Raw genomic sequence first — 72089 nt, forward strand, 5'->3', positions numbered from 1 at the left:
ACCAAACAAGGACTCTTTGAATGGCTTGTGATGCCGTTTGGTTTTTACAATGCACCTGCAACTTTCATGCGGGTAATGGATGATGTCTTGCGTCCTTTTCTTGATGATTTCATTATTGTGTACTTAGATGACATCTTAATTTTCAGCAAGTCTAGAGAAGATCATGTCATGCATGTTAGGAAAGTACTTGATGTTTTGAAGAAGAATCAGTTATTTCTTAAAATGTCAAAGTGTGAATTTGGAAAGACTTCTTTGGTCTATTTGGGACATATAGTAGGAGGAGGCACTCTGAGGATTGATCCTGCTAAAATAGAGGCTATTGTGAATTGGCCTACTCCCAAATCCATAACAGAGGTAAGAAGTTTTTTGGGTGCAGCTTAATATTGGAGGAAGTTCATCTCTAACTTCTCTTCTATAGCAGCTCCTATGCATGCAGTGACAAGTGTGAAGCATGCTTTCCAATGGGGAGGCAAGCAACAAAAAGCTTTCAAATCTTTGAAAGAGAAGATTAGTTCAGCTCCGATCCTTGCATTACCGGATTTGAGACAGCCATTTGAGATACAAACCGATGCTAGTGATTATGCCATGGGTGCAGTTCTTCTACAACATGGTAAGCCTATTGCTTTTCATTCTGAAACTTTTAATGGTGTTGTTGTAAATTATCCTACATATGATAAGGAGTTGTATGCATTGGTACAAAGCGTCAAAAAGTGGAAACACTATTTGATGGGCAAAGAAACTGTTATACATACCGACCATCAGCCCTTACAGTACTTGCAATCACAAAGCAAGTTACAACAGTCACGACACTTCAGATGGATGGGTTTCTTGCAATAGTTCCATTTGGTAATAAGGTACAAGAAAGGTACTCTGAATAAAGTTGCTGATATGATTTCAAGGCCTATTATTGGTGCTGTTACTTTACTTAAGAATGATTCCATTGTACATGATAGTTACATAGAACAATATGCATCTGATGATGACTTTAAAGATGTGTATGCTAACTTGAGTAAAGGGAATCATGTAGAGGAAAATGACTATCACATGCATAACAATTTGCTGTTTCATTTGGGAAAGTTGTGTATACCACAGGGGGAGAGAATAAAAGTCATAAGAGAAGCTCATTCTTCTCTTATTGCTGGCCATTTTGGTGTAAGCAAAACAGTTGCACATCTACAGAGGTATTGCCATTGGCCTTGTATGGTAGATTCTGTTTCAAGGTTCATAAGAGGTTGTTCATTATGTGCTATAAGCAAGCCTAGTAATAGGAAGCTTGACTTGTATACTCCTTTGCCGGTACCTTCTAGACCATGGGAGAGCATCTCTATGGATTTTGTAGGAGGTTTGCCAAAATCTAGAAAGCAACATGATTATTTATATGTAGTAGTTGATCGTTTCAGCAAAATGTGTATACTTATGCCTTGTAAGAAAACTATAATTGCTGAACAAACTGCTAAATTATTTTTTCATCATGTATGGATCCACTTTGGTTTGCCTACTTCCATTATTAGTGACAGGGATTCCAGATTTGTGGGGAATTTTTGGTCCAACCTATGGGAGATGATGGACACAAAGTTGAAGAAAAGTACTACTTTCCATCCGCAAACAGATGGACAAACCGAAGTTGTGAACAGAAACATTGTGCACCTCTTGAGAGGATATTGCAGCAAGCATCCCAAGCTTTGAGATGAACATTTGCACTACATACAGCATGCTTACAACCGTGCCAAGCACTCTTCCACAAACACCTCACTTGTTTGAAGCTTGTTTTGGTTACTTGCCAAAATCACCTCTTGATTTCATTCTTGAGAAAGATGTCGCCATTGAGGGACATAGTGATATTGACAAAGCTCGTTCATTCATTGAAAGAATTCAGCAAATACATCAGCAAATTCAAGAACAACTTGAGAAGAGTCAAGGCAAGTACAAGGAAAGACACGACAAGCATAGAGTCGATCACAAGTTTCAAGAAGGGGATGAGGTATGGCTGTACATTAGTAAGGAAAGGATGCAAGGAGAAGGTAAAAAGATGAAGCCTATTCGTTATGGTCCATTCAAAATCCTCAAGAAGGTTGGAAATAATGCTTTTCAATTAGATTTGCCTTCCTACATGCAAATGTATTCTGTTGTCAATGTGGAGAACTTACATTTGTATGGACCTCCTTTGATTATTGATCATGAAAGTGCTGTTCAGATGCCATCTATAGAAGATTTCTCGATAGAATTCTTAGATGAGCTAAAAGAAGATACAAATTCTTGACAGAAGGACACGTACTTCAAGGAGGGCAATGTAGATTATGTTCGGGTTGGTTTCAAAGGCAGCAAACCAAACAATGCAAAGTGGATGGAGGTGGACAGAGTGAGGGAGTTGTATCCTCACCTCTTTAACAGGTAGTTGAAGGCTTTTGGGGTCCAAAAGCTTCCCAATGGGGAGGCGTGATCAGGGGCTCATGTCCCAAGTGTCATAAAATGCTCAAAAATGAAAGTTCTCAGAATTGATTCAAACTTGAATGAATGGAAATAGATCATCCTCCTGATTCTAGCGCCGCAAACGGTTCGAAAAACGGTCTCCGTATGCAGAAGTTATGCCAAAAACAAAATCGCCCAATGACTCATAATTTTTGATTTTTTTTTTTAAATTTAAAATAGAATATTCCGCAGAATATACTTGGAAATATTCCTTTTGGGCAGGCCAATTAGAAGCCACCACGTGGTAGGCTCAGAGGCCGCCACGTGGCAAGGTGACGTTAGCATATATGTGTGGTGCATTTCAAAATTTTGTGGGTAGATGGAGGATTGAACACACGACCTCCCATCTACTAGCACAACATCTTACCAATGAGCCATACGATTGGGACTTGTCGGATAATGGCGGAAATATTTTATGAAGTCTAAACTTCATTTGGGCGGGGCCCGAAGGGGGCCAGCCCCTAAGGGCTAGCCCCCATACATGTGACCTCCGCCATAGAACCGCAGGCCTAACTCCAAACCGCCAGTGCCAAATATCAACGGTCACCGCGTTTTATGGCTAATGTGATCACATTACATAGTTCGGTGGGGTTGACATTAAACCAAACGAATAGTTAACCAAAGTCCTGGCATGAAACCCGAGGTAAAACCGTCGACAATCACTCTCGTTCACATGTGCGGGTAACACAACAGTTAAGGCGCGGTTATGACTGGCAGAGAAAATGGCGGAGAGCGCCAAATTTGGGCGGGCCCTCCATATTTGGCGGACCTATCTGGACCTCCACTAAAGTTAGCTGGAGTCTTTTTAGGACCAGCTGGCAGTTGGGAGTAAATGGCCATAACTTTGGCTAGGAAAGGCGGTTTTGGACGAATTTTTTTTTCGATTTTGGGTCTCTTCGACCTTCTGAAGCCATTGGCATAGGTTTTACAGTCATCTGAGGTCATTTGCAGAGGTTTTGGCGCTGTGGAAGTTCTAGGAGCCACTAGGGCCCAGTATTGTGAGAGTTGTATAGGGTTGCAGGTACCCATTGGAGGTGAACCAGTAGTCAATCCTGAAGGATTCGAGTGTTTTGAATCCGTTTTTATAGTCTATTCAACCTGTAAAGGCTTTTATTCAGCTGTATATTCATTTTGAGCATTTAATTAAAACGAGGATAGGCCCATTTGGGAGCCTTGGACCCAACAGATGTAGCCCAGGAGGGGTGAACTACTTTATCAACTTCTTTTTCATTTGTGGTTGATTTATTTTGCAGAACAAATTCGTTTTAGTGTGTTAAATAGTAAAAGGAAATAAATCTGCTATACTTAAATGGGTCATGAACTGCTGAAAATTTCATTTGTTTTTTTTCTGCAAGACATGGACATCTTTTAAACATGTATATTACTGAATTGAATACCTTGCAAACCATTTACAAGTAGTTTCAAATTCAGATCAATTTTTTTCCCAGGAAACACTCCAGCTAAATTTTTCAATTTTGCCCAATTCTTAGCAGACAGAATCCATGATCAATTGATCAGATTTCCAAATGAAAGAGTATTCAAATACACTTCAGTATTGTTCCATATATTTCTATATTTCCAATTAGAAAGGTTTACAGTTAACATCCAAAAACTGGACACTAAGGGCAATCTTAGATCTGTTATCTTTTGGACACCCTTAATCCGAAAATATTAACTGATTTTAGCTACAAGGATTTCAATGATTCATTTGTTCATCCAATTGTTAACATGCTAAGAAGTAGAAATCAACCCAGGGTCAGTGATGAAATAAAGTAAGTTTTATAGTTGTCAAAACACAGTAGAACAGGAGACTGGTATTTATACCAGAACTATAATGAAATTAGGGTGTATGGATGTCAACTCATTCCATATAAGCTGGCCAACTATCTCCCCATGAGGATATTTTCACTAGAATATATCAAGAAGATCATAAATTGAGATGATGTTAATTTTCTATCAGCTAAGAAGAAAACACAGTTTGAAATCAAGAACCAGCTTGGACCTTTTATCTGTAATAATAGGGAGGCTGGAGAGGAAGTAGAAAGATGTTTACAAGAAATGTAGTTCAATGATAGTTTCAAATGGCAGTATGATCCTTTGGGTGTCATAAACGAACTGAGACTCAATTTTAAATTGAGCCCTTTTATGCATGATTCCAAGCCATAGATTGAAAGATATGGTAACCAGTCAGAGTGGTTGGAAAACACCTTACTTGATATGGAGAAGCAAATGGATACTAGTTCCATTCTACATACTCCATTCTTATAGGACAAAAATGGAAAAAGGACAGGAGAAGAAGGTTCTTTCTCAAGCATAGATACAACAAATAACAAATTTGAAATGATGTATAGAAAAAGAATAAAGCTGAATACAGTAAATGAGAAAGAAGAAGTAATTGATACAATTGAGATCATTGATACATACACTGTAATTAAAGAAAATGCACTTCCATCAATTTCAAAGGAAACTCATTAGCCTTCAACCTCTAGTGCTCAAATCATCAAGAAGCAGCATAGTGTTGATGTCTCTTCTTCAAGTAAACTAATGGACAGAGAAATAGACATCAAAGAAATATACAAAGATATTAAGGCCAAAAATGAAGAAATAAAAGCTGAAATATATTCACAGTAGTTGAAGCAGACTCCTGGAAGCTGTTAGTGCCTAGATTTACCTCAGGCTGAAAAGGTAGGATCCATGGCCAACATCAAACCACACTCAGCCTGGTAGCTAGCCCTACCAAGTCAGGAGAGGGCTCTCTCCGGGTCAATCTCAGCAAATAATGATCGATGAGGGCTTGAGATGACTGATAGAAATACTGATCTTAGGCTAGGTGTAAGTGAAAAAGAGTTTGATTTGATAAAATGGTGTTTTGTTGGCTCAGATGGAAAGATAGATTTTGGGTGCGGGTATTGAGGCTCAGCCCTGTAGAGATCTCAATGGGGCAAGGTAGGCAATAATTTTTGGCACTTAAAAGTGAATGACATGGAAGGAGTAGATAGGTGAGGTGTTGAAGAGGGCAAGAGCAACCATGGATCCTCTCCAAACAGCTGAAAACATCAAAAAACTAAAGCAAACCTCAAGTAGAGCACTGTAATTTCAATGGATTCTACTTACACTCTTGTTTGTTTAGTTAAGAAGAAACAAGATAGAGAATGGCATACATAACGCATAGGCAAATTCAAAATTACAAAAGAAAGCACTGTACCAAGACAAATTGCCACATGGATCCCAAAGAGTGCTGCAAACCCTGGTCTCAATTCCTTAGCCAAAATGCTGATATGAGTGTACAATGAAGCTCAAGGCTTTCTCAAAAGTCCAACCATGCTAATGACTGAAAAACAACATAATATAGAAAAACATAGCTAATCCTTGCCTCTAGGGGTTGAGCTCACATGTTTAGGAGCTGTTTCAACTAATTCTAAACTGAGAACTAGAAATTAGGCAACATAATAGCATGCCTCTAGAAACAAGGGAACTGATTCATTCAGTTTCAAACAACTTCTAAACTGATGAATCTACCTCTACAAGTGAAAATTTGAAATATTTACGTCATGATCCAAAAATTTACATTAAATTACACCACAAATTTTCCATTAGGAAAGTGAAAAAGTCAGACTAGCCAAATCTGGGCAAAAAACAGAGCAGTACTTGGTCAAACTGGCAATTTTTTCTCTATGCGCCACGCCTGATTCTCTATGCATAGTGCTTGTTTGGACCCAGTTTTGGAGGCCTTCCTAGTGTCCAAATGAGCTATAGGTGTGCTTGTTGGAAAGGTCTACCTGTCTACTTTCTAACCAAGTGGAATTGTTCAATTTGACCTCAATTTACCCCCCCTGAAGTCAGTTCTCCCAACACTGCTTCCTGTGTGTCAAAATAGGGCAGTGAGGTAATTTTTTGAGTGTTTTTGACCTTTTTGAGGGCTCAAAACCTGTCCAAATTTCTTGGCCATTGGTAGGAAAGCATATTTTTTCATGCCAAAACCACAAAATCTGAGTTTTTGTGCTTTGGAGGCTCCTAGCAAAATCGAGCGCCATGTGGTGTGGCGCATAGAGCAGAAAACTCCATTTTTTGTGCCAAAAATTCCAAAAATGCAAAAAGTGCCCCAAATTTTTTGAAATCTGGGCTGAGTCTTCTCCATCAAGTATTGTGTTGGGCCAAGGAATCCTCAGCCAATATCTAAAGTCTATCATGCTCCTTTCTCCTCCTTGATGCTTTCTTCAACTTTGCTTTCAAGCTCTTGATTCTTGCCTTGCTGACCTTTTTTCTCACAAAGTAATGATGGGCCATGTGCCTCAATATAGTTTTCATGTTGTTGGCCTTCTCTAGCATCCTTTCCCAAGTGGATATTGGCTCTTTCAAGCCATGACTCCCTATCGGCATTGACCTCCTGCTCAAGTGAAGTGAACTCCACCCTCTTCCTTTGGGCAGCTTGGCGATTCTCCCGAATATTTTACAACTCCATAATCACTTGCTGGTCCTCCAGCTGCTTATTCCTTTGCTCCAAGTACTGTATTGTCCATTGGGATCTATCCAAGTTGATAGACAAGGCATCAATGTCAGCTTGCTGCTCCTGAATGATTTCTTTAAGATTTGTGCTTTGCGGGCCCATATCAGTATCATCACCCTCAATGAGAATGGAATTAGTCTCCTACTCACCTGATGGTCCTTCCTCTTGTAGTGGCCTCTTGCTTTTTTACTGAACCTATTGTGCTGATGACAAAAGCGAGGCCCCTTCCACCCTAGGTGGACATAACACTCGCTTTGCTGCTGCAAACAACTGTCTAGTGCCCTTCTGATAGGTGATAAATACTGGCATGCCAGCGGTCTGTGTCTCATGACCCTCATGCTGATAAGAAGGTCCACCTGTCTCATGCAAAGCCTTTGAAGTTCCCTGTGGAGCTCTGAAAAACTCACGAGAGATGAAGTCCTCCCAAGTGATGCCCTGTAAGCCAAGCTGATGAATGACCACAATTTTAATGAGAGCAAAATGGTAAATACTATTGAACTGCTGCTGAGGAGTCTTGTGCTGCATTAGGGTGGTCATCTTCTCTATGTTTCGGCACATGAATTAAGGGATGTTCATCATCCTTACCCTGGTAAAATGCATCAGCAGCCTAATATGATAAGCATACAAACGTGAAAACTGACCCTCACAGCTGAAATACGTCACGATCAATTTCATCAACGGAGCATAAGCATCTTTGAGGTACCAGAAATGAAATACTCTGCTGAGTTGTCTCAAATAGCCCGATTTGATGTATGGTTCATAATGTTGCCGGTCAATTTGCTGCCTCTTGTTCTATTTCTCTCCAATGTTGGGAATATCGGTTTCTAGTGAAATTAATTCTAGTGTTAATGTGAAAGTGACACCAGCTAGAGTGGCTTGACCATCATGTAAATGCAAGACAAACAAGCGAGCCAACTCATGATGAAACTGAATGCTAGCAACTTTCTCACCAAATTCATAGCAAGAGGGCAGGCCTGTAATTCAGCAAGAGTGGTTGGTTCTTCTCTAATATGTTTGCCACCTCTATGAGGCCTCCTAGGTGCATGTACCTCTGTAGGTGAGTCACTGTGGGTCTCCTCTTCATAATCATATGAAGGATCAGATGCCATGTCTGCTAGTGATTGAACTGTTTTGGAGCTGCCTTGATGAGGAATAGGTGAGCTGTGATGTGGTTTGACTTTTGCCACCAAGGAGAATAGTGATATAGGGGACTGTGGAGGGAGAAAACAGTGAGGGACTTGAGGGACTGGTGGGATAGGGTTTAGTTAGGGAAATGGGGAATTGGGGTATGATTTAGGAATTTTTGGTATGGGGTTAGGGTTTGGGAGTTTGTATTTGGGTTTTTGGGAAAGGGAGCTTGGGATATGGGATTAGTGAATTTAGGGGGTATGTGAATTTAGGGAATAGGGAAATGAGGACAACATAGAATAAGGAAATGGTGAGGTGAGGGAATCACTTGGTAGCCAACAATTTCCTTTGAAAATTTTGAAGAGATAGGGTTTGAAATTCTTATCCAACCACCATAAGGAAAACACCATCAAACAAGGACCAAAGTTGGATGAAAAACAATAATAGAAGCTCAACCTACTTGTCAAGGGAAGACCCATGCGTTTAGAGCGATTTGGAGCAAGCTTTGGTAGTTTTTGGGCTTGCTGGCTATATGTGTCGTGCAACAAAACAAATGCGCCGCGCCTAGTGAGTGCGCCGCGCCCATGCAAAATTGAACTGGAGTTTGAGGTCCAGTGCGCCGCACCAGTGTTATGCGCCGCGCCAACTGCCCAGTGCGCCACGCATCTATCTTTTGGCTGATTTCACCAATTTTGCCTTGCTCACCCCCAAAACGACTTTGCTTTGCTTCCAAGAGTGCAAATAAACTTTAAACATTCGGAGTCATGACTTATATATGGAGATTTTAAATTTTTGGCTCATAAAATCCATTTTTGCAATGTTTTGAAAATGACTTTGTTTTTGACTCTGTTTTTGGACTTTTTTCACTTTATTAAAACTTGTGATGGACTGAATGACCTGTGCTTTGTTTTTTTTACAGGTAGTTGGAGCTACTGGGGCTAGGGAAAGAGGCCATGGTTACAGAGGGAGTGATTTACATATGAAGAAAATCAAATTACATAAATTTGTACCATAGAAGCAAAAATACTCCACTTGATGATGAAATTTATTGATGTTGGAACCTCCTCATGGCCTGCTGGTAATTATTGGACACTTTGAAACATTTTTTGATGAAACCCTAATGAAACCCTAGACCTAAATGACAATGAAACCCTAAAATAAAACTCTTTACAATCTCTAAGACAAAAGATGACTATATATGCTTTGAAATGAAAAAACATGAGCCAACAGGTAGATAACATGTGGGAAGCTGTAGGAAAGCCACTACCGTCAGATGATCCATGCACCTAATGGAATGCAGCTGACTGAGCGGGACACCTAATATGCAATGCAACAAGAGGATTTGATCTCTGATGGAGGGATGAAGATACTGACACTAACATTGGCTCCAATGGGGATGGTAGCTCCTTGGAGGTGCCAAGAACGATAGATCTTTGGGAGAGCAGGCCAGTGCCTTATCCATTGGGAAATGGAGTCAAAAACTTCGACAAAATAAAATGAATATCTTGACAACAAAATATCGACACTCAAGACTCAAGAATCATAACTGAAATGAGTAAGACTAGCTCAAACTGAAACAAGACACTCAAAAGCTGAAACAAGACATTCAGTAGCTGGAACTAGACATTCAACAACTGAAACTAGACATTCAAAACTGACGAAAACAAAAAATGACTCAAGACTTACTTAACTGAAACAAGTACTTACAAAGCTTTTTAATGGTAGAAGACCATCAAGATTTGAGAGCTTCAAATCAGGATGGCAACCACCTGCCTACTGATGAAATATGTACGATCATGTGTAGTGAGCCTTCCAATGTAACCAATCGAGCAGATGGCTACATACTGAAATTCTGCTCTCATTTTCCCCGAGCAGGTAGAATGACGTACATGTAGGCAACTCACAATAACAACTGAAACCAAGGCTTATGCTAATGAACTAGGCAACATTTATCTTCTCTAATTCTTGCAAAAGAATGCCGAAGGGATCTTGAAAATCCTGAAGCACTAGCTTGTCTTGAGATCCAACAGCAAAAATACAAGTACTCCCTTCATTCTGATCTGAAAGAACAACTGGTTGCTGAGTGATAGGAAGGCACAGAGAGGTATAAGCTTCTACCATCTGAGTGTTAGCTGTAAATTCCTTGACCATGAGAAATTTTGGCATATTGTCTCTCTCAAGCTCATATTCCTCAACTTCATGGTCTAGGTCATTCTTAAATAGAAAACAATCTTCAAGATTATCAAACATGACAGCCTTATCATCTTCATGAAAGAAAATATTATCTGTTTGCTGATCTATAAAGCTAATTACAAGACTATCATCATTTTCAAAAGAGGAAGAAGTTCCACCATCACCTTCTTGACCATGTGCACACTGCAGATCTGCGTTAACTTGAGCTGTAACATGACCTTTTAAGAGTTGATCTATCTCATCTTCAGACAGAGGAGATAAGACTTTTTGTTTCCTTTTGCTCAAACAGTGATTGTCTTCATGAAATAACTTTTCAAAACATGAAAAACCTGAATGATAGTCCTTAATTCCTTGATCTTCTGAATTTGAAAACATTTTCGATCATCTTCATATGAGATGGCAATCAAATTATCATTTACCACTGAGTTATTGAAAGAAGATTTTTCAGTTACTTGAACAAAGATCTCATCTTGTTTTTCATGAAATGACTAAATTACCTCCTCATGCAGGCTTGGTTCTAATGAAATGAGAACACTTGGGTCAATAACTCTATCTTCTTCATTCCATATGATCTCAACAGTAGAGCTATCCTTCATGGGATTTAGAACAAGGTACTCTGGATCATCACGATCTGAATCTAGATCTAAACTAGCCGACTTGACTTTATCGCATTTGAAATTGAAACTTGACTTTCCTGCATGCTGTTTTCTTCTATGGACAGATCTGAAATAAAACCTTCTCTTTCATAATTTTCCATTGTACTAAGATCTTGATCCTGTTGCAAATTTTCCTGAGCATCTTGATAAATATCCTCTTTATGCTGCTAAAATGGATTTTCATGCAGGGCTTCCATGATCACATCATCCATGAAGTTATCATCTTCATAAACTTATTCAAGATTTTCAATAAAACTATAAACATGTTTACAACAATCCTGAACTAAGGTTAAGTATGGATAAGATTCATTATACCTTGCAAAAAACTTGGCATGAAAATCCTTTAAACAGTAAATACAAGCAGGCGGCAAACTTTCATACCAATATCGGGCTTCACCTTCCAGAGTGACCATGAATATCTTCATCAAGCAATCTTCAGGAAAATCAACCTTCAACTTGCATATATGCATGTGAAATCTAACAAGATGTAAAGCAACATCATTCTTATCATCATCTTTAAACATAGGCAAATTCCTTTGCCAATTTACCTTCGAAATTTTATTTGGAAAACCTGGAATGTGATCTTGGCTCATGGGAGCATATCGTTAAGCAAGAAAATCCATTTTGATAACAGTGAATTGACCAATAAATTTTTCAGGCTACTAGTTCTTGAAGGGTAGAGTTGCCATAAAAATTTTGAACCTTGGGATTCTTCGACACTGGAGTCGCCAAGTGAATGATTTCAGCCTTCATATTTGTCTGATTGTTTTCCACCATCAACAATCAGATCTAACTTGATTCATGTACTGGGGCAGTTTGTAAGTCAAATGTTCCGTTTATAAGACTAGAACGGAGATTGACTGAAGTAGCTTTTATCTACTTGTGCTAACGCAAGGCAAAAGTGTTTCAAAGGCTACCTGGCTAATCTTCAGACTCTGTTTGTAGTTTATAAAATGAAGAACGCTAACCAACAAAGAATCTCTTACCCAGTATGGTTGCTGCTATGTTAGTGCCTAGATTTACCTCAGGCTGAAAAGGTAGGATCTAGGGCCAACATCAAGCCACGCTCAGCCTGGTAGCTAGCCCTACCAGGTCAGGAGAGGGCTCTCTCCGGGTCAATATTAGCAAATAATGATCAATGAGGGCTTGAGATGACTGATAGAAATACTGATCTTAGGCTAGGTATAAGTGTAGAAGAGTTTGATTTTATAAAATGGTGTTTTGTTGTCTCAGATGGAAAGATAGATTTTGGGTGCGGGGATTAAGGCTCAGTCCTGCAGAGATCTCAATGGGGCAAGGTAGGCAATCATTTTTGGCACTTAAAATTGAATGAGATGGAAGGAGTAGATAGGTGAGGTGTTGAAGATGGCAAGAGCAACCATGGATCCTCTCCAAACAGCTGAAAACATCAAAAAACTAAAGCAAACCTCAAGTAGAGCACTGTAATTTCAATGGATTCTACTTACACTCTTGTTTGTTTAGTTAAGAATAAATAAGATAGAGAATGGCATACATAACACATAAGAAAATTCAAAATTACAAAAGAAAGCACTGTACCAAGACAAATTGCCACATGGATCCCAAAGAGTGTTGCAAACCCTGGTCTCAATTCCTTAGCCAAAATGCTGATATGAGTGTACAATGAAGCTCACGGCTTTCTCAAAAGTCCAACTATGCTAATGACTGAAAAACAACATAATATAGAAAAACATAGCTCATCCTTGCCTCTAGGGGTCGAGCTCACATGTTTAGGAGCTGTTTCAACTAATTCTAAACTGAGAACTAGAAATTAGGCAACAGAACAGCATGCCTCTAGAAGCAAGGGAACTGATTCATTTAGTTTCAAACAACTTCTAAACTGATGAATATACCTCTACAATGAACATTTTACATATTTACATCATGATCCATCAATGTACATTAAATTACATCATAAATTTTCCATTAGGAAAGTGAAAAGGTCAAACTAGCCAAAGCTGGGCGAAAAACAGAGCAATACTTGGTCAAACTGGCAATTTTTTCTCTATGCACCGCGCCTGATTCTCTATGCGTAGTGCCTATTTGGACCAACTTTTGGAGGCCTTCGTGGTGTCAAAATGAGCTATAGGTGTGATTTTTGGAAAGATATGCCTATCTACTTTACAACCCAAGTGGAATTTTTCAATTTGGCCTCCATTTGCCCCCCATAAGTCATTTCTCCCAACATTGATTCCTGTGTGTCAAAATAGGGGCAGTGAGGTCATTTTTCGAGTGTTTTTGACATTTTTGAGGGCTCAAAACCTGTCCAAATTTCTTGGCCATTGGTAGGAAAACATATTTTTTCATGCCAAATCCAAAAATGCTGAGTTTTTGTGCTTTGGAGGCTCCTAGCAAAAGCGAACACCACGTGGCGCGACGCATAGAGTAGAAAACTTTGTTTTTTGTGCCAAAAATTCCAAAAATTCAAAAAGTGCCCCAATTTTTTTGAAATTTGGGCTGAGTCTTCTCCATCAAGCATTGTGTTGGGCCAAGGAAGCCTCAGCGAATATCTGAAGTCTAGCATGCTCGTTTCGCCTCCTTGATGCTCTCTTCAACTTTGCTTTCAAGCTCCTGATTCTTGCCTTGCAGACCTTTTTTCTCGCCAAGTAATGATGTGCCATGTGCCTCAACATAGTTTTCACATTGTTGGCCTTCTCTAGCATCCTTTCCCAAGTGGATATTGGCTCTTTCAAGCCATGACTCCCTATCAGCATTGACCTCCTGCTCAAGTGAAGTGAACTCCACCCTCCTCCTTTGGGCAACTTGGCGATTCTCTCGAATATTTTGCAACTCCATAATCACTTGTTGGTCCTCCAGCTGCTTATTCCTTTGCTCCAAGTACTGTAATTTCCATTGGGCTCTATCCAAGTTGATAGACAAGGCATCAATGTCAGCCTTCTGCTCTTAAATGATTTCTCTAAGATTTGTGCTTTGCGGGCCCATATCAATATCATCACCCTCAATGAGAATGAAATCAGTCTCCTGCTGACTTGATGGTCCTTCCTCCTGTAGTGGCCTCTTGCCTTTGTCCTGAACTTGTTGTGCTGATGATGGAAGCGAGGCCCCTTCCACCTCGGGTGGAGATAACACTCGCTTTGCTGCTGCAAACAACTGTCTAGTGCCCTTCTGATAGGTGATAAACACTGGCATGCTAGCAGTCTGTGTCTCATGACCCTCATGCTGATAAGAAGGTCCACCTGTCTCATGCAAAGCCTCTGAAGGTCCCTATGGAGCTCTGAAAAACTCACGAGAGATGAAGTCCTCCCAAGTGATGCCCTGTAAGCCAAGCTGATGAATGACCACAATTTTAATGAGAGAAAAATGGTAAATACTATTGAACTGCTGCTGAGGAGTCTTGTGCTGCACTAGGGTGGTCATCTTCTCTATGTTTCGGCACATGAAGTAAGGGATGTTCATCATCCTTACCCTGGTAAAATGCATCAGCAGCCTAATATGATAAGCATACAAATGTGAAAACCGGCCCTCACAGCTAAAATACCTCATGATCAATTTCGTCAACGGAGCATAAGCATATTTGAGGTACCAGAAAGGAAATAATCTGCTGAGTTGTCTCAAATAGCCCGGTTTGATGTATGGTTCATAATGCTGCTGGTCAATTTGCTGCCTCTTGTTCCATTGCTCTCCAATGTTGGGAATACCGGTTGCTAGTGAAATGAATTTTGGTGTTAATGTGAAAGTGACACTGGCTAGAGTGGCTTGACCATCATGTAAATGCAGCACAAGCAAGTGAGCCAACACATGATGAAACTGAATGCTAGCAACTTTCTCACCAAATTCATAGCAGGATTGATGTTGAAAACAAGAGATGGCAAGAGGGCAGGCCTGTAATTTAGCAAGAGTGGTTGGTTCTTCTCTGATATGTTTACCACCTCTATGAGGCCTCCTAGGTGCATGTACCTCTGTAGGCGAGTCACTGTGGGTCTCCTCTTCATAATCATATGAAGGATCAGATGCCATGTTTGCTAGTGATTGCACTGCTTTGGAGTTGCCTTGATGAGGAATAGGTGAGCTGTGATGTGGTTTGACTTTTGCCACCAAGGAGAATAGTGATATAGGGGACTGTGGAGGGAGAAAGTAGTGAGGGACTTGAGGGACTGGTGGGATAGGGTTTAGTTAAGGAAATGGGGAATTGGGGTATGATTTAGGAACTTTTGGTATGGGGTTAGGGTATGGGAGTTTGTATTTGGGTTTTTTGGAAATGGAGCTTGGTATATGGTGTTGTGGGGAAAAGTATCCGATGCGGATGACACTAACCCTTTCTAAAGGTGACAGACTTTAGCAACAACTGAATGACAAAGTTTTCATGTTCATCTTTATGAAAGCACAGAGAGAATAGAAAGAGGATCAACCAACCTGGTGTCTTGCGCTTAGTCGATCCTTGTCCTTCTCGCTTTGTATCCCGTTCCCAGCTCTTTACTCTCCAAGCCGATCCAGCTACACACAGAATCTGCACAACAAAAGGGAGCAAACTACGAGATACAAGCAATCATAATTGAAGCATGGATTAGGTTGCATCAAATATACATGTAAACACAAAAGCATCTATGTAAAACAAGTATATAGAAGAACATGCAAACTTTATTGATAGAAAGTAACAGGGTTCCAGAGGAAGTTACAACCAATGATGTTGGCCCCAATCCAGCAGCACCTCCTCGGCAGCAAGAACTCTCTTCTTCACCTCTAGTAAAACAATCACCCAATAATCCTGGCAGTATACCAACAGCACCTCCTTGCTTATACCAAAATTCCAGCCTCCTTAGACCTCATAGAAGAGCTCTATATATAGGAGAGAAGAAGAGAGGATGAGTCAGCTTGAGGCTGGCATAGAGCTGACTAGTGTCCTCTCCCTCTTCAGTTAATCCTCAGTTCTTGAGTCCACTTGGAGATCCTTGGTTACACATGGTGATCAAGTACCTCTTACTCATCACAAGGCGAATCTGATGAACCAAGTGTCAGTTTGGAAGCTTCCTGGGCAATTGACACCTTGCAGGAGGACTGTGCCACTTGGCCAATCTCGCCCAGCGCAGGTAGCCTTCATTGTTTTTGACTTCCAGCGCAGGTACAGAGTGGGACAGTTGTAATACAGCGCAGAAGCTCAGTTAAGCAGCTGACATGATCCAAAATAAACCTGTTCTGAAGTGTTTCCAGGTGGAGAACTGATTGGAAGTGCTGTTGATTGATGACCTTGTTCTTTTAGGGGTAAGAACAACATGTTTAGGGACTGAGGATCCCTGTAATTATCGACATTTCCTGCTCCTTGACATGAGGCACAAAAATGTCTATAACAGTTGCCCCCTAAAGTATGAGGCCGTTAATCGGGTGAAATGCTTTAGCTAGAGGGTCCGAAGTTCGTTCCAGTGCTGAGGAGAGTGCCCTGTAATACAATACAATACAATACATTATCTTTCATTCATCATTATTCTCATGATCTAGCTGAGGCGGGTATTCCCATGCTCAGCTTTCTATAAATACATTTTGGTACATATGACAGACGATCGTCTGAAGACAGACTGATAATCTTCCGCTAAAATTATCATCCTTTGAGGAGGACGATCATCTGCTGCAATGATGTACATGGTAAATGCTTTTATATTTCCTGAATATATATCGCAGCCCGGATGGATGAAACTAGATCCGGGGTCTTCAAACTCGTTCGATCTTCACTCTAAGTACAAGTCGATCCATGTGAGAATTACGCTGAAGTCGAACATGGAAAGACATCGCTTGATTACCGGTCAATAATGAAAACCGTTAACAAGCGCGAGAGGAATCACCAATAAGGACGATGACCCTCAAGGTACGGCAGTACAATTCATGTGGCGTGAATAAAGGACTTGGCGTCGAACGCCACGCAAAATCTTCTGGTCGAAGGTCATTGATGTATACCTGTCGCCGGAAGTGAGAAACTTGCCATTGAGGCATGCAAGCTTCAAAGTACTGATGGGGGTGTTCCTAGATCGACTTCTTGGATAATGAGCTGATGTCGACAAGAAGCGATCCGTCAAAGGAGGGCCTTAATGAATCCCACATCAATGACACGGAACGGAGCTAATGATTTAGTGGAGGTGAAACAAACTGTGACATATGATTCAGGGTGGCGATCATGAAATGGATGAAGGAAAATGTATGGTAGTGGATGGGACACGGTTGACACTTTCTGAATGACCCCTCTTGAACATATAACGACACTGATGCGATGGATCGATAGCATTACCCCGAATGGATGGTGTGGCGAGGACCATGGTGATGAAACCGGTGAATGAGACAACCCAACCCGATGTGATACGGAGGAAAAGTGTCATGTTCAAGAGTGACTTGCTACCTCTAAACTTTGATGTTCTCCCAATTTTTCCCCAGTCATTTCTGACCAGTACCTCTTTATTTTTGTCAAGCTTGAGGAGGATAACATATGCTTGTTCTATAACCTGCCCTTCGGGCAAGCCCATCGCTAAGATTTAACGAGCCTAGCGATAGGGAAACTCGTTCTCGTCTAAAGACAAGTTTGTCGCTATTTAATCATTTTAACGAGTCTAACGACAAGGAAAACTCGGTCCTTTTCATTTTTAGAGAGTCTAAAAAGGTACAGAAAGTCAACTCCATAATTCCTTTTTCATCAGCTAATCCCTTAAGTCCGAAAAAGTATAAAACAATACAGAAGGGATGGCTGTTCGGTATTTTTAACGAGCTGAACCAGGCAAGCGCTCGATCCTTTTGTGCAATAATCCCTCAAGTCCAAAAAGATTAAAATTTAGAGGAGGGATAGCGTTCCGGTCATTTTAACGAGCTGGAAGGCCAAAACTCGGCAAACTTTTCATATTTTACGAGTCAGTGAAAAGAGCTGAAAGAAGACTCGTCTTTTGAGGAACGAGTGATAAGCAGGGATAGCTACAGATTCCAGGTACAGGTTGGAATTTCCAATCACGGCAGTGTCACAAGGATGGCTAGGTGAAATCACTCTTCGCAGCTGTTTCTCAAAAGAGGTAAACACACCAATGGAAGTGAATGATCGGCCAAATAAACGGTGGAGGTGGTGGATGAAAACACGATCAAGGTTCTTATGGCTAATGAATTTACGATCTCAAAAGGTTATTTACCGGTTCATTTTTTCCATGAGCTTGAACTCTGGGGGAAACATTTGCTCACACTTTTCTATTTTTTAACGAGCATAAATTCAGGCCTAAAACTACTCGAATTTCGTGTTTATTTTTTAACGAGCATGAACTATATGCTAAAACTGCTCGATATACCAGTCATAAGAATGCCTCCTATAAGGACCAATTTTTATAGAGCTTATGCCTTACTACAACTATGCTCTTATTTTGGCAAATTTTACTTCTGCCCCACAGGCTTTCTTTCATGCAAGTTTGGAAACGGCTAATCTTAAAACCAGATAAATAACCGCCCCTAGCTTGCACTCCAGAAAGTTTGCATGCCCCCAGGTATAGGATAGAATTTCGAGGTTGCCCCTCCTCTCTCCTACTTCTGCTTTTCTTTGGGTGTTCACAGTTATTTGTCATCTTGCTAATCTAATGCTAACGATACTTGTCTTCTCGTTATTTTAAGGGGTCTTACGCAGTACTCAGACTTCCTGTCGGCCCACTTTTAACAAACAACTATTGTGACAATAGAAGAACACTACTCAAAGATAAAACATTGGTATTATCGAGGGAGGCTTGCCTCTTTCTTATTATCCGAAGAGTGGTTCTATTCGCTGCCGCAAATCAATCTCTTTCTTCGGCGGTGTCTATCATTGGGTTGTCCAAAGATGGTTACCCTCTGTCATAACAATACGGTCTCCTTCTTAGTTTACTGCCCCTGCTTATCCTTCAAAACATATGTTTCGATGGGCGAGGCTTGAATTTAAAGATGGTGACTACTTGTTACAATAAGGGAATTCCTACTTGGGCATTGCCCACTTTTTTAGACAAAGGTGAATGATTCCCAAACACATAACTTTAACAAAAGATCATTATTCCAGAACAACCCCACTTCCTTCGGACGGGGTACGGACTAGTCATGTTCTCCTGCGGAAATTCTTCCTTATACCCGGAGTTTCTTCTGCCCGAAGCAGACCAGGGTGCATGCCCCCTGGGTCCTAGTCTTTCTTTCCGAATTACTCGCGCTCATCGGGAAGGAGGACTGGGGGCGGAGGCGAATCTTGAGTGAACAGACCATTTAGGATTGGTATTTGACTATTTGCGATGCGAGATCCCGGAAATGAAAGCTGGTCTACGAGCTTGACCATCCTTCCTTCGTGTGGAAAACACATTACTCTAAAGAGTGAGGAGACTATCGCTCCCATGCAATAAATATAGTCGCGTCCAAGGAGTAGGTTATAATCCAAGGGTCCTTGAACAACCAACACGTTCATCCTGACGGTCTTCCCCTTCAATGTAACAGGTACATCGGGGAGGATTCCTAATGGTCGACTGGTTCCTTTATCAAAACCTGAGAGATTTCTCAACTCAGGTAAAAGCGCTGGGGAACCCAGTGCTTTCCAAGCAATAGAGGAAAGGATACTCACAGACGCCCCTTCATCAATGATAGTACCAGCCATAACCATTCTATAGATCTGGACAATGATTCTAAATGGTGTACTGGCTGGTAACCGGGGTCTGCCTAGTTGATTCCAATCAAAGGATACAACCAGGTTGCTTGGTGGTGGGACCGAATATACGGCCGGATACGACTCAGATGATGTTCCTTCCTGCGATAAAGGAATGGGCGCATTGCCCGAATGCTCGTCGGAGTCAGTGCTGATAAAGAGAACCTGGATGGTGTCATCCTTGTTCTCATCAGTGAGGGTGTCACATGAAGACGACACTTCGGTGACGGTGTCATTTGAAGACGGGTCTTCAATGATGGAGTCATTGGACGATAGAACCTTTGAAGGAAGAACCAGGTCAACTGCCGTTTCGACCTTTAGACTTTCGTCTGGTCTAGATTCGGTAGGTTCATTCTCAATGACTGACACATCAGCTGACCACTTGAGTGGTTCAACTGGATTTTCAACTATCGAGGGATTAGGCGCGAGTTTTCGGTATCCAGGCGGAAGTTGCACCGGTGACACCGGGCGATCTTCCGAAACTCTCTTTGCCTCATCTAAGAATGGACATTTGTGGATGGCATGGTGACCTTCACACAATAGACAGGGTGATCTTGGTCCCCTTCTTCGTCCTTCACTCTCGCTAGTTGAGGGAATGCAATCAACTTGACAACCAGAGGTTGATGCTACCGGATTGTGCAGCCTCGGGGACCAGTCCCTTAGTATCCGGGGAATACAAGGACAATCACGATGGAAATGGATCCCTTTGCAAATGACACATGGCGATTTAGGCCCGGCCGGTGCAGTGTGTGGGTTTTTGTCAGTTTTCTTCTGCTTGCCCCCAGTCGCCTTCGCCAGAGGCTCCTTCTGCTTCTTCCCTTTCTTCTTCTTTTCCTTCTTCTCCTTGGGAGGCTGACTTTTGCCGGCTCTACCCTGCGAAGATGAAGGATCAGAGGAAGTATCACAAGAGGTAGAAGGCTGGTGGGTAGTTCTAGATTGTTCTGACAGTTGATTCGACTGCTCAGGATTAGTGGCGATTTGGACAACATTAGTTGAAAAGAGCCAAACAGGAAGGCCGATTGTCAATCCTGGAAGTGACAATGTAGCCATATGAGGCGCACCAACATCTCCCCAAGAGGAGAAGGGATTTGGACTTCCGCCAAGGTTACTTCCTTGGTTGGTGGGCTCCATACTTTTCAACTGAAAGATCAACGTGGGAATAATAGGTGATTATGTTCCGCTTTAAAATAAGTTTTATTTACGATGCTTTTAGACACAAACTTGCTTTTTCATGTTTTAAGAGTCGAGAAAAAGCTAAAGATGACTCTAGTCGCCTTCGATGTATTAACGAGCCCGAAGTGACAAATGCTCGGTTGGACCTTTTCAGTTATAGAGTTTGAAAAAGGCCAAAAGAAACTGCTCTGGAGATCTAGGCAGAGGGTGTGCCAAACCTTTCGCGAAACCACAGAATACGTTTTACGGTACGGGTGGTCGATCTTCGTGAATGCTGTGTTCACTGCATCGTGATCAGTAGGGTGGCTGACACGGTTTCCTAAGGATAAAGGATAAAAGCCTATAGGGGTCTCCCAATATACGCGACGGTACGCGGGAGCTCAAATCCGTGTTAGTGCCACCGACTCTCAGGAGGAATCACCCACCTTCGTAGAGATCGATAGTCACTATGTTTAACGACGCCGGAACACGTCTCTACCTAGACCTCTAGATGTTTGCGTTAAATTCCAAAGCGTTGTTATGTAAATTGAGTTTATTTTAATGTTGATCTTCCTTAACAGTTTGCCTTTCAGGTTCGCCACGAGATGTATATATACAACTTCCTACATGCAATCTAAGAATGAGAAGCAAAATCTTTTCAATCTTTCAACTTTGAAAACCTTAATCTACTTGAGGAAAGAGCAAGACACAACTTTTTCCACAGATCAAAGAACACACACTAAAATGCACATTTTCCTAAATCGTCAAGCATACAGTCAAATGCAAAATGCACAATGCATGTATTTCTTTTCGTTATCCTTAATGTTGATGCTTAACAAAAGGAAACTGTTGTATGATTTTTGAATCAACTTTCAAGTAGAAATAAACAAGCTTGTCCACAATCAAAAGAACACCTTATGAAAGACTTGTTTTAAATACAGGAAAAGCATAGATTCAAACCATAAAGTGAGAAGCAAACCAATCCAAAACAGCTATGAACAACAATAACACTAACTCATAAGATCGCAATCTAAGAGGCCACAGCTACTAGGTTCGCTTTTCACAATGGGAAATTGTAACTGAAACAAGAAATACTGAAAGAACGTTTACAATTTCATCACACAACTGAGGCGGAATAATGTCAAGGAGAAGTGGTCTACAGCAAATACAATAACCAGCAAGCAATCAGCCAAAAACAAGTGCAAACAGGGCCAAGACACAAAGGAAGAGCTGAGCTAGACTAAGGCCAACTGGACCAGCGCAGGCACTGGTCTGCCAGTTTCACTCTCAGCGCAGTTCTCGAAGGGAGCACCTGCGCTGTAATGCAGACTGCCTGTGGACAGCCTGCACTGACTTACGAGAGTTACGTCTGCTAAGAATTCCGGGTCATAAAAAGCTCAAAAATGTACTGTTTTGACTAAAATAAAATGCTATGGGTTAAGTACAGGCTAAGGGATGATCAAGAGGATAAAGATCTATCACTAAGAGTAAGGATTCATCTGTAGATTAGCTCTTTAAATCTTGAATTTGCTCAGCAAAGGAGCAAGAGTAGCAAAACCCTCTACTTCGCTTTTGATAGAGTCAAAAGCTTTTCGATTCGGTACTCCTTTCTTCAAGAAATGAATAGCAAAATACTACAACAACAAGATACTAGGATCTCCCCAGCGGAGTCGCCAGTTTGTTGTGGGGAAAAGTATCCGATGCGGATGACACTAACCCTTTCTAAAGGTGACAGACTTTAGCAACAACTGAATGACAAAGTTTTCATGTTCATCTTTATGAAAGCACAGAGAGAATAGAAAGAGGATCAACCAACCTGGTGTCTTGCGCTTAGTCGATCCTTGTCCTTCTCGCTTTGTATCCCGTTCCCAGCTCTTTACTCTCCAAGCCGATCCAGCTACACACAGAATCTGCACAACAAAAGGGAGCAAACTACGAGATACAAGCAATCATAATTGAAGCATGGATTAGGTTGCATCAAATATACATGTAAACACAAAAGCATCTATGTAAAACAAGTATATAGAAGAACATGCAAACTTTATTGATAGAAAGTAACAGGGTTCCAGAGGAAGTTACAACCAATGATGTTGGCCCCAATCCAGCAGCACCTCCTCGGCAGCAAGAACTCTCTTCTTCACCTCTAGTAAAACAATCACCCAATAATCCTGGCAGTATACCAACAGCACCTCCTTGCTTATACCAAAATTCCAGCCTCCTTAGACCTCATAGAAGAGCTCTATATATAGGAGAGAAGAAGAGAGGATGAGTCAGCTTGAGGCTGGCATAGAGCTGACTAGTGTCCTCTCCCTCTTCAGTTAATCTTCAGTTCTTGAGTCCACTTGGAGATCCTTGGTTACACATGGTGATCAAGTACCTCTTACTCATCGCAAGGCGAATCTGATGAACCAAGTGTCAGTTTGGAAGCTTCCTGGGCAATTGACACCTTGCAGGAGGACTGTGCCACTTGGCCAATCTCGCCCAGCGCAGGTAGCCTTCATTGTTTTTGACTTCCAGCGCAGGTACAGAGTGGGACAGTTGCAATACAGCGCAGAAGCTCAGTTAAGCAGCTGACATGATCCAAAATAAACCTGTTCTGAAGTGTTTCCAGGTGGAGAACTGATTGGAAGTGCTGTTGATTGATGACCTTGTTCTTTTAGGGGTAAGAACAACATGTTTAGGGACTGAGGATCCCTGTAATTATCGACATTTCCTGCTCCTTGACATGAGGCACAAAAATGTCTATAACATATGGGATTAGTGAATTTAGGGGAATATGTTAATTTAGGGAATAGGGAAATGAGGACAACATAGAATAAGGAAATGGTGAGGTGAGGAAATCACTTGGCTGCCAACAATTGATACGAAACCCTAGGCAGCAATTTCCTTTGAAAATTTTGAAGAGATAGGGTTTGAAATTCTTATCCAACCACCATAAGGCAAACTCCATCAAACAAGGACCAAAGTTGGATGAAAAACAATAATAGAAGCTCATCCTACTTGTCAAGTGAAGACCCACGCATTTAGAGAGATTTGGAGCAAGCTTTGGTAGTTTTCGGGCTTGCCGACTATATGCACGTGCAACAAACCCAATGCGCTGCGCCAAGTGATTGCGCCATGCCTGTGCAAAATTGAACTGGAGTTTGACGTCTAGTGTGCTACGCCATTTATATGCGCCACGGCAACTACCCAATGCGCCGCGCCTCTGTCTTTTGGCCGATTTCACCAATTTTGCCTTGCTGACCCCCAAAACGACTTTGCTTTGCTTCCAAGAGTGCAAATAAACTTTAAACATTTGGAGTCATGACTTATATATGGAGATTTTAAATTTTTGGCTCATAAAACCCATTTTTGCAATGTTTTGAAAATGACTTTGTTTTTGACTCTGTTTTTGGACTTTTTCACTTTATTAAAACTTGTGATGGACTGAATGACCTGTGCTTTGTTTGTTTTATAGGTAGTTGTAGCCACTGGGGCTAGGGAAAGAGGCTAGGGTTACAGAGGGAGTGATTTACATATGAAGAAAATCAAATTACATAAATTTGTAACATAGAAGCAAAAATACTCTGTTTTTCCTCAAAAAAGAATTTTGAGGAAAGACACATGTCTGTGCACTTGATGATGAAATTTATTGATGTTGGAACCTCCTCATGGTCTGCTGGTAATTATTGAACACTTTGAAACATTTTTTGATGAAACCCTAATGAAACCCTAGACCTAAATGACAATGAAACCCTAAAACAAAACTCTTTACAATCTCTAAGACAAAAGATGACTGTATATGCTTTGAAATGAACAAACATGAGCCAACAGGTAGATAGCATGAGGGAAGCTATAGGAAAGCCACTACCGTCAGATGATCCATGCGCCTAATGGAATGCATCTGACTGAGCGGGACACCTAATATGCAATGCAACAAGAGGATTTGATCTCTGACGGAGGGATGAAGATACCGACACTAATAGAAGCCATAACAGATTACTTTCTACATTTGATTATAACACAGGAAAAATGCAGATGGCATTTTTGCAGGCCACAATACAACATCCTAATTCATCAGGAGATTACAAAAAGAAAGATTATGAGATTCCTGCCAAAGATGTTCATCATGTAGACCAAATAGAATTTCATAAGCAAGTTGGTGAAATGTTACATTATACCGTGACAAGCAAAGCTATGAATAGCCAAAAGCTTCAAAATTCTCTAGAGAATATCAAAGCACAGTTAGAACTAGAGAATACATCCTCACAAGCAAAGGATAACATAATTAAATCACTAGAAGACTTGGTTATTGAAATTGGCTATAATCCAAATGACATTAAGACAGCAGAAAAATTCATAAAAAAGAAGAATGAAGACATTGCTACATATAAGAAGCAGTTGAAATTACCTCCAAGTGAACATCCACAAGAAAAATAAGTTTTGGAGAATGAAGCCCAAAAATATGAAATGATGAATCTCATCCTTCAGTTGACAGCTCAACTGAAAAAATGGAGAATGAGATGGACAAACTGGTGGAGGAAAAGAAGGTCAACATGGAAGCAATTACTGTCACTACTATTCCTAGAGTTACTACAATAGTTCCTTCTACTTTAGTAGCTTTGACGGCCACATTTGTTCCAGTAGCTACAACACTTCCCACTACATCACCAACTACATCAGGTACAAAATCATCTATAGCAGCAGCTCATCCTAGTGATGAAGCAGGTAAATTAATCAAAGCTATGTAGGATATGTCCATCCAAACAAATGAAATAAATAGAATTAAATGTCAAATAAAAAATCTAGAAGATGAAAAGAAGTTGGTACAAATCATGCATAAAAATGAAACACAAAAGTCAAACAGATTGACTGAAAGAATACAAAAGTTAGAGAAAGAATTGACATTGAAAGAACCACTTTCCAAAGCAAAGCAACAACTGTGGGCCAATATCATTAACTCTGTTAATGATATTTGACCATCCATCCAAGTCATATTTGAGCAGAATGATTTAATCAAGGAAGCAACTGAAGCTATTCGAAAAGTTAACAAAGAACCTGGTAAGAATCCAAAGGAGGCCAATGAAATCATTAAGTTTCTTAATTCCAAGAACAAACAAGAATTGGAAGAGATTGGCATAAGTGACAAGACTGAAACTATTCTAGAAGTGAGAAAGGTAATTTCTAAAAGGAAATTGATGGTACAACTTGAAGACAAGTGTCAAAACATGGAGTTTGCAATAACCAGATTTATGGTGAAATTTGATTTTTTGAGGCAGAAAGGCTTGCCAAATCCTTTGGTTAGCAATGACAGATTGATGAAGCATGAAGACTATGATAAGAAAATCAGAGAAGTGGCAAAGGAACAAGAAAACAATTCATCCATGAAAGGATTTCCAACAGGAAAAGTAATCTATCAGACTTTTGAGAATCTATTTTACCTCTAGCATGAGGAAAAATCTCTCTTTATCAGCAAACCTACATTTGAAAAATACATAGAGGCTGATAAAATCTTCGGAAGAATGGTAAATATTAAATTACCAGATGCAGATTCTTGGGAAAAGTTGAATGATTTACTGTGAAAATGAAAGGTAAAATAGTAAAGAGTAACAAATCAATTAAGTTAAAGAGTATCAGATGAAAGACAAAGTTTAAAAGTAAAAAACAAAGTTTAAAGATAAAGCCAATGTAAAATACACTCAACATCATAAAAAATAGCCAGCATTGAGCAACAGTAAAAGAGAGAAAGCAACAAAAGATCAAAACAACAAACAACAAAATCAATAAAAGCAGGGACAACTAGCCTTTAGTCTCCTAGGTGTCTCTATCTTCTTGCATGAAGATATTTCTTTTTCCTTGAATAATTCCTAAATCAGTTTAGGATATTTTGTAATAGTTTTTTGTATAAATACTTCATAATTTGAAGTATTGTGGGTGGATTTCTTAACATTTCTATAGTGGAAATCATCTATAACCTGAGGGTTTATTGTACCATTTTCAATTCAACAGACTGGAAAAGTAATAAAGGTATTGCATTACAGGATTCATGTGTTGGGAAACTTCGGTGAAGTATCTTTCAATTGTTCAAATTGTTATTTTCTTATGTATTCCATAAACTTGTATGTTTTCCAAATTTAAATGTTATGACAGGAATATTATTGAAGAATATGTTTAATTACACAATGTTCTGATTTGTTATTAATTTTGATGTTTTCTTCTGATATCTAGTTTAGAGAACTCTTAATTTCCCTCTGATCCCAATTGATTCTCTTCATCCTTCTTCATTATCTGGTTTAAAGGAATTCTTAATTTCTCCTTGATCCTGATTGAAAACCACTTCACCCTTCAGCCTAAAAGATAGGATTTTTCTTAGCTACCTTTCCCTATGGACACTTCCTTTAGAACTTGATTCAGTCCTGTTTTCTTGACACATTGACTCCATAGCCCAATGGAAAATAGACAGTCTTCTATCGATCTAAGTCAGTAATTCCACCAACAAATCAAATCAAAAACAAATCAAGCTTACATAACTAGCCCAAGATCAATTAACTCAACAAAGTTAAATAATTAAGAGAGAGCCCTCTTTGAGCATTAGGAAGGCTAGATCCTGATCTCAAAAGTAGGTTTGTAGTTTCCTCTAATATTTCTTTTTAACACATTTTACAACCCTTGGAAATTTTGGAGTGCTAACATAGTGGCAACCATACTGGGGAATTCAGCTCCTAGTTAAAATCAATCTTAAAGGAGACAATTTTACCTTATTTTTCATCCTAAGGCTGCAAAGGGTTGATCCATATCATCCTTATAAGTTTAAATTATGGCTTCTAAAAGAGCATACTATTCCAGGTCTCATCATGATCCACAGCCTGCTACAATTGTTGATGATCTTGATAGAATTTTAAGAAAACCAAGAAAAATAGAAAGTCAAGAAAGCATCAGTTAGCTAATCAAAGCAATTTCACTTCCTAAAGAGTTATCAAAATCAGAGGATTTTCAATTTGATTTATCATTTGAGCATTCTCTGTTTTGTATGAAATCTAAAAATTCAGTCCATGATACTGTAATAGACCCTAATTTTATTCAATTTATTGAATCAAAGAAGAATACTATATATCCTGATTTAGATCAACATGTTCTAGAAACTTTTTAAAAACTTGATGCTTTAACTTGAACTTTGATAAAGCACATAGACGAAGCCTATTTTCAACAATCAGTTGAATTAGCTTCCCTAACTATTGCTACTCCTAAACTCTCTACAGAATCCTCACAGACTATAAATACAACTTCATTTAGTACCACCTCACCTATAATATCCACCACAATTCATTCCAAAAAACCATTCATACCTAAACTTCCTCTCCAACCTAACATTTTAGATTCATTTTCAAGCCTTCCAAGTTCATCTTCAAGCACCACTACTCTACCTCCTAGTCAAACCAAAGCCTTAGCCATGGCAGACAAATATGCACCTTTGGCCTTAAGGGCCCCTTTACATCCTATGCCACAGGATTACCAGAGTAAAATTGTTCAGTTTGATGGTACTGGTCAGTATACTGCTCAACAACATGTAAACAAAATGACAAATTATTTTGAGTTACATGAAGTTGATGAGGCTGATGTACAAATGAGATTATTTGCACAAACACTGGCAGGGTATGTTAAAAAATGATAAATATTTACTTGATGACCATTTTACTCATTTAGTTGGTTTCCACCAGTTGTTCATAAATAGGTGGGAAAGAAAGAAAAACCCTCTCCAGAAATTATCTGAATATGAGAACATTAGGAGATCTCATATTGAATCTGTTCAAGATTACTGCACTAGGTTTAACAACATTTACAATGCAATTCCAATGAACATCATACCTCCACCAGACTTGGCTCTAATTAAATTTCCAGATGGATTTGATGCTGACATGTCCTATTAATTAAGAGAAAGAAACCTTCCAACTTTAGAACAAATGCAGAGTGATGTAGTTAGTGTAGAAGCTAACTTGTTGGCTAAAAGAGCTAGAATGTGGAATGAGAGGAGTGTTAACATTAAGGAAGAACCATCCACTTCAGATGTTAAGCTAGATAGTTTAACTAAAAGTTTAGAAAACCTAATCGATGGATTAGAGAATATGGAAAGAAAACCTCAGTGGGAAAATAAACAAGGACCTCAAATCAAAAACCCTAACTTTAGGAAAAATCCTAATACTGGAAAATCCAGAGAAGTTACACCCGATCAAAAAATTAGGCCACCTTTCTGGGAAAATTATGCTAAAGGTTCACAACAACTTGAAGAAGAACAGGACACCCAGATAAACTTGATGGGAGTAAACAATGAATATGCCATTTTTCTTACCCAGGAAGAACATGAATTGTACATGTTACAATAGTTACAATTAGAATCTGGAGAGTCATTTGAGTTCAAACAAGGCTTTGAATCTTCTATCTACGAGGTTCACAAAAAATATAGCCTTAGAAGCAAAAGGAACACAAAAGTTCCTACTAAGAAAATAGCAGAAGCTCCTGTGACCAAAGTTCTACAAATTCTACCTAGAGGAACTCAGGAAGCTTCCAACCAAAAAGTTGTAGACATAACTTTAGCTGAAACTCAAGCTTCAACTGCTACTCAAACTATTCCAAACAATAAAATTGAAAACAAAACTGTTGATACACAAATTGAATTACCAAGTGATGGTAAAGAACAAAAAAACACACAAACCCAATTTGCTAAAGATGAAATCATTCAACTAGGCAAAACTCAAATTCCATTCAATATCAAAATTGTGATAACCAAATTGAAAATACCAGTTCCTTTAATAGAGCCGGTGAAAAATGAATCATAGAAAGCACAAATTACTGAAACACTTGACATAGGTGAAGGTGAAGATGTTGTAAACCTTAATGATGATCAACCTGAGTTATTATTTGGTCCAGAAGTGAATGACAAACATCAACAAGGGGGTATTCCTCCATTCTACATTAGCTTAAATGTTCATGATAAAATCCTACATATTGCTATGTTAGATTCAGGAGAATCTCATAACCTTATGGCTAAAGCGGTCATGGAAAGTTTAAACTTAGACATCACTAGACCCTACAAGGACCTGTTTTCCTTTGATTCTAGTCAAGTCAAATGCCTAGGCTTGATAAAAGATTTGTGTGTAACTCTAGTCCAATGCCCAACAAAAAGTATTGTTATGGACATAGTAGTTGCTCATATTCCACCTAAATATGGTATGTTGTTATCTCGCTCATGGGGAGAAAAATTACAAGGATCTTTGCAATTAGACATGTCATATGCTACCATTTCTGTATTTTGATAGCAAAGAAAGCTTTACAGAGAAACCTTGATGAAATACATGGTAAGTAGTTCAGAAAGACCACAAAATTACCCTATTTATTCCATGCATTCTGATTTGGACTCATTTATCTTGTATAATTCAAACAATGGCAAAGATGAAATCACAACTTTAGAAGAAAAACACAAAGAACCTGATAGCGAAAACATAACACATGAGTCTCTATGGCATTTATATTTTGATGGCTCTGTGAATAGATTAGGAGTAGGAGTTGGTGTATGGATCTATAATTTAGAAAACGATCATTCATAAGGACATGCCTTTAGATTAAAATTCAAATGAACTAACAACATGGTAGAATACGAAGCATTGGTGCTAGGCCTTCAGATCATAAGAAAACTTGAAGCTAAAAGAGTTTCCATCATGGGAGACTCATAACTCATTATAAAACAAGAAAAGGGAGAGTAAATTACCAATAACCCTAGACTTAGCTGCTACAGAGAAACTATCCTAGACTTGATACATTGTTTCCTTGAAACTGACTTTGCTGTGATTCCAAGAAAGAAAAATATGCAAGGTCATAGCTTAGCCACCTTTGCCAGAACATGCAGGTTACCATTCCAACCAAATCATTAGTACACAGCTGAGGTAAGGCATAGACCAACCATACCTGACAATTTAAAGTATTGGCAAATTTTCTCACATGACAATCAAATTCGTGATTTTATGGTTTCTGAAGGAGAATTTTGAAATGGTAATATAGACACTGACTGTACATTAGATTATACCATCAATAGTGAAATAGATGTAAATAATGTAAATAAGTTAGAACCAACTAAATTCACTAAATTAGAAATAGATAAACTAGAAACAGTAGAAATTTAGGAATTAATCAACAATGAATTAGAAGTTTTAAACCTCAAAGACAAATTTTTTCCTAAGGGATTAGCCCCTCTAGAAGACATCTTTGACTTCAATGATGTAACTCGAAAACCTAAAATGGATCCTATAAGATAAAATATAGAGGAATGAAATATAGGGATAGAGGAAAATCCTAGGCTCATCAAGATATCTAAGTCAGTAGCCCCAGAGGAAAAGGTGAAATACATTAGCTTGTTTAAAGAATTCCAAGACATCTTGTGAAGTAGGAAAGTGTTCCCTCTGCAGACAAAGGCAACCCCTCTAGCCCTAGAGTGGGTCTAGTCACAAAAATATAAAACAACAATCAATTCCCTTAAATAGTCATCGTTGGAGGCCTACCTCAAAACCGGTGTTTGGTGAAGCTTCCGTTGCACCGCTCCAGTTTCCGTTTCCTTCTCCTTAATGAGCGATTGACCTGAGACACCATAAGAACACAAAAAAACACGTAATTGAGAACAACAATGATCTATTTACTTATAAAGTCAAGGAATTATAAGCTACCAAGTAAATTGTACACAAGATATAGGAAATCGTTATTGATTGTATTAAAATAAATCAGGAACAAAGCCTACAACCAAGCCTTGACATCGCAAGCCTTCTCAAAGGGTCTAGTCGGTATGTTCCTTCAAGCATTCACTCTCAAGAATGGGTCTCCCAAATGGATAATATCTCTCTCTCACTCACAAGCTCTAATGCAAGGTTAAGGCACTCCACAACCTCTTACCAAACTAGAAACTAAGGATTAGTAACTAGCTGATCATAGCAATGGTGAGTGCTTTTATAGGAGGAGGGGCCTCCATGAAATGAGGGAGAGGGAGCTTATCGTCAAGGGAGTTTTCATAAAAGGTGGAACTACCATCCCAAAGGGGTAAAGGCAAACCAATCTGACCCAACAACGAGCTCTAGAATCATTCAGAAGGTCGACTATTTGAACTAATTCACCAAATCTGGATCATCGTAGGTCATAAACTAGGGCTTACTGACGACATCACAAGGGAGCAATGCGTTCGGACCAATCGTCACAATAAACATCTAGAAGACTTGTGCCGAGACCTAAAATTTGACCGTCGCAGGAAACAAGTGTACACCTATGATGATGTCACAACAATACAGTTCATGACAGGGAACGTCACACATTTTAAGGGTTTACTTGTGACGATGCAGAAACTTAGGCAAAATGGGTCAATCTTCAGCATTAGAGAGCAGTTGCTTAATCTTCTTGCATGAGTGGGAAGATATGGACATGTTTATCTGATGTATGACACAGCAGAGGGACTGAGATGAGGTTAGTGACAAATTATTGTGTAATAGATGCCCCATAAAGCATGAAGCCTGAGAAAGTGTGAGGGGTGAAATGATTTATGAAATCATAACCGAATTGGAACACCACAACGAAGAAACTGCAGACGCAAGTACAACTGATATCTCTGATAGTGAAATACATGTAGTCTAGGCATGGGTGCAGCCATCCAAAAGACATATGAAACATGGCCTGTGGTATGGGCGCAACCACCCAGTTGATAAGACCATATAGAATGATGAAGGTATGGTCGCAGCCATCCATGAAGACTCAGATATGGTCGCAGCCATCCATGAAGACTCAGGTATGGTCACAGCCATCTGATCAAAGAGTCATGCATATAATCACAAACTAATCCACGCAGCCCGAATAGGTGTAATCTTTGTCCGAGGTCTTGAAATCGTCGCTGATCATAGTGCAAGTTCTAGCATGCGAACAGATGTGCTGAAGTCGAGCATGATAGAAACTCGCTTGATTACCAGTAAATTATGGAAACCATTAACAAGTGTGAGAGAGACCACCAATAATGTCAATGGTTCTCAAGGTACTGCCAGTACAATACACTAAGAGTGAAAATGATTTGAAGTCGAACGCTCGTGGAATCACCCAATCGAAGACCAATGATGAAAGTTTGTCATCAGGTGCGAAGAACTTGCCATTGAGGCATGCAAGCTCCCAGCTATCGAAAGGGATCTCTAGATCAAACTCCTGGATAATAAGCTGACATTGGCAGGAGGCAATCCGTTGCAGGAGGGCCATAATGTTTCCCCCATCAACAACGCGAGATAAGGAACAAGTGGTAGATGGTGAAACAGAGTATTAGAGGAGGAGGTAAGGGTGCGGACTGCAAAAGGATTATACTCTTGAAGATATCAGTGACACGACTCTAGAATGCGACAACATTTTGGTACCAAGGGATCGGAGGTCTGACGGAGACAACATGGATCAGATAGAATGAGGCAAAATGGCAACCCAAAACCTCGAAAGGCTAATGACGATGTGAGGATATCCCAACTCAACGAGAAGCAAAAGTGTCGATGTTCAAGAGTGACTAGCTACTGTAGGTAACCAATGACGACTTCCAAATTTTCCCCCACCATTGCTAGTGAGTACCCCAATTATTTTTGAAAAACAAGCTTGAAGGGGATAACATATGCTTGTGATATAAGTTCAACCTTCAGACGAATCCAACCTAGTGATAGTTTAACGAGCCCTAGGGAGGAGAAGCTTCAGTCTCATCATGATGATGTGTCCAATGTCATCAAGGTTTAACGAGTTTGACATAGGTAAAACTCAGAGTCTTTTTCATGTTTAGAGAGTTTGAAAAAGACACAGAAAAGAAAAATCCAGGGGGGTCCTTTTTCGTAAATTTGTGTCCCTTGAGCCTGAAAAAGTAGAAAACAATACTTGAGAGAATCGCTTGACCATTACGACCAAGGAGTACTTTTCGTAATTAGTGTTCCTGACGCGAAAATGTAAAAAAAACGATCAGAGACACGACGTTTTATAACCAAAATAGAACTTGAAACAACAAAAATCCGACTATCTTTTCGCGTTTATACGGTCGAAAAAGAGCTAAACGTGGACTGCCTTTTTATTCTGTTTAACAAGTCAAAAGGAAAAATATCAGTAACATTTTCATCTTTTACAAGTCAGAAAAGAGCTTGAAGGAGACTCATCCCAGAGGAACGAGTGGTATAAAGGGTAGAAACTCATTCTGGCAATGGTGGAACTGCTCAAAACATGTAATGGTCAATAGGTTGGCTAATAAAACCACTCATCGCTACGGTCCCTCAGGAAAGGAAAAATCAACCAAGTGAAAGCATATGATCAGCGAAATAGATGGTGATGATGGAACGAAACAACCAAGGGTCATATAGCGGAATTTAGCGGATAAAAATGGTAATCACGAGGTGTAAATTGGATATGGGTTCATTTTTACACAAGCTTGAACCATAGAGAACTCTACCTAGATTCGGTTTCATGTTTACACAAGCTCGAAACAAAAAACTATGCTTGTTATAAGTTCACATGCCCCCAACATAATGACACAAATCGAGGTACGTGACCCCCAAGCTTCATTGCATTCAACGAGGTGGATGGAATGACGGTTCACTTTTGAGATCTTGGAAAGACTCGACTTGGATTGTATGCAATCTTAAACAAAGACTTGATTTGGAAAAGCGAGTTGCTTCATTTTTTAAATGAGGTTGACACAGTAAAAGAACTATCCTCATGAAATTTGTTTCATTTTTTAATGAGGTTGACACAAGATCAAGAACTTTCCTCAAGACTCCTTGTTCCATTTTTTAACGTGCTTGACACAAGACAAGGAACGATGCTCAACACCCTTGGTTTCATTGTTTAACGAGGTTGACACAGGAAAAAACTATCCTTGGGCTTGATTAATCTTTAACAAGGTCGACACAAGATTAGAACTATCCTCGGAACTCCTATTCATGGGTCATATGAAAACATGGCTCCCAAGAGATCTTCACTGGAGGAAAGAACTACACTCTGGGAGGAACACATGTCATTAGACACCAACGACAGATCGGGTTCCAATGTCCCCAGTATATGATGTACGAGACCATCTGCATAATCATCAGCAGAGGCAGAGACGGAACGTGTAGCCACATAATTTACCTGTGGCAAGGAAGGTACTATTTGCGGATAAGAACTGATGGGGGATGATGGTGGTACAGGAGGCACAGGGTGACTAAAGAATGACAATTGATTGAGATTCACCATTATTCCATCATGCGGAAAACAAACCACACGGAAAAGAAAAGAAACAAGAGCACCCATGGCATAAATATAATCATGGCCAAGGAGAAGACTGAAATCTAAAGCACCTTGGAGAACCATCACGTCTATATAGACAATTTTCCTCCCAAAGTAACAGGGAACTTTGGAAGGATCCCTAAAGGTTGACTAGTTCCTCCGTCAAATGCCAACAAATTCTGAGTGACTAGCACAAGCTGTGGGGAGCCCAAAGCTTGCCAAGTAGTGAAAGGCATGAGGCTAGCCGACGCACCTTCATCCAAGACAGTGGGCGGCACTACCTTATCATAGGCATGTATCGTAATCTAGAAAGGCACATAGGATGGAAGGCGAAATGCAGTCAAATGACTCCAGTCAAAAGAAACAATCGAACTACATGGTGGGGGTATTGTATGATTGCCCCCTACTCTACAGGAACTGAAGAAGGACACTCTTGATCAGCAGGGATAGGAGGGTCATTCTCAGACTCAGGAGAATCTGACGAAATGAGAAGAACATGAGCAGTGTGATCATGATGCTCTTCCGAAACAGAGTGATCAATGGTTGGTGAACCCAAGTCGACACTCTCTCCGACCAATGGTTGGTCTGGAACAGGCTTAGCATAGCTAAGCCCGAGAAGAGGAGGATGGACAAGAGAAGAATCCATATCAATCTCTTTGTCGATGAGGAGAGGGTCGGAAGAGAGCCTTTGATAACCAACTAGAAGGTGGGGGCGAAGAAGCTGTATGACCTTCCAGGACGGTGGAAGTTTTGTCCATGACCGGGAAAAGGTGAAGGGAATGGTTACCTTTAGAGAGTCTACAGGGGAATTGAATATTCCCTTTCTTCTTACCACTGCCAGTCAATGGGGTAACACTATCATGAGCTTCAGAGGATAATGAGGGATGAGCCAGATCGCGAGACCAAACTTCTAAGATCCTAGGAATGCCAAGATAATCACAAAGAAGATGGTTGCCCTTGCACAATTTACAAGGAAACTTAACCTTCCATAGAGGATTAGAAGGTGTCACAACCTGTGATGTACTCGGAATAGGAGCTGCATGGGTGGTCTGATGTTTTAGGGAAAACTAGTGTCAATTTGAACTGCTAGTCCCACTAAGACGAGTAGCTATCTTAGAAACAAACAATGAAAGCTTTTCAAGAGTTCCTTTAAGTGTGATAGATGAAAGTGAAGAATAGAGGACCAACCTGGATCCTTCGCTTTGATCCTAGCTTGATTTCTCTTTCCCTTGATAGAATTTTCCACTCCTCTCCTACTTGTCCTACTTCAAAGAATACCTATAGAGTCAAAGTAACAACAAACTATAAAAGCATCTCTATCTAAAACATCATAACCAATATGGAATCAGAAACACATTGACCATACAATTGCATTCATAAACAATAATATTCACAAATATAAGATCATATGAGTCAAACGAGGGAGACCGTGGAATAGGAGTCATAACACTCAGGACCACCGAGGTTGAAAATAGCCAAACGGGCAAACCGATGGTTAACCCAGGCAAGGACAATGTTTCCATATACAGAGAACCGACATTTCCAAAAGAAGGAAATGGACCAGGGTTCCCATCTAGGGGAAGACCTTGGCAGGTAAACTCGGGGAATGTTTCCATCAGAAGTGAGCCTGAAAAACACTCGTACTGTAACCAAGAACTAGAACTGTTACTAGGAATATTTCATGGGCAGTAAATTTTATGACACGGGAACAAAACTTGACATTTTCATGTTTCAAGAGTCGAGAAAAGGATGAAAAGGTGACTCTATCTCTTTCGAGGTTTAATGAGCCTGAAAGGACAAGTGCTCAAATGATCCTTTTCTTTTAAGGAGTCGAAAAGGAACGAAAGTGACTAATTTGGAGAACTAGACAAGAGGTTAACCAAACTAACCGTAAAACTGCATATACACCTTAGTGATCAAATGAAAGAATAAATGACCATGGAATTTCTATACGATAGTCAGTCTTCCCGAATGCTGTGTTCGGTGCGTTACGGTTCGTAAGGCGACGAACTTGACTTCCTATCGATGTAGGATGATAACGTAGTGGGGTTTCCCAATATATACTCAACGGTATGGGGAGCACAAGTCCGTACTAGTAGCTATTGAATCACAGAAGGAGGAATCACCCAACCTTAGGCGAAAACAATAGTGACTAGGTTTAACGATGCCAGAGCACATCTCTAGCCTAGACTTCTAAATGATGTGCGTTAAGTTCCAATTCGTTGTTAAATTTATTCATTTGATTTTAGAGTTGATCTTGAATTAAGTTTCAGTTTTCAGGCCCTACCGTATGTATATCAACAATTCCTAGGATGCAGCTACAATGAGTAAAGCATCAATCATTTCGATGAACACCTACCTAAAGGAGGGCATAAAGCTCATTCCCAAGGAAAAAAAAAACCAAGACAAGCTAATGCAAGCGCTGAGAAAAACAATGCATTAACACACTAATCCCACAATGCATCGATACTACTAATGAAAGATTTAAAGTTTTCTTCCCAATTTCTCAAACATGAAAATTCAGTAATGCAAATGTGCTTTCACTTTCGTATGCTAAATGAATGCAATATTTTGATTTTTGGAATTTTAATGATAGACAAGCAAGTGTAAACTTGACTGATCCAAACAAATGTCACCTATGTTTGATAGCAGAGAAATCGAATCAATATGGGAAACTGATTCAATAATCAACACCAAAAATTAATGAGAAAGACAACAAGCAGTAAAACAGCCTCAAGCAAATCAATCAGATGGTCATGGATGAATCTTGAAAAGACGGGTAACTCGAACAAATTACTTCATGACGAAACCTTTAAAGAGCTAGGTCACATAGTCTAGAAACACAAGACTCACTCAATGAAATCAAAGAGACAGTACCTTAACCAAAAACAATCAAAACAAGCTAATGAGAGACAAGAAATAACAGGGGATAAACAAGAATGATGGTTTCAGGAGGCAAAGCTGTAAAAAAACAACTTGCACAGGAATTGTCGTGAGCTTATAACAGAAACTTGTGACGATAAGCCAATCATCGCACGTGCAGAGACAACAACTGAGCGACATCATCGCAGGGGTGCACCTATCTTCTGTGACAATCCGATTTTAGGAATAGTCACAACTGTACGAAAGGTAATCCACGACGCACATATTTACTAAAGAGGATAGGGTGACGTCATCACAGTCGTTAAGCTATCTTTAGTGATGAGTGTAAAAAGGGGAAAAGACAAGTGACAACACCCGAAAAAACACTAGGCTATCCTTCCAAACAGCAATGAGAATTCCCAAATTGACCCAGGTAATCCAAAAAACTGAAGGTGCAACCCCAAAGTTCAAGAGACACTAAATCAAAAGAAAAATCAAAAGTAAACAAGAAGAAAACATGCAAAGGACTCCCCAATGGAGTCACCAACTTGTGAAGTAGGAAAGTGTTACCTCTACGAACAGAGGCAACCCCTCTAGCCCTAGAGTGGGTCTAGTCACAACAAAACAAAACAAAAATCGATTCCCTTAAATAGTCATCGTTGGAGGCCTACCTGAAAAATGGTGTTTGGTGAAGCTTCCATTGCACTGCTCCAGTTTCCATTTCCTTTTCCTTAATGAGTGATTGACTTGAAACACCACAAGAAAACAACAAAGCATGTAGCCGAGAACAACAATGATCTATTTACTTATAAAGTCTAGGAATTATAAGCTACCAAGTAAATTGTACACAAGATATAGGAAATTGTTATTGATTGTATTAAAATAAATCAACAGAAAAGCTTACAACCAAGCCTTGACGTCGCAAGCCTTCTTAGAGGGTCCAGTCAGTATGTTCCTTCAAGCATTCACTTTCAAGAATGGGTCTCCCAAATGGATAATATCTCTCTCTCACTCACAAACTCTAATGCAAGGTTAAGGCATTCCACAACTTCTTACCAAACTATCAGCAATTCCAAGCTTGTCAAACTCACACCAAAGCTATCTAATCTGCTTCAATCCAACTAACAACCAGTAACTAGGAACTAGAAACTAAGGATTAGTAACTAGCTAATCATAGCAATGATGAGTGCTTCTATACGAGGAGGTGTTACACTAAAATTTGTCACCATGACTATTTGCAGTCAGTATGGCTCCATCAATTGTCATACTATCCTCCTTGGCAAGTCTTATACCTCTGCTCCTCATGTCAAACTCCAAGAAAGAGAGAAAGTCCTTAAAAAGTCAATTAACTCTGGTTACACAGTTTCTCTTACCTTTCCCTGCGTGTACGCACCTCAAGTTCACAATACCTGCGTACTTGTACGCTCTGTCTGTAAAGGGGTGGGTGCGTACTCCTGTAAAGGTCAAAAGGCGCGAGTTTTACTTCAAAAAAGTTACTTGTGGTCGAATCTAGAGCATTCTAGAAGATGGTTTGACATGGATTGAGCGCCTCTAGATGGTTCATGCATCCCAAAGAAAGAGGAACTTATCCCATCAAGAGGGGAGCTATCCCATTGAAAGAGGGGCTTATCCCATTGATGGTGGACCTGATTAACTTGCTCCAAAGCATTATAAATACAGGCATTGGGCCAGAGGGAGAAGAGGTTGAAAGCTAAACATTCCTAAGGGTAGATGCTGCTGAAATTAGGACTCCCTTTTAGAGCTTGAGAGGAGAGATTCCAATCCTTTCTTAGCTTCATTTGGAAGTGGGTGAGCTGTTCAAAGTAAAGGAGAACTCTTGCTGGACCCTGGGAGGGACCTGCACAACACCAAGGCACTGGTTGTAATGGTTTCTTTTGTTTCCAATTAATAAAATTAAGTTCATTTTTCTCAACAAGTTGTTATATATAATTTGTTTCATATACTCCTTGGTCTTTATGATGAATATGTTTTATTATATGAGTTATTCAGGTGCTATGTAATCGTTTGCTTGTTAGTGAATGCAGGTTTCAAAGAGAAGGAGGAGCTCATCTGGATCGGAGAGGCTTGGCTGCTACAAGCAGCGTTGACTAAAGGTATGCTTTAAACACCTGGTTGCTTGTATTTTAAATACATATTTAGGGAAGGATAGTGCTTGATTGTCTTGTTTTTCACTAGAAATCCTTAGCTTCTAGGGAGGTCGGTTTTGTCCGCAAAATTGACTCTTTCCGCATGACAAAATGGCGACTCTGCTGGGGAATCCATGGATTTGATTGATTTCTCTTTTGATTGATACTTTGATTTGAGAAACCTTGATCTGTTTCTGTTTTTGACTTGATGATTGTGGGATTGGGTGAATTTAGTTAATTTTGAGTTAGTTTTTATTTTTCATAGTTTTGGGAGAGGTACACACCCTTTGAGTTAAGCACAGTGCGTACCTGTACACACTTTTGCTTTGTGCACAGAGCGTGGACGCTCTTGTGTAAACAGGTTGCCTGCGTACCCTATCAAAAATTTGAAAATTTTAAATTTTTCTCTTTTTTATCAGTTTAGAATTTGTTTATAGGTTTTAGCCATTGCCCAGACCTGCTTGTTCCCTGTCAAAAAGCTTTCCTTGGTTAATTTCATTGGCATTCCTACTTTAAGCTTTTATCAATTGGGTGTTTTGAGTCTCTTTTTTGAGAAGTTCTTAATTTGATTTCCTTTGGTCATTACTTGGAGGTTTGTCTCAGTCCTTTCACAATTTTGAGTGTTTTTATCTTTTGATCTTTGGAACTCTCACCCAATTTTCTCGACTTGCACTTGATTGGTTCTTAGATTAAATTAGAATCATCTTGTGTTTGAGAATTCTCTTGCATAGATCACATTTGCATAATTAGAATTCTCATTTTCAGAATATGAATGAAAAATGTGCATAGATTACATTTGCATACTTTTCAAGTGGATTGTGCATAGATTACAATTGCATAGTTTACATTCTGAAAAATCAATCGTAGATTTAGATCAGTTTTCTTTGATTTGAATTTACACAAAAATAAAAATACAAAAAAACTATTTTGGAATAGATTTGCATTAGTTTTTCTTAATAAAATTAGTGCATTAGAGAATTTGTTATATTTTCTCTTAGTGATCAATTTTTTGCATTGTTGGAAGTGAATGGAAACTCTCTCCTTACTTTAGTTAGGATTCATCGAATTGAAAAGATTACATTATCATATTCGATTGCATTCAGTTGATTCGGGTCATAACACCATTGGTTTCATATCCATTTACCCATTTGAGTAATAACAGCCTTAATAACACAGCGCTTAATTAAAATTCATTTAGTAATATTTTATTTTCTAGGGCTCTGAAACACCAACATAGATCAGGCTAGTGTCTTGGAGTAGGAGAGTAATTAACTCTCCAAGACAGTAAAACCAAACAAGTAGCTTATCTTGCGGTAGGATAAATCCAACTATTACATTTATGCTCTTGGAAAGCTCCTCTTAAATGAGAAGCACGAGATCGTGTCCGAACCAGTGAGGGGATCAATCCTCCTTCATTGGGAACGACGCCAGATATGCACGTACTACAAACGGTAAACCTCAGATTAACCATTGTCGAGGAGCCTGGGGTCACTTGTCCGTAAACCTTGGATTATTGTCAAGGAGCCGGCAAGGGGATTGAGCTTGCTACTCTGCCCTTGCATGTGTATCGGATCGTAGACTGTTCCCCCAGGTATATTTGTTGCTGTTGGTGACCTTAGTGACCATTATCTTTAGGGTTCTATCTGTTATAGCTCCAAATCTCACTCTTATGGTTTGTGATGCTGCACTTATGGCCTAGGGCAACCCCTCCTTCCAGACTTGGTCCAAAAATTTAAAAAACAGTGTTTTATTCCCTATACGCGACTTTGCCCTGTGTTAAACGCGTGTACACGCGGGTCTGTCATACCCAACCCGCGTGTATCTATTAAAACACTTAAAAAAATATAATTTCCTCTTTTTCGGGCGGTGATCGCGGGTTTACCTGCTGGATCACCTGTTAGTGCCCGTGGCCCAACTGTTCCCAACCAACTCCTAACTAAAAAACTACTTTGGAGAGGGTATAAAAGACATCAAAGGGAAGGCCAAGGGGAGAGAGAAAGGAGAGCAAGATTATTATGCCGAGATTTTTCCCTTAGACCAGGTCTGAAGTCCTTGGTGCATTCTGCACTTCCCCCATTTTGCATAGGAAACCCTTGTTTCCATGTGTATTGGTGATCATTCATCCTTGACATCATCATTGAGTAAGACTTGGAAGGAGCTCTTGTCGGAGGCTGGAGGCTGGAACGAATCCGGGAGGAAGCTTGCTTGGAGCCTGCTGAAGGTGTTCAGGTGATATCTTTCCGATATATGTACTTTATTTGCCTTTATATATAAAGAAACACGTCTTTGTTCCCGAATAATCTTTCTTTATGCTTATGAGATTCTTGTGTTGAATTCTTATGAAAGTAGTTACTTAAAGATTTTTTATAACTAACTTTATAGCATAAAGATGATTTATACATAAACTTCTATACATGTACTGTTGTGTTCTTTGATTTGTTTGTCTTGCAGGTCAGAGAAAGAAGAAGGGAACTCCAAGAAGGGTTTGCACCCTAACGGTCTTCTCGAACGTAGGACCTTAGGTATGTACCCTAAACATTAGAATTTGCTTAAAAGTAAAAAGATGGCTGTGTGTGTGTGTTTCTTTGTATAAGCAATTTTCAGTCTGGTAGAGTCTTAGCCCAAAGGACCCTAGGGGTACTTTCCCTTCAACCAGAATTGGCGACTCCGCTGGGGACAACACTCTTGTTGTTCCTAGTTTGGGTAGTCCTCGAGCCAATCAAGGCTCAGTCCCTCTGTTTGTTGGTTCTGACTGTCTGATATTTTCTTGAACTCCAAGCTTTTCCAGTTTTTCAGTTTGTGTTTTTTATTTTTCTTGAAACACTTCATATACGCACTTTTTCTGGATTACAGAAGCGTATATACGCAAGTTGCACTAAGTAAACCCGCGTATACGCAGGTTTCCTTAGTTACAGTCGCGTGTACACGCATTCTGCAAGTAATTGCAGGCGCGTATATTCCATAATTTTCAAGATTTATAATTTTTCTTTTGGCTGAATGTCTGTCTGGTGGTTTGGGTCAGTTTAAAGCAGTCAATTCCCAGTGACAGTTCTCTGTTTAACAGGGGGCATCTTGTTTCGAACTCTCTCTAGTTATAAGGAGTGCTAGTCTTGTTTTTCGTTTGATTGCAAGCGTCATTGATTTTTGACACACAAGATTTCTGTTTAAGAATCTTGATTGCTCTGTTTCGGCAGAGTGGGAAGATTGTCTTAAAATCTTTGTGTCCATTTTGTTTTCATGACATTTTTGTTTGCTTAACGAAATCATTTTTATGACCATTTGCTCCTTCGTTTCGGAAAGTTGTTTGTTACCATTTCCTTGAAACTTGTCTTTTGATTTCTTGGACTTTCATTGCTGCTTTTGATTGTCAAAAGCGATTTCAAACACATTTTATTTTTGTTGAGTTTTCATCATTTGAAAGGTGTCAATTCACAAAAGTGTTTGGTGGCTTGTTTATCAATCATTAGTGTCAGTTTTTTTTGAGAGTTTTCCTTTGAAAAAGACTTTTTGGTTTGATTGAAAGAAAATCTTTTGAAAGTTTTTGAGTTTCGCTTTCTTAAACTTGCTTCTCATCTGATTTCCTTTTTTGCGAAGTGAAAGTGCTTTGTTTTTTATCTTAAAACTTGTTTTTATTGTTTGGACGAAATGATTAGTAACAATCATCTTCTATCTAAGCATTTCAGTGGCAAGACAAAATTTGGCAAAGCAGCAACTTTCCTTCTTTGTTTTTAGAGTAGTCTTTGAATCGTGCATCCACATTTAGTTCTTGCATTAGGGTAAGATTTGCATCTCTTTTTAGGCATATTTAGTTTTGTTAGTTTTTGTGAGTGTAGAGTCTGAAAAGAAAAAGAAAAAAAATTTGTTTATATTGCAAGTGCCTTCTGAACCTCATAGAAATTGCTATTCATCGAAAACAAAAGTGCATGTGCATGTAGCTAGGTTTTATTAATTTCTTTTGCGTCCATAAAACACCACAAGTTTCACCTCCATTACCTTTGACTTAAAGAACAGCCTAATAAAATCAAGCGCTTAATTAAAATCCACTAGAACTTTTTGTTTTAGTTATTACACCAACAAGTTTAGGATTTTAGGGCCTTGGATTAGGCGAGTGGAGAGTTAACTCTCCAAGGCCACACAAAACGTCAAACATAAGAGTCTGATTAAAGAGAGTAAACCCAATAGCGTTAGGGAGACCAGGAAAGCTCCGGATCTGGGAGTTAAGCACGAGGGTCTGTGAAGACAGGGAAGAGAGATACCCCCTCTCCTACTTGTCCGAACTTACCTCACGACTGTTCCGCCTGGCTTCTGCGACGAGTTGGTACCCATAGTTGCCTCTCCTAGGATCTGCATAGGTGGCTGCGGAGGGGAATCCCGTGGCACCTGAGGTCGACGTTGTATCACTCTCGACAGTACTTCCGGAGGGCACCCTTGCGAAGCTTGGGGGCTTGCACCGGCGCAGGCTGTTGTTAGGAGGTCAGCGTAACTTCCTCTGATACCTTCGCTGATAGGACTGGGCCCTCATCATCCCAGACTATCTTCGGAAGGCCCTTTGATTCACTTTCTCGTATTTTGGTGTCCGGTCTCAATCACCCGGAGCGGAAATACTTGAAAGTTGTTTGACTGGCTGTATCTTTAGGAACTTTATACTGTGTGCTCTGTGCTCCTAGTCGGCTTAGCTTTTAATTTTTTTGAGTCTTTAGTTAGATCTTAACAAAAAAATTCAAAGTGGCTGACCGTCTCCAAGACGGTCTCGAAGACTTCGTGGTCTCTCGCCACCTAGTTTAGAGCCTTCTCCTAGAAGGCGCAGAGGGAATACTACCGGTGGGGTCCGTCCCACGCCGGCTGACGCATCGGGGATTGATCCTCCTCTCGGGGATATTAGCGGCCAAGCAAGGCCTGGTACTTTTGAACAAGAGAGGGACGCTCCAGTCTTTTCTCAAGTTCGCTTTCAAGCGGAGGATAACGTAGAGGTAGAAGAACTTTCAGAATCATTAGTGATTCCAAATTCTCCACTACCATCTAGTTACCCAGACGTATTGCAATACGTTGGGCCTCCATTATATAGACCAGCGAGTCCAGGTTACGCTACGCGCTTACCATTTATGATCACTACTGGAAGCATGGCTTCCACGAGTGCTGCGACTATGCAAACCCCAACATCGGTGCAAGGGGAGGAACCATTTCCATCCCCTCCGCTTCCTTGTTCGGATCGTTTGCTAGCACATCTTTGGTTGGGTCTACCTCCATTCCGTCCACGAGTGGAAATGCCCAAACCAATGCTTTTAGTACTAGTTCCTTCCTTTTTTTGCACCCAATCACAGGGTATTCCGTCAGTTCCGTTCAATGCCGCTACGTCCATGATGGCGGATCGGCTTCACTTCAGGGTTTTCCTTTTGGAAGTGGTCATATTCCACATTCCAACCCAATGGTAGGATCCATGCCTTTTTCTTCAATAGGACAAAGCAGCAATCCTTTCCAAGGTTGGAATAACCCTGGGGCTAGTAACGCAGGAACTGCGAATCCATTCATTGGCCAACAAGGAAGTAGGCCGTATTCCACGGTTAGCATGTTTCAAAGTATTCCTCCCCTCGCTTCGGCTTGGAACCCATATCAGGGGTTATCGACTCCTTACAATTCTTTAGGAGGAAACTTTGCAAGCTATGGAGCTTATACGGCAGGAGTTGGTCAAACTCCGAATTTTGCTGGACCACAAGGCTTGCCCTTGGTTCAGCTGGTTCTACTGGTCACTTGGGGCAGCCTGGTGCCTCTCAAATCCCAGGACAATCTTTTCAGAACTTGGGAGTTCTGCCCAGTCTGGGTGGAATCCCCTAGGTCCTCCTAGGCTTCCATTTCTGGCAACGTTAAACTTGCCAGATCTCACTAAGCTAACGAACGACCCTATCAGATACAATCCAGCCTGGCCTCCGGTCCCAACCAAACTACCTTCGGACATCCCAAAATTCGAAGGAAGAGTGGTGAAGATCCGGGCGATCATGTAACCACATTCCATTTGTGGTGCTCATCTAACTCCCTCATCGAAGATTCGGTTAGGTTGAGACTTTTTCAGCGCACCTTGACTGGTAATGCGGCTAAATGGTACATAGAGTTGCCAGGGGGCAGCTTTACATCGTTCGCAGACTTAGCTAATATCTTCTTGAATCAGTTTCAGTTGCCTGTCCGCTATGATGCCGGAACTGAACTTCTGGCTACCTTTCGTCAGGATAAGGCAACCCACATTTCTGATCACATACAGGAATGGAGACGGAGAAAAAGGCTCATTAAAGCCGAAATCCCTCCGGAGTACCGTCTAGAGTGGTTTTGAAGTCTTTGCAACCTGAGATCTCCAAGGATGTCTCCATGTCTGGGGTCTATTCTAAGGAGCAAGCCATTTTCAGGGCCCAGCAATTAGAACTGATCTACTCTCAGTCTGGGATCCTCCAAAAGTACTTGCCAGATGCTCCTGGATCTAAGGTTGATTTAGCTAAGCCAAAGCCAGGTCCGCATGCGGATGGTATCGTGGGGTCTGTAGACTCGACTATAGTGAACTTGTTGAATCAATTGCAGCAGTTGTCATTACAAACTGCTCCTAACAACCAAGTCACAATGTCTAATCCTCCTGCTTCCCAAATTTCTTCCATTAACACCGTCCAATCCGATAACCCCAAAGGAAATCAAAATTCCAATGGGAAAAAGAAAGGACGTGGTAAAAAGAAGAACTCGGATGGGAAGCCCGATGCAAATAAATCTGGCAACAATGCTGGTGGTGGTAAGGGTGAGTCGAGAAAGAAAGTCAAGTTTCCTTGCAAGTTATGCAGTGGGGACCATCTAACTCATCTTTGCCCTAGAATCGAAGACGCTCAGCGCTTGTTAGCACAGCAAGGGACTTCTAGTTCGCAAGCTGTGTTGACTAACCCGTTTCCCCAAGGGCAGCAACTTCTTGCTGGCGCAAATTCGAATCCTGGGACCTCCTCAGGGGGCAACCAGGAAGGGAAAAAGCATCAAATGTTTTTATGATGGGTTCAAACGTTAACGTGACTACTCGGTCACGTGATTATGGTGAAGCCGAAACATCTAAGGATAAAACGGTTTCCCGGAAGTAATGACCTTCATATCGAGCGACCTCCTGTTGAGACTATACCTAGGATACCGAAAGGTTCCGCCAAACGCGCGACAATTAACCCCAATGCTAGAGCTGCTCAAAATTACTCCATTGTGGAGGATTTGGCTCAAAGCCCATGTGCTATGTCCGCTTTGGAAGTTCTCCAGTCGTGTCCGTCTCAGAGAAGTGCTTTACTCTCCGCCATTGGAGCAGTCGATCCAGCTAACTCTCTAGTGCTCTCTTTTGACATGTCAAGTGTCAAAAAGAGACTCCTCATCATATGGCTTTTCAGGTAAAGTCAACATACCGGAAAATCAATATTTTTCGCACCGTTATAGATGAAGGAGCTTCCACATGCGTCATGTCCATGTCATGTTGGAAGGCTATTGGTTCACCTTTGGCTGTTCCTTCACCAACCGTCTTAACTGCATTTGATGGCCATTCTCACAAGCCGCATGGGATTATCCCGGCCTTTCCTATATGTGTTGGAGGGAAGGTCGTTAATATCGAAGTTGAAGTCGTAGATGCTAACCTAGACTATAATCTCCTATTAGGAAGGAACTGGGTGTACGAGATGGAAGCCGTTGTTTCGACTCTGTTTCGTGTCATTTGCTTTCCTCATGAGGGGAAAATCGTTAAGGTTGATCAATTGGACTATGCTCCAATCGATCCTCAAGCAACCTCCGACTCTACTGTTCCTTTGGTGGATAACCCTCGCCCGCCGACTGAGAATTTAGGAGTAGGGATGTATTCCTCATTGATGGGTACGTTCGATCTTCCCTCTCCTTTTGCAAGAATCAATGCTATTTCATCATCCAAGGAATCTTCTCGAGAGGAGTTCTTCCGAACTCATCATTTTTCCGACCCTTGGACCTTGCCTTCACCTACGACCACATTAGTTGAAGGGCAAGTTAATGGAATGGCATTTCCTATATCTGCAGCTGAGCTTAGATATCAGGCTATCGTAGACTCTGCAGATAACCATTCTACTCCCTTTTCCGAAGAGGAGCTAGATGGTCATGTGGCCCCCGCTTGGAGCTTTGATTCTAACTCTGCCTTGGACTGCTTAGATTCGGTTCTACCTTCTGAAGAAGCAATCCTCGAAATTATGATGGGTATAGATCGACCTTGGGAAGACTTACACCATCGCTCATATTTTCTTCCTCCATTGCAGGAAGTAGAATCTAGATTCTCCGAGCTCGTTGGTAGTGATGTTTGTACGGTATCGAACCCTTTGGCTCCAACACACACACGTGCTGAAGGTAATATGTCGGTAATCTCAAAAACGATACCTATAAACATCTCTAAAAATCCTAACATCATCGAGAATATCTTCATCGGAAGTGAGTGTTCCCCTGAAGAAATTCAAATTTACACCGACCTATTCAAGGAATATCGTGATGTATTTGCTTGGTCTTATGAGGAAATGCCCGGCATTGATCCTTCTATAGTCCAACATGAGATCAAGACGTACGAAAACGCAAAACCGATTCGTCAAAGGCTTCGGCCGGTTAACCCTAGGAAAGCAGCGGCTATCAAGGCTGAGGTTGAGAAGCTGCTAAGGGCGGGTTTTATATACCCTGTTCCTCTTACGGATTGGGTTTCGAATCCAGTCCCTGTGGACAAAAAGCAAGGAACAATCCGCGTATGCATCGATTTTAGGGACTTAAACAAGGCTTGTCCAAAAGACAATTACCCCACACCATTTATTGATCAAATTATTGACGAGTGTGCGGGTAATGCGATTTTCTCCTTTATGGATGGTTTCTCAGGTTATAATCAAATCTCTATTCGTCCTGAGGATCAGCATAAGACTGCCTTCATATGTCCCTGGGGTACCTTTGCATATCGAAAGATGCCCTTCGGTCTTAAAAATGCTGGAGCCACCTTTCAGCGGGCCATGTCTTACGCTTTCCACGACATCAAACATATCATCGAGGCATACTTAGATGATCTCGCTGCCCGTTCTCGAAAGAGAACTGATCATCCTAGTCATCTTCGATTAGTCTTTGAGCGATGTCGTTTTTACAAAATCCGGTTGAATCCTAATAAATGCGTTTTCGCGGTTACATCAGGTCGGTTGTTAGGGTTTATAGTTTCCAATGAAGGGATTCGGGTTGATCCCTTCAAGGTTGAGGCAATAGTTTAGTTGCCTCCCCCGTCTTCAATTCGTCAACTTCAAAGTCTTCAAGGGAAGGCCAATTTCTTAAGAAGGTTTATAGCAAACTATGCCGAGATCACTAAAGGGTTCATGCGTTTGCTACGGAAAGGAGTTCCATTCCTGTGGGACGACTTTGCGCAGCGGTCGTTTGATGCTTTGAAAAAGGCATTAGTCTCTGCCCCGCTTTTGAGTCCACCGGATTACGGTAGAGACTTCCTTTTATATCTCACTGCAGCAGAATCTACCATTGGTATGGTTCTAGTTCAGGAAGACGATGCTCTTGTCGAGCACGTGATTTATTATTTGAGCCGAGGCTTGATAGGCCCTGAACTCCGCTATTCTCCAGTTGAGAAGTTGGCCTTGGCAGCAGTCCATGCTGTCCAGAGGCTCCGTCATTACATTTTGCTACGCAAAACTTTTGTCTTAGCGGCGGTCAATCCATTCCAATTTGTCCTCAGTAGGCGAGTGATTGGTGGCAAATATAATAGATGGATAGTCATTTTACAAGAATTCGACCTCGAGTTCTTGTCCGCCAAGTCTAAGAAATCTATGGTCTTCGCGGAGCTAATTTCTGAGCTTCCTTGTGGAGAGGATGTTGTTTATGAGGAAAGTTTACCCGACGAACATGTATTCCTCATCTCTTCACAAGACCCTTGGTATGGAGATATCATTGTTTATCTCCAGACTTCGAAGTTTCCCTCTACTTCCTCCAAGGATGAACGTCGCAAGTTACGTCACCTGGCTAAAAACTATGTTATCATTGGTGACACTTTATACCGTCGAGGGGTTGATTCAATTCTTCGACGTTGTTTAACCTTAGAGGAAGCAGAGTCTGTTCTTAATGATTGCCACAGTGGAGCTTGTGGTGGTCATCTATCCGGGCTTGCTACAGCCCAGCGCATCTTACGTGCCGGCTACTTTTGGCCTTCACTCTTTAAGGACTGTGTGGAAGCGGTAAAACGCTGTCACCCGTGTCAAATTTTTACTCGCAAGATGCGCGCGCATCCAGCTCCCCTTTTTCCCGTTGTCACCGTCGGTCCCTTTACTAAGTGGGGTATTGATTTTACGACTTGTAATCCGCCCTCAGCGGCAAATCACAAGTACATTATCGTGGCTGTAGACTACTTCACGAAGTGGGCTGAAGCCATGCCTACTTATAAGAACGACAGTGACACGGCAGCTTTGTTTCTTTTCAATCAAGTTATCTCAAGATTCGGTATCCCAAGAGAGATTGTCACTGACCATGGCAGTCATTTCCAAAATCAGCTAATGTCCGAATTGGCGCTTAAATTAGGTTTCCGTCAAGAGCATTCGTCTCCTTACTATCCTCAGGCCAATGGACAGGTCGAGGCGGTCAATAAAACTCTTAAGACGATACTCCAACGGACAATCGATAAAAATCGGTCCAATTGGCACATTATGTTGTATCCGGCTCTTTGGGCATACCGAACCTCCGTTAAAACGGCTACTGGTTTTACTCCTTTTCAGTTAGTTTACGGGGTGGAATCTATCTTTCCGGTCGAATGTGAAATTCCATCTTTGAAATTGGCTGTCGAGCTTCTTCCTGAGACTTCGAGTCTCGAGGAGCGCCTAGTTCACCTGGAACATCTCGATGAGCAGCGTCGAGATGCCGCCACGACGAATGAGGCCCATAAGAAAAGGGTCAAAACTCAGTATGATAAGTCTGTCCGACCTTGTGTCTTTTCTGAAGGTGACCTTGTCTTGGTCTATGACCAAGATAAGGACGCCTTGGGGGCAGGCAAATTCAAGCCTATGTGGTACGGTCCTTTCATTATCAAACGAGTCTTAGAAAAAGGATCGTATGAGTTAATTGATTTCGAAGGAAACAAGCTGGCGGAGCCCCGAAATGGGCTCTATTTAAAGAAGTATTTTGCTTAGTTTTACCAGGCAATGGCTTCTTTGTATTTTATGTATATTTGTACATATCTTATCGAGCGTTTTCTGATATCAGCACTTTTGGTCTGCTTTGGCAGGTGTTGATGGATGATTTGGTTTATTTTGGATTCGCCGATGGTGCTAGTCGGCACACTCGGAATCTTGCTTCCGCAGCTTGGGTACTTTATTACCCAACTGGTCAGTTGATGACATCGAGAGGCGTGTGTATCGGTCCTGCTTCAAACAATATGGCCGAGTATACAGCTGTTATCAATTTATTATCCGAGGCAATCTCTCATGGGATCGACTCGTTGGTAGTGTATCTTGATTCTCAATTGATAGTGTCTCAGTTAAATAACATTTATCGGGTTAGAGATCCATCATTATATCGCCAATATTTAAGGGTGAGGTTGTTGCAAAGATCATTTATTTACATTAATTATTTGCACATTCCAAGATCTCAAAATTGGTTAGCTGATTCTATCGCTAATCAAGCATTAGACTGGCATATCAATCATTCATCATCATAAAATCATGCATCAAAAAGTCAAACTGTATATATATATATATCGCAAAGCGTCTCAAGTGTACATATGCGTGTCCAAAATATACAAAATTGGGACTCAAATGCCCATAATCATGTTAGGCATATCTAATGCCTCGGCTCTGGATGAGCAGCTAAATAACTAACTATAGCATTGGCCACGCGCCGAAAAATGCGAACCCAGTCACGTGGCATCCCAACCACATGACGCTGCATATCTGGAGGAAGGTCCTCTATCTCGGCCATCGGTACTTGATAGCTCAATCTCGCCAAGTGTCGCTGGACGTTGGCGAGGGTCCTTTCCGCATCCGCAGCCGCCTCTTCGGCTCCTCGGCCACGCCGTCCGTGCCGTGGGAATCCATCTGGTCGCACAGGCCCAATGTCTGGAACATGATCATCATATTAGTCATTTGAATCTCATCAAAAAAAAATATATTTTTCAAAGTTCATCATTATGCTTGAAAAATCCTAAAAATCATAAAATCATAAAAATCAAAAAAATCTTACCGATCTCGCCCCATGCTGCTCTGGTGGCTGCACTAGGTCAGGATCTCCTCGGAAATCCAGTCCAGCATAGGGGTAGTCGTCTATGGCGATGATCTGTTGCTCCCACCAAGCAAAAAAGTCATCGTCGAATGCATTCCTGGGCACTTCCCCACCCCCCAGACGTTTCATCAAGTCAGCCCACCGGCCCATACGTGGATCACGTGGACTACTGATGGGAACTACTACCCTGGGCGGAGTGCGGGAACCTTCTCGAAGAAAAACGTGCATAAAATGGTTCCGTACCCAAAGTTCTTGGTCTGTCCCTTCCTGATAGAAGCAAGCTGCTCCTTCATGTTGGCAAGTAGAGGAGTACACCAGTCAAACACTGTGGTGAGACAGTCCACTGCTACGCTCATGTTTACTCGTGATGCTTGATGTAGCGAAGATGACCCGTTCACTCAAGCTATGGTGAACAGGATTATCCGCAGTGACAAACTCGCCACGTGTGGGATCGAGATCTGACTCCCGACCTTCCGATGACCTGGGCAGTAAAGTTGTACATAGTCGTCTACACTGAGACTATTCCGGGTCCTGCCCCGGGAGTGGACTACCTCTCCCCTTCGGGAAAGGCCCGTGATGAAATATATATCTTCCACTTCTATCCTGAGTGGCATCTGATCGATCATAAAAGCTTCTTCCTCGACATCCCAATAATCAATAAGTCTCTCGAGCAGACGCACATTTGCTTTCATATTCGGCAACTTGAAGAATTTTAACAATCCGCATCCCCGTAAGGCATCTAATGCCTCATCATTGTCCATAACTTCATTATCTACAGCTGAGTGCTCTCTTTCACGCCATGTGAGAGTCATCCTGGAAGAAAAAAATCATTTTCATCCATTAGTTTTTTGTATAAAAAATTTTTCGCTGCGCACACGCGGTTTACCCTATACACAGTCGCGTGTAGGGCCGTCGTATACGCGATTTATATACATCCAACCCGCGTGTACGCCGCAGAGCAATTTTTTGCAAAAATCTAACGGTGAAACATTAATTAAACTTCCTAAAAACTATCACAATTGATTGCAAGACAAGTTTAGTGCTTACCTGGAAGTTTTCGGCAAGTTTGAACGGTTGAATAAGTCACGGGAAAGTTTGCTCCTTTTGCTCCACAATTTGCTCTCCAAGTCAAACGGTGAAAATGGTAAGTCCAAAATTTCTTTTTATAAGTTTTGAAAATGCAAAATTTTTTCAAAATTTTATTTTGTTTGGTTTCATGTCACTTTTAACTTGGGAGCTTGGAATGTCGAGATTGAGTTGTTTTTCAGGACATTTTGGACATTTTTCGACGGTTCGAGACGGTTCCATGACTGCTGACCCGTCATGGCAGGTATCGTGTTCTCACTGGCATATAGGTTAGGGACACCATTTTTTTCCGTTGCATTATGCATACTAGCCTCCATTTGACTGATACATCTGTCGTAGGTCGACCCCATCATGTTATGGTTCGCAAGCCATTTTCACTCGCCGATTCTTTAAATCATGACATGATGGTAGAGCCATCCTTTTACATGGCATCCTAGTTAGCACCTCACTGACATTTGTTGCCCATGCTGCTTCATTTTGAGTAGGCTCGGGAGTCCTCTGTAGTCCCGCCATGACTTATGCGTTGAAGACTCATTCTTCTTTGCTTCTTCGCTTCGTTCTGGCCTTATACCCTAGAGGCTCCTATGTGTGTTGAGTTGTACTTCTGCATTGCATGTTGACCATTTGCACCTTTTGGCCTATAGCCGGCTTCACTTGGACTCGTGTTTAAGCCCACTTTTGACCATGACGTCTGCAAAAAATCAACCTTGCATCCCCTTGACCTCTGCAGCTTGACATACCCAGATCCGTGGAAGGAACATACCCAGATCCGTGGAAGGAACATACCTCTGAGTGTCAATGACCAGTTTTTCACCTCCTTGCATTGAGCATAAGAACGTTCCTTTCCCAGGAACTAGAGCATCTGTTTCACCGACACTCGTTCTTTCCACTGTACCATAGCATTCTTTTATTCTTTTTCCGGCTTATCAGAAAAAGACAAAAAAATTAAATATTCCAAAAAAGAGCGGGAACAGGGACATTATTTCCATTTATTGTTGGCAGCTAGAGTCAGTCGTGTCGCCCTTGAACAAAGCACTCAAAACAAAGTCTCCTCCGCATGGGTGGGATTTAGTTTGACTTAGGTAAGCCATAACCTTGTTATCGAGTCAGTTCTCCCCCGATTGGTTATCTCTTCCAATCATATGGAGGGTTCGTTCGTGCCTCCTGCATGACGAACTTATACAGATTCATTATATGCTGCCACATAGTCACATTGAGTCGTGCTTTTGTTCAAGGGAAGTTAGCCTGAGTCGGCCTTTCTGCGGTGTCTCTTGACTCATTTTTCAGTCAGCCATCCCTGGTTGTCAGTGTCATGTCTATCATCACATCAGTTATATTGGTCCTTCACTCGTGCCGGTTTGAGAAGGTCCCCATTGACTTCTTGCTGGCGGGTCTTGTCCTTATCGACGACGACACATTGCTCTGAGGGCAGACCTAGAGAGCGCACCCTGGCCCTATTTTCATTATTGATAGGTCACCTTGTGCTCAGCATCGATCAGTATCATGGGTCTTTGACTGAGTGGTTTCCCTTGTGTTCGACATCAGCATACATTATCACACATTGGGATTCGTGCAGTACCTTGGTTTCCATTTGACCCTATTGGTGGATACCTCGCCTCTGTGTCAGCTTTCATTATTGGTTGGTTCAGAGGGTTTCTGCCGTGCGCTAGCCACATCTTGTGTACGCCGGAAACGTACTTCGGTTGGGTTACTACATCTTTTTCGTCCGATTCCTTCCACATTATTGGCCTACGGGTTACACTCGTGCTAGATTGATGGAGGATGCCTTAATGCCTTCCTTCTAGCGGATCTTTCCCTATCGACTCCGACTCATTGCTCTGGGGCAAAGATCTAGAGTCCATTTGGCAGTACCTTGGGGTTTGCAGTCATTAGTGGCAGATTCCTCGCTATCGACAGTGGGAAACCATCATTGTCTCCTGATTGATAGATTCTTACAGGTGTTCGACTTCAGCTCATCTATTCACACTTGTTAGATTGTACTGGGTACCTTGACGCTCATTATCATTATCGGTGAGTAGTCTCGCGTTTGTTAACGGTATACATCAATGACCGGTAATCAAACGATTTCTCACATGGTCGACTTCAGATCATTTATTCCCATGGTGTAGAAATGTACCACGGCGGTCGGTGAAGACCTCAGGTTGTATCAGCATTCATTGGTTCACTTGACAGTTGCTCCTGTTGCTGCTAGTTGATACCATTCCACCTTATATGTTGCAGTCAGTCATGGCGACATTCTATATGCTGGCACCTGAGTTTGCAGTGTAGTACCATCCTATTCCATCATGTTCAGTTGGTACCTTATGGGATCAGTCTTTGATTTCAGTGATCCATTGTATCTTTCAGCATCATTGACAGTTTTATATGTGATATTCAGACATGTGCTTACTCATTATGATCAGATGATCCATTATGTATTTTACAGTCATTTATACTTGTATACTTAGTGGATCCGCTTGTACTTGATATGCGGACATGCTTTACTTTTCCTGAGCATGGGTATGCCCGCCTCAGACAGTGTTTCTTTCTGATCTCCTTTCGGTGGCTTGGCAGGCTGAATTCTGGTGAAGTCCTCCTCGGTTTTTCGGCAGAGTTCCTTTCCTTGTACTTACTTAATGTATTTCGGCCATCATGTTCCCCTTCTAACCTCATACATTAGGGGGCATCTGTTATAGCTCCAAATCTCACTCTTATGGTTTGTGATGCTGCACTTATGGCCTAGGGCAACCCCTCCTTCCAGACCTGGTCCAAAAATTTAAAAAACAGTGTTTTATTCCCTATACGCGACTTTGCCCTGTGTTAAACGCGTGTACACGCGGGTCTGTCATACCCAACCCGCGTGTATCTATTAAAACACTTTAAAAAATATAATTTCCTCTTTTTCGGGCGGTGATCGTGGGTTTACCTGCTGGATCACCTGTTAGTGCCCGTGGCCCAACTGTTCCCAACCAACTCCTAACTAAAAAACTACTTTGGAGAGGGTATAAAAGACATCAAAGGGAAGGCCAAGGGAGAGAGAAAGGAGAGCAAGATTATTATGCTGAGATTTTCCCTTAGACCAGGTCTGAAGTCCTTGGTGCATTCTGCACTTCCCCCATTTTGCATAGGAAACCCTTGTTTCCATGTGTATTGGTGATCATTCATCCTTGACATCATCATTGAGTAAGACTTGGAAGGAGCTCTTGTCGGAGGCTGGAGGCTGGAACGAATCCGGGAGGAAGCTTGCTTGGAGCCTGCTGAAGGTGTTCAGGTGATATCTTTCCGATATATGTACTTTATTTGCCTTTATATATAAAGAAACACGTCTTTGTTCCCGAATAATCTTTCTTTATGCTTATGAGATTCTTGTGTTGAATTCTTATGAAAGTAGTTACTTAAAGATTTTTTATAACTAACTTTATAGCATAAAGATGATTTATACATAAACTTCTATACATGTACTGTTGTGTTCTTTGATTTGTTTGTCTTGCAGGTCAGAGAAAGAAGAAGGGAACTCCAAGAAGGGTTTGCACCCTAACGGTCTTCTCGAACGTAGGACCTTAGGTATGTACCCTAAACATTAGAATTTGCTTAAAAGTAAAAAAGATGGCTGTGTGTGTGTGTTTCTTTGTATAAGCAATTTTCAGTCTGGTAGAGTCTTAGCCCAAAGGACCCTAGGGGTACTTTCCCTTCAACCACTATCCAAGGTGACGGTGGAGGGAAGATCCCACTGTACCTGGAGCAGACGTCGGCTAGACTCACTTGGATTTTCTGGGGGGTTCACTTCACTCGAGACGGTTAAAGTGGAGGAACTTGGTCCAGTCTATTCATTAAGCAGGTTGCCGGGGTAACTGTTCCACCCGCCATTTCTGTACTGAATTCTACGATGTTGGATTTCATCACCAACTAGTGTTTTCGGTCCGGAAAGTTACTGTTTGTGTGTGGTTTGACTCCTAGATTTGATAGCGCGTGTTAATTTGTTTGTTTTTACTTTTAGAGACCATAGGTGTGAATTGTGAATTTTAATTGTTAGGTGTGAATTGTGAATTGTTAATTTAAGTTATAAATTGTTAATAAAATTCACTGAAGTTGAATATAATGGCAAATGTTCCGGAATTTACCAACCTAGGAACCCCTCCTAACGAGAATCCTAGTACTTTTCCTTACTTTGGAAATGTTGGTCCTCCTTATATGGATACTTTGTCATTACCTGGATTCGCAATAGGTTTACCGATATGGTTATTTTCAACTTCTTTGTCCCCAAATACTCCAATTGTTCCACCTCAACCGAATGCTTCACCTCAACAGAGTTCACCATCTCAACATCACCAACCTTCTGTTGACCCTTTACCTTCTTCGCCTAATTTTTCTTCCTTCATTTCTTCCTCTTCGCTTGGTAAAAGCCTTGATGCTAGTAATCAGGTGTCTAAGAAGAAGAAGAAAGGGAAGAAGAAGAAGAAGAAGAAGAAGCAAGATAAGAAAGAAGTCAACCAACCAACCGTGGCTGTAAGTGTTAGTTGTGTTGAGGAAAACTCCGACATGCATCGTAAACCCAAATACCCTTGCAGGCTTTGTAAGGGTGACCACTTCCTTGTCAATTATCCTGGTATTCCAAAGGTCTTGGAAGTATGGTCAGAAAAATCTCATCAACTTTCCATTGATCCATCAATCAGTGATAGTCAGGTTTCTGGGAAAAAGGGTAAAGTTAGGTTTCCTTGTAAGTTATGCAAAGGGAGTCATCAAACTCACATTTTCCCTCACATGGATGAAGCCTCAAAATTGTTGGAAAACCTTACTGTTCCACAGCAAGAATTTCAAACTGGTTACCGTAAAATTTCTCCCAACCTACCGTCAATTGACGGAGTGATTGATCTAAATTCAAGTACAGTCAATCACACTCTCCCATTGGAGAGTGAAACTCATGTCACTCAGGTTGATGATCCATTAGTTGATCAAGTGGTTGATTCAATTTCACATTCGGTCGATCCCACTTTCCCTTTAGAGAGTGAACTTCATACCGCTCAGGTTCTTCTTGTTACATCAGATTCTTCTACGCCAGGGGGCATTCCACCTGTTTCTACAGAACCCCCTCCAAGTAATGAGTTCTTTTCCTTTGATTGGAATAGACTGACAGAACCTCGTCTTCCTTCCTCCATCCCTTTCCAAATCATTGTCAAGGCTGGTGGTAGGGACATACATCGTACTCAGGTAGATGAAGGTGCTTCTGTTAGTATTTTATCCTCAACTGTTTGGAAAGCTTTGGGTTCCCCTCAGCTTGCGCCTATTACGCAGAATCTGAAAGCTTTTAACAGAACCATTAGTGAACCTTTAGGGATCCTTCCTAAGTTTTCTATTACCTTGGAAGGTAAAACTGTCTGTATTGATCTTATGGTAGTTCGAGGTCCCTTGGATTTCAATTTACTCCTTGGGCGAGACTATGTTTATGCAATGAAAGCTGTCGTATTGACACTCTTTCGCGTGATGTCTTTCCCTCACAATGGCAGTATTGTGACTGTAGACCAGATTTCATTCCCTAGTCTTGTTTCAACTACCAATAATTTGACACCCCTAAATGTTCCTGATTCTAAAGTGGTATCTACCCTGCCACGGGTTAATTATGTGGCAACTGGTCCCATGTTTTCAGTTACCGATGTAAGTGAGCCTCTCACTGTTTGCTCATCTTCCTTTGATTTAGATCCGGTAATTGACATGGAAAACTCTATGGGATTACTTGAACACGATGTTCTTATCCCTTTTGAGTCCCTTGACATGTGTTCCTTCCAGAGAACTATTCTTCCTTCTGATGAAGATCTCTTGGAAGCCATGATCAAGGTGTGTCCATTGACATGTCTTTCTTCCAGTTGGCAGCCATGATTAGTGGTGCGAGGATAGTTTTTTCCTGTACCAACCTTGTTTAAAAAATGAATCAAGGTTTTTAGAGCATAGTTCCTTGTCTTGTGTCAAGCTCATTAAAAAATGAATCCAGGATTTTAGAGCATAGTTCCTTGTCTTGTGTCAAGCTCGTTAAAAAATGAATCAAGGTTTTTAGAGCATAGTTCCTTGTCTTGTGTCAAGCTCGTTAAAAAATGAATCAAGGTAGATTGTAGATTATATAGGTAGATTGTAGCGAGGATAGTTTTTTCTTGTATCAACCTCGTTAAAAAATGAAACAAGGAGTTAGAGGATAGTTCCTGTTACTAAGTCAACCTCGTTAAAAAAGGAATCAGGTATGAGGACAGTTCTTTTCCTGTGTCAACCTCATTAAAAAAAATGAATCAGTGAGTTTGAGGACAGTTCTTTTCCTGTGTCAACCTTGTTAAAAAATGAATCAGTTGGTATGAGGATAGTTCCTTTTACTGTGTCGACCTCGTTAAAAAATGAATCAGTGAGTTAGAGGATAGTTCCTTGTCTTGTGTTAACCTCATTAAAAAATGAAACAAGGATAGGTTATTTAGGTAGATTGTAGAAAGTAGTCATGAGCATAGTTCCTTGTGTTGTGTCAAGCTCATTAAAAAATGAATCCAGGATTTTAGAGCATAGTTCCTTGTCTTGTGTCAAGCTCGTTAAAAAATGAATCAAGGTTTTTAGAGTATAGTTCCTTGTTAGGTAGATTGTAGAGAGTAGTTATGAGCATAGTTCCTTATCTTGTGTCAAGCTCGTTTAAAAAATGAAACAAGGGTTTTGAGGATAGTTCTTTTCCCGGGTCAACCTCACTAAAAAATGAAACAACTCCCACGAGTCTTTCCAAGATTTCGAAAGTGAACCTTCATTTCATCCATCTGGTTGAATGCAATGAAGCTTGGGGGGCATGTACCTTGATTTGCGTCATTATGCTGGGGGCATGTGAACTTATAACAAGCATAGTTTTTCGTTTCAAGCTTGCGTAAACATGAAACCGAATCCAAGCATAGTTCTTTTCTTGTGTCAAGCTCGTTAAAAAATGAAACAAATCCTCCTCTAATTGAGTCGAGAGTTTGACTAGATCTCATAAATGTTAAGTGGTATATTTAGGTTAGTTATTTCAGTTTTTTGCATAATTTTCTTACAGTTTTAGGTCGAGTCTTTCAAATGATCTCGTACATGAACCTTCATTCCATCCAGCTTGTACTTAGTTGAATGAAATGAAGCTGGGGGGCATGCACTCTAGTAGTTATGCTTAGGGGGCATCAAGCACAATTTTCTCTCTGTTTCAAGCTTATGTAAAAATGAAACTACTTTGAAGCATAGTTTTTCTCTGTTTCAAGCTTTTGTAAAAATGAAACCTATCTCGAGTCAATTTCAGTTATTTTCAAGACTCGTTAAACTCATGAAAATCTCGAGATTATTTTGCTATCTTTCATTCTCGTAAAACAAATGAAAACGCCGAGTTCTTTCCGTCTTTTCCTGCTCGTAAATTAAATTGAAAGTCGGCCATATGAGTACATTTTTATCCCTTTTTCGAACTCATTAAAACTTACGAAAAAGTGAAAACCATGAGTACATTTTTATCATTTTTTCGAACTCGTTAAAACTTACGAAAAAGTGAAACATCTAGAGTCACCTCTAAGCTCTTTTCTGACTCCTAAAACATGAAAAGATTGCCGAGTGTTTCTTTTACACTCGTTAAAACGGAATTAAAAGATGGTCCTCTTATAGCCCTTTTTTGACCGTAAAAACATGAAAAGATTGCCGGATTTTTTTCGTTTCAAATTCGATATTGGAAATAAAACGATGTGTCCTTGATCGCTTTTTACTTTTCAGGTCAGAGACACTAATCATGAAAATACTCCTTGGTCATAAAGATCAAGCGGTTCTCTCAAGTATTATTTTATACTTTTTCGGGCTTGGGAGACACAAATTTACGAAAAAGGTCAACCCTGGAGTCTTCTTAAGTTTTTTCAGACTCTCTAAAATTGAAAAACGCCGAGTTTCTCCTATATTGGACTCGTTAAAATTTCACAGTAAAGGACCTGTTCGATTACAAACAGGAATGGACCACTCCTTCTTAGGGTTCAAATCTAAACTAAGTTGGACTCATCCGAAGGATGAGCTTATAATCAAGCAAATGTTATCCTCCTCAAGCTTGTAAAAAATAAAGAGGTACTTGCCAGAAATGGTGGGGGAAAAGAGAGAAAAATGAGCCTATTTGTTATCCTTTCTCACAGGAAAAATCTTATCACCACTCTTGAACATGACACTTTTCATTCACCTGGGTTGGGAAATCCTTTGCCTAACAATTGATCAAACCACATTGAAAGTCTTCAGCCGGTTTCTGGGAATTAACTTTGGGTCAATTGTCACCAAGCCATCTATTGTGTCGTTATGTGTTCAAGAGGTCTCTGCAAATAAACCATTCATCTGCAAAATACCTGTCATCCATCTTGACCATCCCTGAGTCAGTCCTTACAGCTACATTTCTTCAACTTGATTTATGATTTCGTGTTGTGGGCTTGCCTGCAACGGGTCGCATTCTATCGACATCAGCACATTATCTAGAAAGATGACCTAGAAGTTGTCAGTACCTTGAGATCTGCATGCCTCGATGGTAGGTTTCTCGCCTTCGACGACAGTTTACATCATTGACTTTCGATCGAAGGATTCCGTGACATGTTCGACATCAACACATTTATTCACATCTCATGGATTGTACTGGGTACTTTGAGAACCATTGACATCACTAGTGGTTTCTCTCACACTTGTTAACAGTTTACATCATCGACTGGTAATCAAGTGGTTTCTACCATGTTCGACATCAACTCATTTATTCGCATGGATAGAATCGTACTATTTCGGGAAGTAGAAATGAAGACCCTGGATCTAGTTTCCACCATCCAGGCTGCGAGGAGTTTTGTATTCATTATACAGTAGAATAATCATAAGCAGATGGCTACATCCATACTGTGTCTACATGAGTCTATGATTATGATGTACTGCAAAATCATTCCTATATCAGAGCAGTAGTTAGTTTGTTAGTTAAAGTTTTCAATCTGAGTATGGGAATGCCTACCTCAGCAATGATATGATCTTATATATGTATTTTGTGTTGAATATTTGCAGGTTCTGACTGGGCTCTCCTCAAGATAATCCTTGAAATGATAAAGTGCTTCACCGCTCCTAGATGATATGAAACCCTAATCTACTATAGGCTTCGCACTTTAGGGGGCAATCTGTTACACTAAAATTTTTCACCATGACTATTTGCAGTCAGTATGGCTCCATCAACTGTCATACTATCCTCCTTGGCAAGTCTTATACCTCTGCTCCTCATGTCAAACTCCAAGAAAGAGAGAAAGTACTTAAAAATTCAATTAACTCTGGTTACGCAGTTTCTCTTACCCTTACCTGCGTGTACGCACCTCAAGTTCACAATACCTGCGTACTTGTACGCTCTGTCTGTAAAGGGGTGGGTGCGTACTCCTGTAAAGGTCAAAAGGCGTGAGTTTTACTTCAAAAAAGTTACTTGTGGTCGAATCTAGAGCATTCTAGAAGATGGTTTGACGTGGATTGAGCGCCTCCAGATGGTTCATGCATCCCAAAGAAAGAGGAACTTATCCCATCAAGAGGGGAGCTATCCCACTGAAAGAGGGGCTTATCCCATTGATGGTGGACCTGATTAACTTCCTCCAAAGCATTATAAATACAGGCATTGGGCCAGAGTGAGAAGAGGTTGAAAGCTGAACATTCCTAAGGGTAGATGCTACTGAAATTAGGACTCCCTTTTAGAGCTTGAGAGGAGAGATTCCAATCCTTTCTTAGCTTCATTTGGAAGTGGGTGAGCTGATCAAAGTAAAGGAGAACTCTTGCTGGACCCTGGGAGGGACCTGCACAACACCAAGGCACTGGTTGTACTGGTTTCTTTTGTTTCCAATTAATACAATTAAGTTCATTTTTCTCAACAAGTTGTTATATATAATTTGTTTCATATACTCCTTGGTCTTTATGATGAATATGTTTTATTATATGAGTTATTCAGGTGCTATGTAATCGTTTGCTTGTTAGTGAATGCAGGTTTCAAAGAGAAGGAGGAGCTCATCTAGATCGGAGAGGCTTGGCTGCTACAAACAGCGTTGGACTAAAGGTATGCTTTAAACACTTGGTTGCTTGTATTTTAAATACATATTTAGGGAAAGATAGTGCTTGATTGTCTTGTTTGTCACTAGAAAGCCTTAGCTTCTAGGGAGGTTGGTTTTGTCTGCAAAATTGACTCTTTCCGCATGACAGGAGGAGCCGCCATGAAATGAGGGAGAGGGAGCTTATCCTCAAGGGAGGTTTCAAAACGTGGAACTACCATCCTAGAGGAGGAAAGGCGAAACAATCTGACCCAACAACCAGCTCTAGAATCATCTAGAAGGCCGACTATTTGAACTAATTCACAAAATCTGGATCGTCAAAAGTCATAAAATAGGGCTTAGTGACGACATTGCAAGGGAGCAATGTGTTCAGACCAATCATCATAATAAACATATGGAAGACTTGCACCGAGCCCTAAAATTTGACCGTCGCAAGAAACAGGTGTACACCTGCGATGACGTCGCAACGATACAGTTCATGACACGGAACCATCACACATTTTAGGGGTTTACTTGTGACGATGCAGAAACTTAGGCAAAAAGGGTCAATCTTTAGCATTAGAGAGCACTTGCTTAATCTTCTTGCATGAGTGGGAAGATATGGAGATGTTTCGCTGATGTATGACACAGCGGAGGGACTGAGATGAGGTCAGTGACAAATTACTATGTAACACATCATTGCCTAGAGTTATGAAGACCTCAAGTCTTATGATACCAACATTATCAAGTATAAGATCCCAATTAAAGAAGATCAGAAGCCCTTTAAACAGAAACTAAGGAGAATTAACCCTATTCTTATGCCATTAATAGAGAAAGAAGTTAAAAGGATGTATGATGCTCAAATCATAACAGCCATCAGATACTCTAATTGGGTCTCTAATTTAGTCCCCTCTAGAAAGAAAACAAGAGAAATCAGACTCTGTTTTGATTTCAGAAACTTGAACAAAGTATCATTGAAGGATAACTATCCCCTCCCTAAAATGGACCACATTCTCTAGAGGGTAGTAGGGTCATCCAAAATTTCATTACTTGATGGATTCTCTGGATACAATCAAGTCCTAGTCCAACCCAAAGATCAAGAAAAGACTACATTCACCACTCCCTGGGGAACTTTCATGTATTTGAAAATGCCCTTTGGATTGATGAATGTTGGAGCAACATTCCAAAGAGAAATGGACATAGATTTTGCAAAAGAAATCCATGACTTTTTAGTCATTTACCTAGATGATATCACAATGTTTTCCAAATCAGATAATGAACATCTAGATCATCTAAGAAGAGTATTCATAAAATGTAGAAAATTTGGCATATCCTTAAATCCTAAAAAATCACTTTTTGGATTAGAAGAAGGAAAACTCCTAGGACACATAATTTCAAAAGAGGGCATTAGAATTGATCCAACTAGAATAGAAGCAATCCTAAACATCATTCATCCTAGGAACATTAAAGAATTGCAATCATTCTTAGGTAAAATAAATTTTCTTAGAAGATTCATTTCTAACTTAGCAGAACTAATTAGATATTTGAGCAACATGTTGAAAAAGGATTGAACACTTAAGTGGAAAGTAGAGGCTAAGCAGTCTTTTGAAGCAATCAAAGAATCCCTTACTAAAACACTTGTCCTCATAAGTCCTAATTTCAATAAAGACTTCATAATTTTTTCAATTGCTTCAGAACACACTATTGTCGCAGTCTTGTTGCAAAAGAATGATGAGGATTATGAACAACCGATCGCCTTCTTCAATAAAGCTTTGAGAGATGCTACACTAAAGTATAATATAATGGAAAAACAAGCTCTTGGTTTAGTGAAAGCCATAAAGGATTTCAGATTATATATTCTGTACTCTCACATAATAGCATATGTTCCAAACTCAATTGTAAAGGACATCCTAACTTAGAATGGGCCTGATGGAAAAATAGGCAAATGGATTGCCACCATACTAGAATATGACATTGAGATCAAGCCTACAAAATTGATTAAAGGCCAAGGTTTTAGCCAAACTCATGGGTGAATCGAATTGTCGAGCCTTAGACATAAATTTCATTGCTGTTATAGATGATTAGAAAGAGATTTCGACTCCACAAATCAGTGAAGATTTCATAGATTCACCTTGGCATGCAGACATTATTTTCGTTTTACTCAACCTACAGGCTCTTCTTGGTTTATCTAGAACTAAAAGTAGATACCTAAAGATGAAAGCAATGAAATATTGTATCTTAGACAATGTTTTATTTTCGAAAGATAATGGTGGCATTTTGTTAAATTGTTTATTAAAAGATGAAGTTGATAAAGTCATTCGGGAATTTCATGTAGGGGATTGTGGGGGACACCTATACTAGAAAACAACTGCCAATAAGATTTTATGGGCAGATTTTTATTGTCCCACACTTTTTGCAGATGTTAGAAAATATGTGACCTCCTGTAACAAATGCCAAATATTTGAAGGCAAGAAGAAACTCTTAACATTACTCCTCAAACCTATCTCAACAGAAATTCCTTTTCAACAACGGGGTTTAGACTTCATTGGGGAAATTCATCCACCCTCCTTAGCCCAGCATAAATGGATTTTGACAGCCATTGATTACTTTACTAAATGGATAAAAGCCATCCCTTCTAGAAAAGCCATAGATTCTGTCATCATTTCATTCCTTGAGAACAACATCCTTTCTAGATTTGGATGCCCACAAAATCTCGTCACTGATAATGCTGCTGCCTTCAAATCCAAGAAAATGGTAGAATTTTGTAACCTATACCACATTACCCTTGGCCATTTCATGACCTATTACCCTCAAGGTAATGGACTTGCAGAATCCTCAAACAAAAGCCTTGTTAATATCATCAAGAAATTGTTAGAAGACAATAAGAAAACCTGGAACAAAAAGTTGGTTAATGCCTTATGGGCAGACAAACTAACTACAGAAGGGTCCATTGGTACATCTCCTTATCAACTAGTATATGGAATGGATGTTGTTTTTCCATCCTCTTTAGGAGTACCAGTGATGAAGATGATCCAAGAACTACAGGTAGAATCCAATGATTTCCAAAGGAGGATAAATCAGATAATACACTTGCAACAAACCATGGAAGGCGTCTATGTCAAATCCCAAGTGATCCAAGATAAAATCAAAAATGTTTTTGACAAGAAAACCAAAGCTGATGATTTTTACATAGGTGACAAAGTACTCAAATGGGATTCTAGAAGAGAAGTAAAAGGTAAACATGGTAAATTTGATTTCCTATGGTAAGGCCCTTACATCATTTATGGTTACAGAGGTAAAATTGAATTTTTCTTGAAGCAGTTAGATGGAATAGATCTACCAGGTGGACAAGTCAATGGGAGAATGTTGAAGAATTACTTTTCCCCATATTAACATTAGTTGATTTGTTTACTTTGCTCATTGTACATAACATTTCAAAGTTTAGATTGGATTGGATGACTACCTTTTGAGGTTGAAGCCTTAAGAGAAGGCCCTAAGCTTTGAAAGGTATAGCATCATATGTATGAATAAAGAAGATCATAGAAAAGAAGTTACAAGGCAAGCACAATCAAAGTTTCAAAGGCTACTTATCTTAAAGTTATTGACATTCCATTAGGAAATGCCATCCCAATGTGGAGCCACTGTTAGGGTCCTATAATAATAGGATTCATAATTTTTAATTTACTATGATTAGTCTTGTAATGTTGTAGATGTTTTTGCTTTCTGCAAAATGTTTTCCCATATTAAAAATAAAAAATGTAAAGAGGGTGAAGTACTAAAAGAAAAATCCAAGGACTAATAAAAGAAAAAGATAAAAAAAAAGAGTATAAAGTATAAACCCCACCAAAAAGAGATAAAAAATAGATTCTGAAAGTGATGCAAATTCAAATTCCACTAGTTTTTACTTTACTTTGCAAAATAAGATTGTGTGCAACTTGTAAAAAATTCCACAATCCATGATCGTCAAAAAGTTTAATCTTGATTCATTCATGCTTTAAATTTCATGCTGATAGATAGAGAATAAAGATCTATCCAAACTGTTTAATCTTGGCAGATCAATAGTTAGGTAGAGAATAATAATGAGTTCAACAGTTTAATCCGAGCCATTGGAATGTCATAAGGTTAGAATTAGATAGTTTTCTTACAAAAGAAAAAGGAGTAAAGGGTTAGCAAGCTCAAATGCAGCCAGTAAATGAAGAAAAAATGTTAGAGTAAATGATGGGTAGGCAGAAGTGGTTTTCACAAGGAATGGAAAGCATCAATTGGTTTATTTCATATTACTAACTTCCTTCCAAACTCATTTACCCCTTGTAAAAATATCCCTTCCCCTTCATTTTAGCTTTTCCCTTATTTCATCTCATTTTCCCTTGTAAAATAACCCTTTTTCCCTTTATTTTACACCCTCCCCTTGACATTTCCTTTTAAAAAATCATTATCCCCTTATCAATTTCCCTTTTTTTTCATTTTAACCCACTAAAACCCCCTTATCCTAATTTTAAATAATTAAAATGTATCAGGCCCCATTGAAAAACCCTCCCTGATACCCTTTTAACTCATATCCCTATTATATTTTTCCCCACATAGCATTTCATTAACCCCCATTTTCATTTGATAAACTATAGTTTGGGAAATATCACAGTTCACTGCCCTAGTAGTGTGAAAGCATCTCAACCCCTGATTAGGGTTGCACAAAGGTCGTTTGTAGTGGATCGCAAAGGTGATGAAGGTTAGAATAGGGTACGAAGAGACCTACATGAAGGCAAGTCTAGTTGGAATAAACCCACATCACATCCCTCTCAAGGGTGAGGAAACTTGGTTCTAGCATCCCCACATACTGCTTTGGGTGAGACTTCAGTCTGTGCTCCGTGGGCTGTGTTGAAAGGGCCAATAATGTAGGGATTTGTTTGGCTACTTAACTTTGAACCTGGGTCAGGCCCCCATAAGCCAACAAATGGTTTCGTTGTTGGGACCAGAATCTGCATAGAGATGTGTGATTTTGTATCATTGGAATCTAGCTAAGAAAGAAATTGAAGGCTGGTTGGATAGAAAAATTCATGATTTCGCGGCGTGGGAGAACAGAAACCTGCGACTATCTAAAGGAGAGTGGCTAGACAACTACATGTATACATAGATCCATGAAATGTTTTTCGTGTCCTTCCCTACTGAGCTATATGAGTGGATTTCGAAGCTAGTAGATAGCCAAGGAAGGTGGAAACATGACGGTACTATTGTGTGGTCCCTAGAGCTAGTGTGGAGATTGGAAGCATCGGAGGATAAGTTTCTGCACGCCGTCGATTATTGGCTCGATCAGATTATAGGAGGATTCGTTACTGAGTTCACGGTCGACACCTCAGTCAGCTATAGTGAGGCAGAGCGACGCTTTCTCAAAGGACCGTGAGGTAAGTACGTAAAGTCTTTGAATACTTGGATTAAAATGCTGTTGTGTGAAAAGCAGGTTATGCAATTACCTTGATGTTCGGGGCTATGCAAAGTGGAAGGGTTTACAGGAATGAAGGAAATAAGGGTCCAGAGAATAGCCCCTCGATTTCACCTCTGTGAGGGGACGAGGAAGAGATCACGAAGGTCTCTCCACAAAATTCTATTCATTTGATAAGACAAAGAATTCTGTGAATCCCACCTCTACCCACACCACCACCGACTTCATTGCCATCACCTCCATCTTCACCAATACCACCTCAACCACCACTGTGATTCAGTATAGCGAGAACAGTGAAGTTTCCTTTGTTCAAAGGTTTGGGGAATAAAGATTTTTACCAATTCTGGTTCATTGTATTGGCTGTATGGGAAGAACAAGGTGTTACAGATGACCATATAAAGAAAGCGACGCTGGTTAGTGCTCTGCAGGATCAGGCATTGACCTATTATATTAAGTACTCCAATGATAACCCAAATGCAAGAGTCGTGGATATCCAAACAACACTAAATAGAGAATTTAGCATGCCTAATTTTGAAGTGTAGTAGATTGTGGGACTCAAATAGATCACGATGCTACTAGGCGAGACTCCTTGGGAACTAGATTAGAGGCTGAAATGTACGATTTGCGAAGCAAATATGAATTTGATAGATGGACAACATCGTGAGTGGTTTGTAGCTTCACTACTACCACATTTAAGGAGTGCGCTATCACAACAGAAGATAACAACTTCGGCAAAGGCGTCAGAGATATCTATGAGGCTACATGAGACCCGGATGTAGGATCCTAACCTAGGAGTTAAACAGATCCATGCGCAGCTGAAGAATTTGTGCCTTGAGATGCAAAGTTTGAAATAGGACAGGACGGTTCGACCAAAAGTGCACGAACAAGTGTGGTGCATAAAAGGCAAGAGTCAGGGTCATGACAAAGACCACTTCCTGGCTTTTACGAATTACCTTGCAGGAGGAGGACCAATACCTTTAAGGTCGAAAGTTCAAGCAGGACCTAGTGCGGTGCCTACTTTGTGGTGCACTATCTATCAAATAGCAGGAAAACATGCCACGGACAACTACCACTTGTTACATAAGTATAAACAAACTTCATAACAGTTGTTATGAAACTTTTGTAGGTTGGTGGGACATGACAGGCGTACTTGTAGAAGCTATAAATTGATGATGGATAGAACTCCCACCTACAAGGTTCAGGCTGAAACGTCGCTCCTTGACCAAAATGCAAGAATGGTACAGACATGATTTTAGGGGCGTGGATGAGTTTGAGGTAGAGGAGGGCTTGGTAGAGGTCGCGTATAGTTGATTTGCTACAATTGAGGAGGGCCAAGAAACTATGCCCGTGATTGCATGAATCCAACACACTCGTCGTGCAAATATTGCACGCTGTTTGATCATGAGATAGAAGATTGTCCTACGTTGATAGGTAGGATACGCAACAAAGGAGCGCCACTGCCTCCTCTGAGTCAGAACCTGCAAATGATGAGGTCTGAGCCACTCGAGGAAGATCTGAACGTAAATATTGTACTCCAGAGTGGAATCATGACAGGAGATGACAAGGGGAAACAGTAAGAAGATAGTACCTGGGTTTGCAAAGCCCTAGTGAAAGAAGCTGAGTTTAATTTGAAGCATGCTCGGGAAGCCTTCATGGAAGCTAAGAAGAGCTTCGCTAAGGCCTCCGTGTTAGGGAGCAAAGATCAGCCTGAGTCAGAAATGGATCCCTCCAGCTCACAACTTTCTTGAAAACCTATATGAAGCTACTGCATGGTAGTAAGGATGTAAATGTGTTAAAGGAACTCATCAATAGATGTGCTAGGACAACGCCAGGTGAACCATGTGTAGTCTGCAAGATCGGAAAGCATAAGACAAGGACATGGCGCGAAATGAGACTAGCCACGAGGATCAGAGAATACGAGATGGACCAAGTCATTCTGGATTTGGGATCAGACGCGAGTGTTTTACTGAAATAGACATGGGATTGAATGGGGAGACCTGCGCTGCAATGGTCTTCGATTCAGTTGAGAATGGCGAATCAGTAGAAAATAATACCTATGGGGCGATTGTAGGGAATAACTGTGGATATTGAGGGAGCGAGCGCGCTGGCAGATTTTGAAGTAATAGAGATTGTTGATGACAACAATCCCTACCTTGTGCTCTTGGGAATTGACTGGACCACTGATATAAACGGGGTAATTAATTTGAAGAAGCGAAAAATGATCTTTGAAAAGGAGTCACTGCGCATAATTATACCCCTAGACCCTGTTGAAGGATCATGGTATACGGAGCTGGTCCGCAACTATGAAAGTGATGATGATTTGGACTGCATCTACAAGATAACAACGTGAGACCAAGACTGGGTGAATCCCATCATGGATGGATGGATTACATGGGAGTGTGAGAGTTCCTGTGCTTTAGATTCCAACGAAGAAGTAGAACAATGGCAAAATTGGTTACACGAAGTAACTACATTGAATTGTAACATGATGATCCAATCTTTGCACTGCGTGTTGATAGAAGTCAGAGGTTTGCCTACTTATGATGGTGTAAATAAGGTAGATACCTTCTTGGATGCATTCAAAAGGGAGATGCCAGAAAAGAAATGCTTCCAAGCCTTGGACTGGGTACTGCGCACGATGCCCGTGAGATGGTGGGGTACACACAAAGGAAGCTTTGATGATTTGCGTGAATGTAGGAGAATGATGCGAGTATGATTTGGGAAGCCTAAGGTGCGACTGATAGAAAAGTATGATGGGCAGGATGATCCGCGTGCACATCTGGCCAAGTGGACGCAGGCCTATGGAGAAAAACCACAACCTATGTGGGTGCACCTGTTCTGTCATACCCTAGATGTTATACCAATGAACTAGTATATAGAAGTTGAGCTCCACCATGGGATAGGTGAATGGGATATCCTGCGCGAAGGGTTCGTGATGACCTTTAGTTTTGAGGATGGGTGGGACAATATTGATGAAGCGCTACAAGAGGTAAAAGAAACCATATTTAGGATACCACAGGAGCTGGTAGACTTGATTCACCCTGAATGGGCTACTCAGATGAGTCGCGCGCTGGAATGTTATAATGTAACTGTTATAAAGGAGGATGAGGATCCATGGGATATTAACATTCTAGAAATAGAAGGAGACCACAAGGTTCACGGACCACAGTTTTAGAACCCTGATATAACTACACCGGTGAAAACTAAGCAGGTAAACATTAGTACAGAGGCAGAACCCAAATTTGCAAAGATCAAAGAGC

Source organism: Pinus tabuliformis, chromosome 4_1, assembly GCF_031772625.1.
Source record: "Pinus tabuliformis cultivar Carrire ecotype Pingquan chromosome 4_1, CPIR1, whole genome shotgun sequence".
NCBI lineage: Eukaryota > Viridiplantae > Streptophyta > Pinopsida > Pinales > Pinaceae > Pinus > Pinus tabuliformis.